This window comes from Xyrauchen texanus, chromosome 6 (assembly GCF_025860055.1).
Source record: "Xyrauchen texanus isolate HMW12.3.18 chromosome 6, RBS_HiC_50CHRs, whole genome shotgun sequence".
NCBI classification, from domain to species: domain Eukaryota; kingdom Metazoa; phylum Chordata; class Actinopteri; order Cypriniformes; family Catostomidae; genus Xyrauchen; species Xyrauchen texanus.
The window spans coordinates 12879280-12951368 of NC_068281.1; the positions used below are offsets into that span (position 1 = coordinate 12879280).

Below are 72089 nucleotides of genomic sequence, written 5' to 3' on the forward strand. Positions count from 1 at the left end.
TTACAGCTCAGTGGCAGGTGTTAGTAGGAGTTTCTCTCTGTTTCACACTGGCTCTTCACAACCACTGATCCCCCACTATGAGATGGATGACAGTGTCCTGTGGCCCAACATCAATCCCTTTTACTACCAAATATCTGACTGAATATCTATCAGATGATGTGAGGCGTGTATATTTAAGAGTACATAAACACTGTTTCCTTTGAAATGACACAGCTGTAGATGAACCAGTGTAAACTTACTAATGCATGTTGAGTGTGTTTGCTTTGTCTCTGTTATCGGAGGGAAGAGAAAACAGATGCTCGGTCCCATCCTTGTGTGCTACCATCCTGCTTTGCACACAAGTGACTCTTTCAGCCCAAAATAAAGTTAAATAAATCTTGAATATATTTACCAAGCTCCACTCACTCCCCATTCAGCAAAGTGGTAAATAAACACTGAAGCATATTTCGCTGGGGACCGGATAGGAACAGAGAGATATATAGAGCGAGGAATGGAGAGAAACAATAAGTGCTTTTGTGGAATTTTATCCAATGGGAGGAGAAAAGGGGAAACCTCTGTCAGATCTCCCTAAATCCCTAGCTTTGTTTACTGCCTCTCTGTAGCTTGGCTTGGAAAAAAAATACATATCTTCTGTCAGATACTCCCTGGTGGGCTACTAGTGCTCCCTAAGAGAAGGTCCTGTTACATGCATATGCCTACACCCGCAATGTTCACAAAGCTGCAGCACCTGCTCAGAGCCTCCATGTTCCTGTGCACATGCAGAGGGGAAATTTCCCTCACTCGTGTCTCACCATGCTCAGTTTCGAGGTGTCAGCCATTAAACACTTAGAACTAAGATTGCATGCCTCAGAGCGCAAATATTGAGGTCTGCTTGCAGAATAGAGAACAGCAAACATGCGAGTGAACATCAAGCTAGGTCTAAAAGCTTCTAGTAAAAAAAAGGAAAGTTTGCACTATTTTGCCCCTTTTTACAAGATGTAATATAAGTCTCAGGTGTCCCCAGAATGTGTCTGCGAAGTTTCAGCTCAAAATATCCCACGGATAATTTATTATACCATGTTATATATGCCTCTTTTTGGGTGGAATCAAAAACACACTGATTTCGTGTGTGTCTCTTTAAATGTAAATGAGCTACTGCTCATTCCGGAAGAGGGCTGTGCCTTTACAGGTTGTGCTTCGGATACTATAGCAACAACAAATCAGAATATATATGACTGACAGCATAAATACCGGAGTTCAGCCAGGGCTGGACTGGGAAGAGAAATTTTACATAGCAACTGGACCAAAAATTGAGGCCAGATTACCAGTCCAGCCCTGAGTTCAGCCATATATGTATGTATGTATGTATATATATATATATATATATATATATATATATATATATATATATATATATATATATATGTATATGTATATCTGGTCTCCTTGAATACAATCAGAGACAATGCTAACTTTAGATGCATTAGCCATGGAATCAGCTAACAAGCACATTCAGAAAGGTGATTTGCAAACATTCACAAAATATAAAGTGCGATCCTTACATCTTCAGGATATAAAGCTGGAACACGAACAGTTGGTACTGATCCATGCTTGAGAATCAAATTTTTTGAAAATCCTGCTTTATGTTGACATTCATTCACAAAGTAGTTCTGTGTAAAATGATTTGCACAAACATACACTAATTCTTTTATGTTTTGGGGCACATTTCCTTCAAAAACAAAACTTGTACACTGCGTCTTCAGTGGCTCTGATGCCAGGAGTACATGAAGACTCTTATGTTCCCTTTTACCGCCAACAACAGAACACTTATGATGCTTACGAAGCTGAGACATTATTCTTCTCACTGTATTTGCTCCAGCTCTGAAATAAATGGCGGACTGTGTGTAGATCACTCAGGGGAGGAGGGTGGGGTCCATCACCAGTCGTGGGCGAGGCCTGCTCTAATGTGATGTCACATTAGAGCGGAAACGAAAACCGTTCATTTTGATACACTGTTTTTGATTAATAGAAATATAAGAAAGAGGAGTGGGTGAACTTTTAACATTGTAGGGTGGTTGTGTACACACACTGCCAACTCACATTTATGTACAAACACCAAGTAAATGTGAATTTTGCATAATAGGTCCCCTTTAAAGGTGAAATGTAATTTCTGCACCAATAGCAGCACCGAATGGATTTGCAACAAAATGATTTGTTTTCAAACAGGTTTCCAGAACAATTCCCCCATTTGCCATTAGTTGGACAAACAGAAAGTCCCACCCCAAACCTTCCACCATTGTTTGAGACCAAGTTGCCATTAAACTAATAGATTTGATACTGTTGTGTTAAAGAGCAACAGAATGTGGGTTATTCCCACACAAATGAAAGTGTCCTGGTCATATTTACCCCAAAATCAAAAGAAACATGAAATTATATTTCTTCGCACATGAGGAATATTTAGAATGAAGTATTTTAACATTGAAAAATTACCCACGTCATCTTTTTACTGGTCAATTCACAGCGTCCTTTGAACCAACAGTCCCTGAACCAATTAAAAAGTTCATTGTGATGAAAAAAACTATTTCAAAACAACCTGGTAGAAAATCCCTGGTCATTTTCCAGCAGAGAATTGAGGAATGAGAGATCATTTTTTGCTTCGAAACAAATTAATTGTGCAGACCTCTGCTTTTCATTTCAGTGTGCAGAGAGCCTGCGTTAGCAATTAGGAACAATGGCAATGAAACCCAATCTCCAAGATGCCTGCAGGTCCTGGTGTTGAAACGTGTAACCAGCCCACTACTTTACCCCACTGATCAAGCAGATGAACAAGTGCTGGCTTTGTTTGGGGAAAGAAGAGGGGGTAGCTGAGATGTCACAGAAAACCATTGGCACACAGATACATGTGGGGTAAGTTAGCCAAGCAGTTTGAGGTTCAATCCTAAGTGCAGTTGTTTTGCCTTAGTTTCACTATGTCTTTCCATAGTAGCTCTATTGTTTTGACAGATCAACACATAATTTTTCTCTTTTATCAGCGGTAAAATATGTTTTGTAAGCCATCTAAATTGTTTCGCTGATGGCAGTACTAGATAAAGGCACTCTGGCTTCTGTTTTTTGTGTATTTTATTTGTCTTTATTCCACAACAGAAATCAGAATGTGATATAGAGTTTGACTGATTGATTTTGCGATACTGATACCCCATTAATCAGTTGATTTCTTTTTATATATATATATATATATATATATATATATATATATATATATATATATATAAATATTTAAATTGTTGAAAAAAATTATAATTCACCTTTCCTTAAAATGACAGGCACAGATATAGAGGCTACAATAGTCCAAAATGAATAAAATCCCAGTTTATTGTGTAACAAAAATCCCAATAATAACCAGAAGAAAAAAAAAGATTTGATGGACAACGGGGGACCAAAATTCACAGATGACCCAGTTACATGTTACAATGCTCTATTTTTATGTACAGTATACTGTATATTCACATGATGAAGGATTTTGTATACAAACATATTGCATGTATGTGCTGACAGTGTATGTTTCCATATATTCACATTTTGCTTAGCATGCCCTCAATTTAATTTAGAACACTTGATTATCTAATCAAAAGCTAAATATGCATTGAAGTGAGAATACAAATATGGATGAATAATGTAAATGATGGAAGATTAAGATACTATTGGCATAGGTTTTTACTGATAGTTCCAAAAAGCAGCTATTGGCACTGATTAATCAGTAAAACTGATAATTCATCTACCTCAAAAAAGCAGTAAATAAATAAATTACAACAACACAGAGGCATTTAGTTATCTGCTGGCTACAACGGGTCTTGTTGCACAAATGTGACTGGAAATAAATTCAGTTGATTGGTTAAACTAAACATACTTGCTTCTGTGTTGTGTGTCCATACAGTTCTTAACAGTAAAATCTTCATTACAAACATTCACCATGGTTACTATAGTTTCAAAATATCATATACTTCACTGTAAAATAATTCTGTAAAAAAATACAGTAAAAATGTAAACAACTTTTCAGAACAACCTGTACATTTTACAAACTGGCACTGTAAAAAATGAATTCTGTTAAATTTACAGTAAAAACAAAAATCATCATAAACTTGATAGTAACCTTCTGAAAGTGTAAAAATCATTTTAATTTATAAGGTATTCTTAATCACTCTAAAAATGACAGAAGAGCACATGATGACATGAAGTTCACCAATAGTGTCCCTTCCAGGAGCAATGACCAATAAACATGTAGAGACAGTGCTCAGTGTCACTCACACAAAAACTAAACACAATGGGTACCACCAGGGTAACACATGTGAAATGTAAATATTATTAACATTAATTATTAACATTAATTAAACTACATCAAATATAAAACAGAACACCCCATTTTATGTAACTGATATTAAAAATAAGACAAGACATACATAAAATAGAATGAAATATGATGGGTCATGCAGGGAATTGTGGGAATGCCCGATTATTGTTTTCAAAAATTTACAGTAAAAAGTACATGTACTCTCTTGTTAAACATAATGTACATTTTTACCATTAATTATACAAGAAAATCATACTTGTTACATCTAAAAAATTATATATTTTTAAAAAATGTTATTGCAAATATTGCTGTATTGTCTTTTAAAATATATTTAAAAAATGTACTATATGTTTTACAGTTAATATTCGTTAATTAATTAAAGTTTTATTTCTGTAATATTTTTAGACTTTTACAGTTAAAATTACAGACATTTTATAGTTTTGGTAATCGACATAAAATGACATGAAATACTTCATTTAAAAAAATACAAACGTTTAAGCTAATTTTACTGGAGACTACATAAATATTTTTTTATATACTTTTTAAAGTACATATCACATAGCATGATTATATAAATTAACTCCAATCATTTTTATCAAAATGTTGAAAATGGGGCGACGGACTAGTTGTCACACAGGGAAGTAGTCCCAAGGACTACATCTCAGTAACTAAGATTTGGAGTCAAAAGTCCAGTAACATAAATGTGTGTTTTCCCTAGCAGTGGTTTTGCATGTTGGTTTCAAACACCTTGTTAAAAACCAATATTCCAGTATTATCATATTTGTGGATAAACAAGTGAACACAATTTAAACACACTGGTATGCGTTAAGCCAAGTGTCAACTATATAATAAATGTAGATTTTAACCGCAAATATAAACTGTGTTCTTAGGTCCAATCTATTTTTCATCAATTTTAGGTCTGGGCAAGTTGTCACATCTTTATGGCCAAGTTGTCACAGGTGTTTTAAAGAAATAGGCATAGGGTGAGTAAATTATGAGTTATTAGATATTACTTTTTAGTGAACTATTCCTTTAAATGTAAAAAATGTATGCAGTTTTATTAATTACAGTATATGTTTGGCTTCAGTTATTGTTACTTCAATAAAACTATGGATAGATATGAGTCTCTAAAAGTAAAAAGAGACAAACAAGTCAATGGGTACTCAGGAGACTGGAGGAATGATAATTCTCATAATGAGAAAAGTTAGATCTGACACAGGGCTGCGGTTGGCTTGTTGAGGGGGTCACTGGGGTGCAGGTCAAGCAAAGACTCCGCAAAAATGCAGTGAGCTTCACAGAACTGCCCTCATTTCATTTTGATTGCTAGGAGAAGGAAGGGTAATTGTATAGAACAAACGCACACACATAGGGATTTTACATATATATGAGTGCTATAAATAGGATGAGATAACCCTGAGCTTATATTGCAAGCAGAAAATTGCAAGCTGAAATACATTTAATTAAAACATCCCCCACAAAAGACTGATTAAGAAATTATTAAATCTGCGTAAATGAATGTTGAAGAGCTTGAAATATATCCACTAATGCATACCAGCTTTTAAAAATGTTTGTGTGCCTACCGGTTAATGTGCTTACAGCAGTTTGAAGAGCGTAATTCACACTGACACAGAAAAAAAAGCGCTACGTAACGCTGTGACAAATGGAAGTGACAAGTAGCAATGGAAGTTAGCATGGGCTGTGATACAGAGATACAGCACGAGAAGACAAGAACAGATTTAGCTTCACTCCAACTCAATCTCTTCCCTTCATCAACTGCACCATGAAATCTCACTTTTCCTTCTCGCTCTCTTGCTCACTCACACACACGTTCACTCGCACAGATCAATACCAGCTCTTTCCAGTTGTCTACAGTCCATCATATTTTATCATACCAAGCTAAAAATGATCTGATCTCTGCCGTCTCACAAAGATCACTGGACATTTTTCAGGAAGCTGTCATCCAGCCACATCTGTTTGGTGTTTACACTTTTAGCTTTGAGAAAATTTAGTTATATGGTCTTCCTGAGAGACGTTAGGGTCAACGGCAAAGGCTGACATACAAGCACGTTTCAGTGGGCTCTGTGTTTGCAGTGTTACAAGTCGTCTTTTGTGAAATGGTCTTTGTGCATTGGGAATGGTTGGTTTTCTGGTTCTCTGCAATGTATTATTTTAGATTATACAAGTTTAAAATGACCTCTGTCAGAGTCATCCATCATTTCTTACTTTTTATTCCTCCATCATTGCCAGTGCTGCCAAAGTTATGTTTGGATCAATATGAGACTCAAGGAATTTGCTTTACCCAGCTTGGACCACGTTTGGAGCAACATACACCTGCAGTACCTTACAAGGTGTTATACAAATCACTGCATAATCTGACTGTATTTTTTGGACTCTGTACATTAATATGTGAAGAGTTTAAAAACATTACAAAAAAGAGACTTTTATGTGGTGCTATTTTATTCTCTCTCATTATATTCAGCAGAAAATCAGTTTGATCACTGACCCTCCAACCCTCTGAATGGACGAGCTATGTTTGAAGACGTAAAATGACCAATGGGTGGCGCCATGATTATTAGGATTGACGATTAACCATTTTCTGTTTCCGGTCTCCATAGGAAGCAATGTAAAAACTACTGAAGGTTAGTTTTAACTTAGCAGTTGTTGGCTGTCATAACTCAAAGCATTTAATGATATCAGCATAACTAACCTTGGGCCTCCGCTTCATGTCATTTACCCACTCCTTAAACTTTGAAGAGTGAGGCACCGTAAAAGACGATTAATGCAACTCTGTAAAACCTTGGCACTATGCAGCCACGTGTTTTTTTAACTTGCCAAGTTTTAACAATTTTAATACACTACATTTGTGAATGAAAACATTATAAAATAAAAAAAAGGCTTCCAATATGAATCGTGGCACACTTCCACGTTCAGGAAAAAGTTGGATATAAGTGTGGCACAATTTCTATGATGCTTAGAAAACACAAACAACCAACAGTTAGGCTAATGTACTAGGTAATGTACTCGGGGTGGCTGTGGCTCAGGTGGTAGAGCGTTTTTTCCTCTAATCGCAGGGTTGATGGTTCAATTCCCGGCCCACATGACTCCACATGCTGAAGTGTCCTTGGGCAAGACACTGAACCCCAAGTTGCTCCCAATGGCAGGCTAGTGCCTTGCATGGCAGCTCTGCTGTCATTGGTGTGTGAATGGGTGAATGAGATGCAGTGTAAGGTTAAAAAGGCACTATATAATGAATTCTTGACTCAAGATTATTGGAATTAATACAAATGAAAAGATACTTGTATCTTTGGCATAACCCCATCCTACAGTTCAGCGCTCCAGCTGCTTGAACCGTCAGATGGAGGCGATGATGGCAGGGGTGAGGAGCTTAAACCCGCCCAGGACGGGACCTAAACTGGTGAAGCTGGGGTGAGATGGGGAGTAAAAACACGAAGTATGTGAACAATGAGAGGCAGCTGGCAGGCTTATAAGGCGGAGGCTGTATTGTTATTGGATGAGATGCGTGATAAAATGAATCCCGAGATCATCCTGCTAGAAATATGCTTACGCTTACAAAGCCTATTAGTTATAAATGTAGCTTTTTATTGACTGTTAGTGTCTTTTGTGGTACTGCGGTTGCTATATAAAAAGCAATAAGGTAATCAAGTCTGTGCTACTTTAATTTAGCATGGGTAGGGGTTTTTGGCAATCAATTTCACCCTTTACCCACTGTAAAATCATTGTAACGCATTGGCATTATAAGACGTGAGTTTTTTATTTTAATTGCTCTTGTCAATTCCTCTGGTCTTTTTAATAAAAGCCTTTCTCATAACCAGTGTTTTACTTAAAATGGCCACCATTTGTCTGCTCTCAGGTGACAATAAATCTTAGCATATACACATCTGGCCAGTATATTAACCAGCATATACACATCTGGCTGAAACAGTATCAATGCAGAGAAAATATTTTTGGGCAAGGCTTTAATATTATCAAGCAAACATTTTTTTAAACCTTTCATGGTTGAGCTTATGTTTTTCTTCATTAACATTTTCTTTAAGAGGTGTTTAGATTTGGAGAATATTAATCAGAATGAAAGATCTCTCAGAAACAGTTCAGTATTGGCATGGCAACTTAGCGATTGAGGTAGGCCAGACCGCAGAGTACACCGTACATGCAAAGGTCCACCCTTTTAGGCGGTGTGAGTATTTTTTTTGCACAGATGATCTTATTTATATATATATATATATATATATATATATATATATATATATATTCATAGCGGTTTTTTCCAGTCAGAAATAAATCTTAAAAATTACATCTGTAAATTGGAAAACTGATTTTTCTCTAGAGAGAGAGAAAGAATATAAAGAAAGGATATTCATGTCACGAAACGTTAAGAAGCCAATATTAAAGTTTCTCAGAGAGGTAGATTATGGAAGAAAAAAAGTCCACGAGATCCACATCATTAGTTTTGCTGACATTTTCTGGTATGCATCCAGGAGCTCCCAGACTACAACATCTCTCTAATGTTTTACTTGATGAGGAAGTAAAACTCTGCAGAGGAGCTAGATATGCCTGTAAAAAGTGTATTTACACTTATTCAATCAAACAACAGAGGAGAAGGTACGGCGTAACGCTTGTGTATCACACAGGGAGGGTTTGTGTTATATTTCTGGTGTTGAGAAATTAGAGTGTTAAACTAAGATATGGCATGAACATTTGCAGAACATTCCTTAAGGCTCTGCGCCATGTTATGATAACAATCAAAGAGTAGTTACAACTCACTCCCACAATCCGTCTTCACTTCTGCCGCAAGCAAGCTATTCATTCCCTTCTGCCTATAGTGAAGAGAGGGAGAAAGAGAGAGCGACAAAGACAAACAGATAGAAAAATACATTAGCGGACCACACCAAGCCCTTGTAAGAGTCAACGGGCATGTTTTCTCACATAGATTTTAGCAGGCAGAGGGGGAGAAAAAGGTGAATCGTGTTTTCATTACAGGAGAAAATTGAACTGGCAGCTATTGAGCCCCATCAATCATGAATTCCATCATGGGCTGTCAGGGTTGAGTTATCACCCTGAATGGCATTCCCACACACACAGAGGGCACCAGCTCAGACCGGCACCAAAAAACCTTCATCTGTCTCTTCCTCTCCTTCCACCTCCCCCAAACACCTCCTTGGCTTCTTCTTATTTCTTTGTCTTTTCAATCTATCATGATATGAATGATACTTGCTCATATATTTTCTAAAAGTATACAGGCCCTGTATTTTTCCATTACAAAAAAAGCACAAAGGTATTGTAATAAAATATTCCATTGTAAAATCATGGTACTGTGGTTTTGGACACTTAACATGGTGGTACTAACACACTGTTCTTTGAAGAACCTTACAGCATTTGAATACCATTGAATATGAATATGATAATGAAGCTACTATGGAACAGGTGTTTTCAAACTGGGGGCCGGAAGGGTGTGACTTTTCAAATTGGACAATATTAGGGGCTGTTCAGACCAAATGTGTCTGTACTAGACAAAGTGCAATAAATTGAACTGATCGCAGGTGTCTCAATGTGTATTTAAAAGGTGCCTTTCCTTTTAACTTAACATAAAACGCATCTAAAAAAAACACAGCACTACGGCAAGAGATGCTGAAAAAGAGAGAGATGCCAGGGTTTGAAACTCCCACCAACCTGCCAAATATGGGTATTTCCTGGCACTGTGGTGGGCAACCTGTAAAATGTCTTGGAGTGACGTATGACAAAAGATACTGTTGGACACAAAGAGGATATTTGAAGAAATACACTTGATTTTATTTTGAAGAACGGATTAAATAAAAGCCATTAATGAGCCTGTCTGTTACCATCACTAAACCATGGTAAAGCCACTTGCAAGGGTTGTATTTTAATCCCTGCTTGTTGTAGTATCAAGACAAATGTACTCTGAAAGTTCAGGGAAAGTTAAAACAAAAAATATACAAGGTGTGATGCATACCAATGTGTATATTTCAGAAGTCTTATTTATTTTGCGTTCCTCAAACAGTGCATTGAAAACCATCAAACTGACTCAAAAGAAAAGGAGCCCTCTAAGGATATGAAACTGAGACTTTGGACAGTGCAGTTGATAGACAGCTAATTCAGATCCAGTCAACAGCGGGGATGAAGTTTTCACTGGAGTCAGAACAATAGCTGGCATGCAGTTTTTAACCCTCGTACTGCTGTGTAGAGGTAGAATTCTGCTTAAAACACACGGCTCGGTCCAATGAGGAGCACATTACCCCACATCCAGATAAACAACAGCTTTCTATTGACCACAATCTTCACCATCTTTCTCTCTGATTACCAGCTAACATCGATTTTATTTTCATTACTCTTTTCTTTGCCACCCACTCAGCAGAGGCAGGTGGGGGAAAAAAGGACACAGTCAAAATTATGAAATGGAAATATGGACCCCACCCCCTCCACACACACACACACACACACACACACACACACACACACACAGCTTTTCTCTTATTCTCTGTGCTTTTATCTCTCACATGTATTCAAATTTTCCCATCTCTTCCGCCATTCTCTCTAATCCTACCTCACTCGGTCACCATTAGTTTGTGCATCTGTATGTGTACGTGAGAGGCCCAACAGCCCCCTGAATTGAGTCATATTGATTTGAGAGCAGACATTTTATTTCAGCGATGCATCAGCCAAGATGCACAGCATCAAAAGAGCTGAGGGGATGCTTTCATGTCGATGGAGAGGGTGTGTGTGCATGTTACCGGCTGAGATCAAGGTTTGTGAACGTTTGTGTTTGGGCAGAGGTAAAAAAGAGACACAGTGTGATTGGAGAGATGCTGCAAATAGTGAAAAGAGGGCATATGGTTTTATAAGAGAGAGCAGAATAGTTATTGCAAAACCATCTATTTACTCTACTAGACTCAGAATGTTTACCATTTTACTGAGTGAAACTAGATATTCAATGAGAAAAAAAAAATGTTGGGGTGTGACTAGGTTTTATCTATTATGAATTGATTGGATTGTGAATAGTTGTCTCTAAATGACCAGACTGATCTCACAGTGAAACCTGAAAAAATAAGTTGAATTTTCTATAGCTAAAATCTATCTGTGCTAAATACTGCCCCCAGTGGCCAAAATGTTAACACGTGAGCTCCATTTACTGGTGCAAATAGGTATAACTGCAGGCCGGAGATCTCCAAATATGGTGTGGAATCTCCAAAAGAGGGCGGGTTACTCAAAAAGGGGCATGTTTTCTCCAAAAGGAGGTTGTGCCAACACCAAAAGGGGGTGTCACTTCCACAAATGGGTAAGGTTAGGTAAAGGGCACCCTAAATCTTCAATGGTGATTTAGAGTGACTGCCACTTTTTAGAGCAATGTCTGCAGCTATACCATTCTCATTTTCTGTGTGTAATCTACCGCTTGTCAGCGAGTTGGAATAATGTGGCCAAACCTAGGGTACCTGAAGTGTCAGAAACAACATGCAGACCTCCCATTTGATTATGTTGATATGACAGGTAGTTAGAAGAGAGGGACTGAAAATAAGAGGACTTTTAGTGATGTCAGCCAAAAAGGAATAAAGTAAGGTTGCTTTTAATTTCATGTTGACTTCAAGCAAAGTCTTTGAAACAAGTCAGTCCACTGACGGCCATCTTTGGAACACTCTCGGGAGGCTATTTCCAGTCATGACAGTGCAGCTCCTATTTACTTGAATGGAGAAACACAGAAATCTCAAAAACGGTTGGTCAAGGTTATGATCAAAGAACATATTTTAAATCAGCAATATAATTTGACAATATTACACTACAAAACACAATTTTCCCGGCTTGTATAGCTAATGAGCGTTCTTGAGTTTATTGAAAAGCAATGTTTGTATCTAAATGTGATTGGCTCTTTTACCTTTAAGGCAGGACTTCCATTCTATATCCGCTGACTGTTGGTCGCTTAAGAGACATTCCAATTTCACCCATTCATTTTAATAGAAGTGGACTATCAGTGCTAAATAGCAATGAATAAAATGCTAGCACAATCATTATGGGACAAATGGGTTTGTGGTATTGAGCAAGTTTTATGATGTGGTAGTAGACCCAATATGGCCCTCATGTCTTACTTGTAAAGTATGTACTTTCCCATCATCAAAGTAGTATGTAGAAGTATGTAAACTGGGATGTAGCCTGTGCCTTAAAGATGTTGCATTCACAACAGATCAAAGTCTACAGCATATATCGAGAGTGGATCTGCATGTTATAAATTATACACAAGGAAAATGGGAGGGGAATAGTGTAATATAAACATTAAAAGAGTTTTGGTTTAAGAAGGGCTGCTGTGATCTTCAAGCATCTATTTGTAAAATTCTGCTTTTAATTTTCAAACGAGCACCAGCATGTCTTTTTGCAAATTGCTTACACAAGACTTGCACACTCAAGCACATGTGCAAACGCACACAAGCACACATTCTGTATGGCGCCAATGAGGAAAAAACATCATTGGCATATTAGAAATGGCCAAATAAAGCAGTGTACCATTCACCAAGGTCAGGAACTATTTGACAAAGAGGGGAAGTTTAGCTCTTTCACCTCGTGCAGGTCAACATCACACAGCAAATATCACACCCTGTGGACTCATAAAATGCAATCAGGCTCGTATTTCAAAAGAGTGTATTATATAATCATTATATTTAATTAAACTGCATTTCAAAATAGTTTGCATCTTGTTTTGGACTTTAAATTTACGTGAATTAATCTGACAGACACTTTTATCAGAAGTATTACAATGCATTCAATGTATATATTTTCTCAATATGTGTGTTCCTTGTTGTAAATACAAAAAATAAGGTGGATAAATGATGACAGAACTTTAATTTTTGTTTGAACTATTCCATTAATTCATTTAAATTCTTTAGTTTTTACTTATGTTTAAATATATATATATATATATATATATATATATATATATATATATATATATATATATATAATTTTGTAATTTTATAAAATATATATTTTTTTTACAAGTTAAAAATATTTGTATCAATTTGATTAATTTGAAACATTGAATATTTGATCCTTTGTTTTTGTTTTTTTTACATAGAACTGTTATAGTGATAATATTTCCACATGTGTCAGGAATGGACATCAAAACAACTACAGTGCCAACAAAGCACTGGTAACTCTCTTGACCCTTGTGAATAAATCTGAAAAACATTAAGTGCAAATGCATAAAGGTAAACCGTTAAGCACTTAAAATGCAGTCCACTTAGGAACATAGGGGCCATCTTCCCTTAAAAAAAAGACCAAAGAGTTGGCTAGCATTCCGTTTATCAGGTTGAGTGCTTGTCTCGATGAAGATGTGCTCTAAAACTGTGAGAAGATGTGGGAGTGAAAAACTTCTCTTCCTTCAGAAACCCCTCTCTCCTGCTGTTATGGCCCACTCTGCAGCAGAGGGGGGGAGGTGGGAGTTGGGTGCTTCCTACACTTACATCTGAGAGAACCAAGTCTGACCCAATTTACAGAGGACGGAGAAAGAGAAAATGAGGTGTGGAAGAACAGAGGAAATGATACAAGGGAAGAGGGATATTGACAATAGCCAGGGAGGAAAAGAAGGATAAAAAGGCAGAATAGATCTTGTATCCTCATATAAACACACAGTTAGAGAAGAAAATATCTCACAACTGCAAACACACGCACATACTATCAACAGTAGTGGTCAAATGTAAATACACTGTAATAAGATGTATTATTGTATACAATTAGCACACACACACACAATCCATGCCAATATAAGTACTCCATGTTCTATAAAGAATTATGTAGTCTATATCATAAGGAAAAAGCATAAATGCATATTTGAAGCTGCTATAGTGTACTGAACAGTTACAAGAAAGGTTTGATGAAACTTCAACAAGGACTTCCCCCGCAGTAGCAAAGCGCCAAAGGACATTGACGATCAAATAGCGACATCTTGTGGTCACAAAATATATTACAAAAACAATGACAATACGAAATGGCCAAGCGATGTTGCCACTCTCAGTGACGGATTAACCACCGGGCCGATTGGGCCATTGCCCAGAGGCCTCTAAACCCAAAAGGTCCCGAGCACTAAATTAATAATGTATTTATTTCGAGATATCTATTATAAATCCACGTAAACGTCAGCCTTATGTGAAATACCATTTGTTCGGCCGAATACGTGCTGGACTACAGCAGCGCGAGCACAGTGTCTACACTTGAGTGCGTGCCCAAGGAATCTGTGTCTCACAGGTACCAAACGTTTATTTGAAGGACTAATTTACAAAACACTTCCAACACAAAGATAAGGTGCAGTTTACCCTGGCTGTGTACAAATCTGAAGGTTTAAATTCATATAAGCGACATAATTCATGCAACAATATGGAGGACTTTAAAATGTTTAAGTCCAGCATCCATTTAATGTTTAATGATAAAGAGAAAGGTGCCTTAATACCCTAAATATGTGAAAGTTCACAAACAGTTATTTTGTTATTTGTCTGGACTCGAATAAAGAACGTTTATTGCCATGGATGCCTCAAACACAATCTCAGATAGCAGGGAATAAATTGCCATATAGCCTACTTGAAAAACTGACCAGAACCTGGCCCAAAACCTGTAGGTTTGTCGGGTACCATCAGGTTGAAGACCTCTAAACACGTGCAGAATAACCGAGTAGTGATTTTGGTATTTGAATACATTTACATTTATGCATTTGGCAGACGCTTTTATCCAAAGCGACTTACAGTGCAATTATTACAGGGACAATCCCCCCGGAACAACCTGGAGTTAAGTGCCTTGCTCAAGGGCACAATGGTGGTGGCCGTGGGGTTCGAACCTGCGACCTTCTGATTAACAGCCCTGTGCTTTAGCCACCACATATACCATGCACCATGTACCATGCACATCCTTATAGCCTTGTTTCTTCACATGAGAGTTTTGTACATTTGTGGAAACTAGTTATCACTTTCTTCTATCTCACCCATTTTTTATGCAACAAAATAATTTGTTAAAACAGAAGAACAGTCATCTCCAGTGAGGAAAGAGAATATCTGCTATGAATGTGCAGTACTTGCTGAATGATTCAGTGGAATATATGAGCTGTAATGAGCTCATTGCAAAGCAAATAAGATATTATTCTCAGCTCCAGGCACATTGCAGGCATGAAATATGAAGAAATGTTGAATGAGAGAACAAGGAGCTTTTGGAAATCGAATGTAATATGTAATATATTATTGTTCTATTTTAAAGGGGGGGCTAACACAAAGGCATCAGGCACTGACCACTGTAAAAAATAAATCAAATATGCAGTGATTTATGTCATGATTGGAGGAGGTTTGGTGATTGGAATGATAAAGTGGAGGGGGAGGCTATTTTTCAAAAAATATTTATTTTTAAAATTCAAATAAATCAAAAAGGTTACTGTTAGGATAAGGTGGGTTAGGGTTCATTTATCGTAATTATAAAAAAAACTAGAAGTCTATGGAAAGTCTCCAATTAGATAGCTGAGCAAATGTGTGTAAAAATGTCCATACACATGTTCACAAATACAAATTAGAGACAGTCATAAGTAGTGATAAGAAAAAATAAGTAAATAATAATAATAACAATAAAGGTTTTATGAAATGGCCAAATAAAGTTTTAAATTAAATTAAAGAATAACAGAAGTTTATTTGAGTTCCCCCCCCAAAAAAAATCCCCATCCTCAATTGGAACAATAATTCGTAAATCAAGCAAATACTGATTGATTGATTGATTGATTGATTGATTGGTTGATTGGCTGATTGATGGCTTGATTGATTGATTGATTGATTGATTGATTGATTGATTGATTGATTGATTTGTTGATTGATTGATTTGTTGATTGATTGATTGATCGATTGATTGGTTGGTTGATTTGTTGATTGATTGATTGATTGATTTGTTGACTGATTGATTGATTGATTGATTGATTGATTGATTGATTGATTGATTGATTTATCAGGTGTGTGCACCCTTACCGCTTTCCTCAAAGCTCAACCATGCCCCGCTGCCACATGGACAATAGTGCAGCAGAATGGTGCAGTTACAGCATCTACCAGCAGGGGCTAGCTGATCCAGCAGGGGCTAGATGATCCATGATAGGCAGCCAAACCCAGATCTCTTGGTCTCATGCCTATTCCCTAATACCCAAAGAAGGAATAGAGACTGAGCCAAAGGCCTGGTGCCCATTCCATTCTCATTTTGACCTTTTGACAATCTCATGATGTTTGTGATTGATTGCTTTTCAGTTCATGTGATGAATTAGTATTCATTATAAAAACAATCTCTACCAGGGCAGGAAGCTTTAAATCTTAAATTCTTATTACAGAAAAATCTTAATAAGGGAGTTGTTATCAACCAGCCTGTACTTCCGTTTGATATACTGAAGCATAATTATTGAATTCTTTTAAACCTTATCTTGAGGGTTTTAGTGTATTCAAGGTCAAGATTATTCTCCATCTTTGAAAATCAGCATTACTTATCACTACCAGCAAATTCTGATTACTTACTATTTTAGGTCAAGCTAGTTCAGTCTACAGTCTACAGTCTCCTGTAGATGACGCCATCTCTTATAAAAGTAAGAGCTTATCAATTGGGACAGACTTGTATTACTATACCCAAACTGTTGTTCTATGTCCAAATGAATTGTCTTTGTGGATTATTTCACAAGAATTTACAATAGTTTTTTAATTAGTTTGTTGTAATTATTTAGCTTATAATGTAATAATAATAAAATCAAATTGTTCTCTTACTCATATATTGTGTTACACAATAAAAATGGCCTTTAGAAGTTTTGATTAATCAAGCCGAAAAGTTTACGTGGACGGTAGATAAGCCTAAAACAGATAAAAATTATAACCTTATCCAGCTGTATTACTGGTCATGTAATATAAGAGCAATCTCATTTGGTATACAGGAGGGGTCGATAGAGTGGTGCGATAAAATAAATAATGCTCACCTTCCTCTTGGCCAGCTTTAATCTATGCAGCCTTGTCTACCCCGCCTCCAACTCGACTAAGTAATCCAGTGGTTTCTAACTCACTAAAAATTTGGGCTCAGATAAGAAGGCATTTTGAATGACAGGCATGCTCTACTTTAAGCCCATTAACCGCTAATCATTCTTTTCACCCTTCCCAAATTGATTCAATATTTCAGACCTGGTCCAAAAAAGGGGTACGTTCCTTCCAAAATGTGTTTATTAATAAATGCTTTCCAAAATTTCAGCAGTTACAGCAGATATTTGATCTACCTAGTTGACATTTTTTTTTTAATAATTACAAGCTTGCAGTTTTGTTCAAAATAATTTTTCATAATTTCGTAATGGGCCGTCAACCTCTCAGATGGACTCACTATTTTTACAGAATCCATTTACCAAAGGAGGAATATCCGTTATATATAATAAATGATCACAGTTGGAATGTGATGTTTCATTAGAGCTTGTAAGAGCAGCATGGCAAGAAGACCTTGGAATGTATATTGCAGACTGGTAAAGGGAAGAAGCACAAGAACGGGTTCAGTCTTCTTCTTTGTGTATTCGACATGGTTTAATACAATTCAAGATCTTACTTAGACTTCACCTGTCTGAACTAAAGCTCTCTAAGATGTTTTCTTCTGTGGACCCATTATGTGATAGATGCAGTCAAACTCCAGCATCATTAGGACATATGTTTTGAAAGTGTCCTAGTATTCGTAATTATTGGATTTCAGTTTTTCAATTATTGTCAGAGGTTTTGGGAAAAACACTAGACCCAGACCCAATTTTGGCTATTTTTGGTGTTAGTAGTGACAATGTGGAGTTGTCTAAAAATCTGTGTATTTTGCTTGGAGATGTTACACTCGTAGATTGATTTTGCTCAATTGGAAACAAAATAATCCACCTCACTGCTCTGCCCTGATGTTATGCACCACCTTCAACTCGAAAAATTAGATTTTCTTTAAAAAAGAAGACAGCTAATTGTTATGCAGTATGGAAACCTTTAAGTAATAAGACAGCAATAATTGAACCCTAATCCCACTACTTCTCCCTCCAACCCACCCCCCTTTATTTTTTTTTTATTAAAATTTTTTCCTCTATATCATTATTTGTGTTAAAATATAATTTGTTTACATATGGAAGAATATTATTGCACACTGTGTCTGTATAGTGAATTTTTTTTTTTTTTTTTTTGTGCCAATGTAGAACATTTTATAAAGAGAATGTACAAACAAAAAAAAAAGCTCAACCCCAGCCAGGCTTCAGCCCCGCTCATTCCCGATGTCAACATTGGACTTTGTCTAAAATTTAACCAGACACCACCGAATGATCTGGAAACTTTGGAAGACTAACCTACATGCTGATGGACTGCATTTTTTAACTTGATTTGACTCTGACCTGTGCTTTACATTGTGTTCTGTTTGGTTGTTTTAGTTCATCATCATGAACTAAAGATTCCATGGGTCATTAGTATTTCAACAATACCAATTTTTCCAGCATCAGTCATGGTGACTTTCCTCTATTTAAAATTGTATGAAAAAGTTATATCTCTTGAACACTTTGTCAGATTTAAAAGAAAATTGGTATGCATTACCATCATGTCCTGAGGGTAGCTGAGCAGTTTGGACATAGCACCACCTATAGTAAAAAACATAGAGTGATGGTGGTGTAGTGGGCTAAAGCACATAACTGTTATTCAGAAGGTTGCTGGTTTGATCCCCACAGCCACCACCATTGTGTCCTTGAGCAAGGCACTTAACTCGAGGTTGCTCCGGGGGTATTGTCTCTGTAATAAGTGCACTGTAATTTGCTTTGGATAAAAGCCTCTGCCAAATGCATGTATGTAAATGTAAATCATGTCAAAGTCAGGCAAACAAACAGACAAGAAATATCAACACATTACAAGTTATTTAACACTTTCATCCCATTACATAATAAATCAGCTTATTTTACTAGGACACTGTATGAACATGGCAATACCTATAGGTTTTGACTGACCCAATTTGTCCCAGTTTTAATGTATGAAGGCTTGTCTGTCATGTGAGCCACAAATTGACAGATTATGTGTAGTTACAGATCAGATACTGAACAGCACAGGGCTTCACTTAGGTCTCATGAGTCATGTGAGCGAAAAACGTGGCCTCTATTAGAAGACAACTCGCAACAGACCCACCCTAAACCTCATGAGACCTGGACAGGAACTTTCATTAAACATGCGATGTGCATTATGGTAATGTTAGTGTGTGAGTGTGTGTGTGTGTGTGTGTGTGTGTGTGTGTGTGTGTGTGTGTGTGTGTGTGTGTGTGTGTGTGTGTGTGTGTGTGTGTGTGTGTGTGTGTGTGTGTGAAACCAATCAACTTGGTTTCAGCGTAACTTTTCAACAGAGGAAAATCTCAATTCTGTTCAGTCATTTGTGAGGTTTGGCCAGAAGATAATCTGAGACATATTTTAAAGGGGGAGTAGAAAATAAATAAAAATACAAACAAATAAAAACTTCACAATCTATAATGGTGGCCACTGTAATAGGTGCAGTTTTAATGTCAATTTTAACAACCCCTTTCAGTGTGCCAACTATCATCATTTTCCTATGCACTAAGCTCCCATTAGGGAGAAAACAACAAAAGGAACATCTTCCAGCAGATATAATCAACGTGGCATTAGCATTGCAACAATTTCGTAATCATAATGCAAAGACCTCCATTACAATACATATTCAGCTGTAAGAGGTGGGGATCAAACCCATAACCTTTTGAATTGTAGTCCTGAATTTTACACACAGGACCACACAGGTGACATTTTCCATGAATGGCAAAGAAACATGCCTAAGTTAAAGTCAGCACACTGAAGTGACTGTTATCTTTTTCACTATAGGTGGCACTATGTCCAAACGGCTCAGGTACCCTCAGGACACGATCATAATGCAAACCAATTTTCTTTTAAATTTGACAAAGTGTTCAACAGATAATAGCAGAAAGGCACTATGGCCAATGCTGGAAAAATTGGTATTGTTGAAATACTAATGACCCATGGAATCCATACACATCAACCTCATGAGTTTGGGACATATAATTATGTCTTGACCCATGAGTAGTGCTACCACCAAACTTTACATTTACCCTCAGATCATAGTCCTGATTAAGCATACAATACTGTTACTTTTAAATAAAGGGACAAATCTAAATTATGTGTAATAATTTCTGTGTGGTTAGATTATTTTGTGCCATTGTTTGGGCAAATCGGACGGAGTTTAAGGGATGGAAGAAGTTACAAATTTAAACATCATAATCCAAGATGATGGCCACTATAATGGGGAGAGTTTTAATGTAATGGGGGCCATTTGAATCATCAGGAGGTGAGTAATCAGACAAAAAAAAAAAGATTTTTGTTTGATCTTTGGTGCTTGGCCCCTAATAGTACTACCACTAATAATAATTTTACCGTAATAATAATTTAATATATTTGAGATTTTTGGGAACTATTGTCTTGTATGCATTCCAAAAATGTAAAGATGAACCCCAAACCTTTGAATATAGCCTAACACTTGACCTTCGACACTAAGGAAATTTACTGTGCAAGCTGACAATCATAAGCCTGGAATGGAATTGATGTCCACATATGTGGACAGTGGGACTAAGTTGTGAAATGTTACATTATGCAAATGTATAGAAAGTAAAGCACATTCAAGATGTCAACACTCTCATTCAAAACTAATTCAAAATGTGTATTACACGAACTGTAAATAGCATGGAAATAAACTGTACATGCTGTTATGTTTGGTTTTAGATGAACCAAACTGTTGGCAATAGATGGGTTAGAATAACATGCTACACATTTAATCACGGATCCTTTTGTTACAGCGCCTATTTAGGCCTATTGCTATGCGAGAGAGGTTATGTGAGTTCTAATGGATACCAAGGTGCAGTTAATTAAAGTTTAATTTTATTGCAGCCCTCTCATGATTAGGTTTTACTCATAGCATGAGACAGATTTAGCATATTTCGTAGTTATACCAGTTTGGGACAACTGCATTCTGAAACTGGCTTAAAAGAAAATGTATGCTTTTGAATATTACTGTTACAGTCTAAATGTTCAACAAAGCTTCCTGGAATACTGAACTTAAAGCATGATAAAGCAGTAGTTGGTGATTTTAATGGTTGAAGTTTTTTTTTACTTTTGTTTCTTTTTTTCAGAAAGAACAATCAAACCTCACTGCACCTCACCAGTTGCACACACCTGTGTGTCAGTGTAAAATCTGTGTACAAATGTTTGGCCACTTTTGCACATTCCTTTGAGATCTTGTGAGTATTACAAGCTCATTTACAGGAGAAAGAGTTGAATGTCAGTCAGACATTTAGACAATGTTATCATAGAGGGCTGGCAGACCCTAGCCTGCCTGATCCTCTTCCTCATTGTATGTCATTAGGTTGGTATAGAAAAAGAAATTTGATTTTCCAGGCACATGACCTGAAATTGTAGCTCTAATCTTGAAACCAGGAGGCGTATGCATTTTATTCAGCTATTTAATTAGGAAACCAGATTTTCTCTTTACTGGGATGCTGTAACACTTGTCAGCTGATTCAGGCACAGTTCCTCTGAGGACTCATCCTCATGAGCCTATTTTTCCCCCTTTGGTCATTTGCATACTAAACTATATAAAATAAAAATGTGTGTGTGTGTGTTTGTGTGTGTGTGTGTGTGTGTGTGTGAGCGTGTATTTATCACTTTGTGGGGACCAAATGTCCCCATAAGGATAGTAAAACCCGAAATGTTTGACCTTGTGGGGACATTTTGTCAGCCCCATGAGGAAAACAGCTTATAAATCATACTAAATTATGTTTTTTGAAAATGTAAAAATGCAGAAAGTTTTCTGTGAGGGTTAGGTTTAGGGGTAGGGTTAGGTTTAGGGGATAGAATATAAAGTTTGTACAGTATAAAAACCATTATGTCTATGGAAAGTCCCCATAAAACATGGAAACACAACTGTGTGTGTGTGTGTGTGTGTGTGTGTGTGTGTGTGTGTGTGTGTGTGTGTGTGTTAAAATTGCTGTAGATAAAAGGAGAACAATAGATGCATGGAAAAGTTTTGTGTAAAACAGATAAAAACAAGACATGCCCCCACATGTCTTGCTTTCTAAACTTTATCAACAACCAATATTTGTTCCATGTAAAATGGGCATAATACACGTGCAGACTAATAAACCAGAAGTCCATGAAAATACTGAGTTCTTGTAAAAATACACAATTGAAAATCTATATTTTTGAACATACAGCCAACCATGAATGTCTTTCTCATTCATTCTCAGCAAAAATATGACGCTGTACTGTCAAACTATTAACGTTTCTGGGGCATTTTGCAGCAGACAGACTCACATTTACCCAACAAACAAATGTGCAAATATGTGCCTTAACCTCTAAATCGGGATAAATCAATATTTACTATTTATCAATTGCGTGATCATGTGAAAGGGGCATGATGGGGCGGAAACAAGTGACGCCACGCAGCGAATCGACCAATCGCGGCCTCTGTTTTGCGGATTCTGAGTGGCTCGTAAATAGCGAACCCGCTGTCGCTCTCATTTCGTTCCTCATCCTCAGCTGGGGGATACAACGGAACTTCTGACGCTACCGACTCAGCACGGATTTAGCCCCCCCAAAACCCACCTCCTCTGCAATCACAACCTCGGAATCCGTTGGATATCGGTGCTATTGAAGAGTAAGTGTCTTCAGAAAGAAAAAACGGACCCGTTAGATGCAAAAGGAGGCGTCTGCGCAGATCGACGGCCGTTAGCGGGCTCAGCTATTCGCATCGCGCGACACATCTCGCCCGCAAAACGTCGGGCTGAATAAACGAGTATTTTTGTTTATTCACATCCACATCCTTAAAACTGAGCGACACAGCAGAATCTCAGAGGGTTCGGCGGAGCTGTCCGGCTCTTGCTCGCACTGCAGGCCTGGGTGTGGGTGCAGATAATGCTAAAGGATGAGTCAGAGGGACACCCTGGTTCATCTCTTTGCTGGAGGGTAAGTACTAGCAAGCCGGGGAGAAAGACTGACACATATCAATCACTGATGTCATGTGTATACACGGACCTAACCGTGTGACACCATTCCCTTGTTACATCCATCCGTTCAATTTAACCTTTAATTGTATCAAAATTTGTATTTGACACTGTCATCATCGTGGAGCTAAAGAGAGCAACATTATTAAACGGCGTGACGGATAGATGCTCATGTGACATCAATTAAAACAATCATGTTAGCATCTAACAGCATGTGTTAAGCTGCTATCTTCTTGATTTCTGTAAATGCAAGATCACGCAATAGATGCATGATAGACTGTGATGATGTCACAGAACCCTCCAGAAAACCCTAACATAGTAATTTTCACTATTTCAGGAAGTGATCATCCATGAATGCTTTTCATTCATGCGTTTTGCTATTGCCATCGATTTAAGAGACAGGAAAAACTAAAAGTTGTTTGTGAACTTGAAGCAATACCATTTCCTTCATTGTTGCCCTGGGCATGTGGTTTCAACTGTTATGTTGACTCCAGTCCAGTGAGACTAGCTTGTTGTTTGACAGGGAGCACAGCAATCTAGTATAGAACAACTATTTTTGGCTCCATTCTCATTCCTGGATGTCCCTGGTTGCTCTTTTGCACTCTGAGCATACATTTATTCTCAGCCTTTGAATCAATGGTTACTGACTGCCATTTCTAATAATAAGGAAATTAATGCCTAACCAACTTTCCCCTAAAAGAGATACGAGGAGAGCTCATATAACTGTTTAACAAGCTCCTATCTCCCAGGGTCATTTGTTGACTCTGACCCTGATAAAAGGTATAACAAAAGGCCTCTAATAAGAGCATAATATTTGTGCTATCTGTTGTCATATTTCCACAGGGGTCATATGAGTTATGGCAGTGGGTAGAAAGGAATATTCCATGTTCAATACAAGGTATTAGAGCATTTGTGGCATAATGTTGATTACCTCAAAAGCTAATTTGGATTTGTCCATCCTTTTCTTAAAAAAAAAAAAAAGTCTTGAGTTACAGTGATTAACTTACAGTTGAGGTGAATGGTGCCAATTCGCATAAACGTTAAAGTAGTCACTTTTGCGATAGTATAGCTGCAAGATGTAAAGAATGTGCATGTGAACATTATTTTAGAGTGAAAAATAGCTTGCTAACCTTCCCTGTAAACTTGCCCAATTTTACTACTTTGTTGCTATGGTGCCGAAGGGCCATAAACCCTGTAATCCCAGTAAATTACCATTTAAAGAATTTTAAAATTCAAATAATACACACATACTAAAAAAAAAAAAAAAATCTGTCTTTAAACCCAAAACATTAGCCCCATTCACTTCCATTGTAAGTGCTTTACTGTAACCTTGATTTTTTTTAAAGAAAATCGTACACAAGTCGGAATAATTTTTTGGTGTGTGTTAATCATCTAGGGCTGCCCCTGACCAAAGATTTTCTTAGTCGACTGGTAGGTGTTAGTCTAAGCCGTTTGTCGACTAGTTGTTGCACGTTTATGATATTCATTTAATTACTTTAAATATATATACTGGGGGACATCAGAAAATGGCTTGAGTTTCAGGGCTGAGAAAGACTGTTGTAAGTAACATTGCTAAGACTGTTCTACATTACAGAGAAATATTAAACCGTAATAATGAGCCTTTAAAATATGAATTTTACAAGTACAAGCATGAAGCGAGCCACAGCGACACTAGCAAAAGCGGTAATGATGTGTCTGAAAAACCAGCAAGGAGACTGTCTGAACATTTTGTTAATTTTTAGAGAGAAATGCACATTAGGGTTGTGTCGGCAATGATCTCCGGGTCAGAGTGATCACCAAAAGCTGATGCCTTTGTCTCATTTTACCATTAATTCATTAAATTAGTATTATTATGAATTTTAGGCTATTATAATTATCAAATTAATATTACAAATAATTTTCCCCACGGCACACAGACACATTCTTGAAGAAACACACTTTATTATATTAAGAACATGACAGAAAAGCTGTCTATGCGTATGGATGCCATGCTGTTTGTACGGAGGCATGCAGTCTTGTGGAACACGCACATGTAAAAAGGTTCTCACTCTTTCTTTGTTTCTGTCTTCTGAATTGTTCCTTTTTTTTTTTTTGCTTGAACAGTATAGTTTATGAGTGCTGCAAATTACCTCAAACATCTCCGCTCAGGTGATTATTTGTGTTCAGTGCACTTTATTTCCACAGAGCAGTTAATTTTGACCACAACTCTGCAGCCTATACATCTGTGATTAAATCATATAATAATACAAAACACGTTCACCTCGAACCATGATTTATATTTCAGTGATTTATAATTCTCATTATTATTTTTACATTTATAATTGTTTTTATGGTTTCATTTGAGTAATTTTCCACCTGCATGTTTAGACGGATATTTGCATGATGGTAAATGAAAGGTGGTTACATGTATATTAGAGCTGTCAGTTTAGTTTAATGCGTTAATTTTTCTTAATCGCGATTAATGCATTTACCGTTAATACATCATAAACCAGCATAAACACTTGTGTGAAGGGCAGAACCTTTGTGATGTGACCGCCCAGAGTCATTACACTGATGCACACACCACAAAAGCGACACACACGCACAACAGCGCCAGTGCCCTTCTACCAAGTTGAGCCTACAAGGTTAGCATAAAATAGAATAATGCGGCAGTCCCATCCATTGGTTCCTAACCCTGTTCTCGGAGGCCTCTGAACACTGCACATTTTGTATATCTCCCTATTCTGACACACCCAATTCAGTACTTGAGTCTCCACTAACGAGCTGATGAGTTGAATCAGGTGTGTTTGATTAGGGAGATATTCAAAATGTGTAGTGTTGGCTGGCCTCCAGGAACAGGGTTGGGAACCACTACCATAGACATTCTAGTTGACAGTTATGCTCTCTCCGATGATAGAGCTGCAGAGGTTGTTATCTCAGTAAATAAAAGAATCTCTGACAGCTTCCCTGTCAGTGATAAAATGATGGAGAAAGGACCTTTTAACACTATTTGATGTACAAAACAAGCCCAAATGGGGACTATTGATAGAAATCATGTATTTTTCAGCCTATGTAAGTCACGTTTTAATAACCACAGTAGCACACCTTAACTATCACCATAACGCAGAATGAGACATTTTGTTTGTAATTGCTTTTCATGGTTCAAAGCGGCATTCGATTCTGGCATTGCCGCCCTGATGCGAATCATGAACACAGCTTCATGATTGCTGTAACACAGTGGATAGCCACAGTCTACCGGCAGATTAATATTGTGGAGGATGATGTAAGAGATTTAATCCCCATTGCAATGAATATACAACCTAAATAAACTGACACGTCCTACGTGAATCATTTTTTATTATTATCTGCGGTAGCAGCATTTCAGTGTTTGCAAGGCACAGGTATCATAATAATAATGCCGAATAAAAGGGTATAATATGGGGTATAATTCAAACATCTTTATTAAATTATTGCTGAACAAACAGCATTAACAGTAACACCTGTAGAGTCCAGAAACTTCTTACCCTCAGTCTCCTGTCATTTGTTTACGTCATGAGAGAGTGAGTCGCCCTTATTACACTCCCCCGTGGAAACAAGTGAAAGTGGAACTAATATTACCAACATCCCTACAAAATGAAAAGGAAGGAACATGCATAAAATAAATCTATCAAATATTTAGTTACTATAATATGATGCATTGCTAAATTAAATATAATAAAATAATGAATACAAATAATTAAATGAAATGGTGACAAACTAACCAAAACTTGAGTGGTGGTGGCGTAGTGGGCTAAAGCACGTATCTGTTAATAAGAAGGTCTCTGGTTCGATCCCCACAGCCACCACAATTGTGTCCTTGAGCAAGGCACTTAACTCCAGGTTGCTCCTGGGGGATTGTCCCTGTAATAAATGCACTAAGTCGCTTTGGATAAAAGCATCTGCCAAATGCATAAATGTTAAATGTAACTTTCTCTTTAAATTTAATGACACCAATGGGTTATCAGTTCAACTTCAGTTTGACATTTAAGCCTCATTCTTTAGGACTTATATACAGTAAAGAAGTTAAGTTTTTAAGGCCTAGAATAAGGAGTAACATTTATATTTAAAAATTATATTTTGTGTATTACATACTGAATTATTGATTGACAGCAAAAACTAGGCAACAACTATGGTTTTACCAACAGGGAAATTTAGTTAACAGTGACATTGAGCAGAAAGCTTACATATAACCAGTTTTGAAAGAGATGCTGATAAAGTGAAATGATCAGCATCGATTGATGAGATGAAAAGAAAATTGGAGATCGGTATCGGATGTTAAAATCCTGATTGGAGCATCCTAATATTCAAGTTGACTGTGTTTAAAAAACGATTGATGATGATTAGTGGACTGAGACCCGATAACAAAATGGACAAAAACAGGTAAAAGGTGGATGGTAACTTTTGGATATGAAAAAGACTTTCGCAGTTTATATATTTATTTGTTTGTGGTTGAACTGAAAAAAGGTCTCCGTTTGGTTCTTTTTAAGAGGGTTCAAGTGTGAAAACCCCAGTAGCCTTTTTGCAGTTGAACATTTGGAAAACATTACCATCATAATCGCAGTTCAAATCGCAATCGCAATATTTTTCAAAATAATCGCAATATAACTGTTTATCCAAATCGTGCAGCCCTAATATATACACATACATGCATTCACCATTCACCAAATACATTTAAATATACATTAAAACTCACAATTCCTGACATTTAATTTTAGAAAACATTCCCTGTGTTTTAGCTCAGTTAGGATCACTACTTTATTTTAAGAATGTGAAATGGCAGAATAATAGTAGAGAGAATTATGTTTTTCAGCTTTTATTTCTTTCATCACATTCCCAGTGTGTCAGAAGCCTTCCACAAGTTTCTCACAAGAAGTTGCTTGAATTTTGGCCCATTCCTCCAGACAGAACTGGTGTAACTGAGTCAGGTTTGTAGGCCTTCATGCTTGCAAACTCTTTTTCCGTTCTGCCCACACTGCTTTGCGATGGCCACGCCAATACTTTGTTGTCCTTTAGCCATTTTGCCACAACCTATGGTAACTTTCAGCGCACGTGAAACTCTCAAAATGAAAACATGGCGAAACAACGCAATCTCCCGGAGTTGTATCTGTCAAAGAAGCAAATTAAATCTGCTATTTGGGAGCATTTTGGTTATCTAAAAAAATGAGACAGGAGTTGTTGATGACTGGTATCCAATGCAATACGTGCAGACGAAAAGTGTCAGCAAAAGTGGTGAACACATCTGTTACTGCACCTGAGGGATCACCATCCAGAGCTTCATGCCCAGATGAAGGTAATCATTTTACAAATGCATTAAATAGTATAATGTAGTGTACTCCTTACCTTTTTGGTAAAGTCAGACACTGAAATTAAACGGTAAATCCGAAAAGTTGTATCGTTTAAGTTTAAAAGAGGAGGGATTCAGCTTTATATTGTGAATGCAATGCTTCCAAATAGTTTTTCTTACATGAATAAGATTTCAGTGAGTGTAAAAGTGCTGTGATTATCCTGCTCATCTGAGTAAAGAAAGAAGGTTCTCCTAGCCTGACACAGTTTTATTTTAAACACATTTATTTATTGAAATAACAATGTTATTGTTATACTTGTGTATTGTGTATGTTATTGACACATACTTTTTTGTTGAAAAGGTACATCACATTTTGGTGTCAGAGGGCAGATAGAGAAAATTGCACCTACTTGTTTTCAACTTAGAAGTAGGAATATATTTGTTAACTGCATGTCCTAATGAATGCTGCAATACAACTTGAGTTGATATGTTTGTGGAGGGTTTTATTGTTGCATAATAGGCACATTTGCAGATAATCGTGAAATTGTGATTTATTTTTTTATCAGACAATAATTGTAACATCAGAAATTCACATCGTGACATCCCTAATAAATATATATTAATCGCATTACCCCGGACCACAATAAGAAAGATTCCTGAGAAATGCAAGCTTGTAGTACCACCTGTTTACTCCAGAGGGCAGTAAGTGAAATTTCAGCTGTATGAGCAACGCACAGTTACAGTGAACAAAACAACACTTCAGTAGGCAGAACAACACAAACATGCGTTATGTTCTTAAATTCAAAACACTTGAAGGAGCGCAAATGTGAACTAGGGGATCTGAAGATGTTTTTAAATATTGAGTATTAAACTATATTTAACATGACACAGTGACCTAAACATTTTATGTTTATGATGCAATGCACCCGAGACGCTACACAAGCATATCTGATGCAGGTGTACATTGACAGGTCCTTAAACAAGCCCTCATAATAAATCTCCAACTGATTGACAAATTCACTTGTGAAATGGATTGCTGTGAACTGTGTGCCAGTGATGATCAATAATATGGTAGTAAACAATACATTGTATTCTAAAGCAGCTTTTTGTATTGTCTTATCAATGATTAACTCTTCTGCTACAAGAATGTAATGCATTTTAATTATCTGAATATTTTTATATATGTATATGTTGTGGTGGTGGCCTAGTGGGCTAAAGCACTAAACTGTTAAGCAGAAGGTTATAGGTTCGATCCCCACAGCCACCACCATTGTGTCCTTGAGCAAGGCACTTAACTCCAGGTTGCTCCAGGGGGATTGTCCCTGTAATAAGTGCTCTGTAAGTCGCTTTGGATAAAAGCGTCTGCCAAATGCATAAATGTAAATATATTGATTTCTTGTTATATGAGGGGCTTTCTCAGCAAATATTTGTATATGCCATTAATATATATACATATATATATATATATATGTATATTACATATACATACTGGCCAATTAACCAGTCTTCTGCATTTTCTTACACCTAAGTTATTACCTGTATCTTTCGACCTCTATTTCAAACGAAGTTTTTTCACAATTTTTAATCACATTTTGCAGTGACTTTTTCTAAAGTACAAATATTCTGTTTAGTCTTTCAATGAAAACAAGGTCATAAAATACATATATAATTATTGTACAAGGTTATAAAAAAAATGCATTTATTATTATTATTATTGTACAACAAATGCAAAAATGCTGATTAAAATGATTTAGATTAAGTATAGCATTTCACACTGCAGTACACTACTGACACGTTTAAAACATATCAACTTACCAAAGGCATGACCAGATAGAAATAATGCAATTTAAAAAATTTATGAACACTTTTTTTTTTTTTTTACATTTTCTGTCAATTAACAGTGCTGTGCTTTGTTCCGTATTTACTGTTCCAGTTTGATTTTATTGCAGTATCTTTGTAATCTTTCATCGGATTTATGTTTGTTTAAGTAGTGCTGGTTACTTTAGACCGGATTTTTGTTACCTTACTCCTGGGAGTTTTATCACTTTGAACAGTGCTGTGCAAATCTCAAATGCAAACTGCTTTTTTTGCATCCAAACTAAACAAATTACTCTTCACTTTTATTTATTTATTTATTTATTTATTTATTTATTTTTTCATAATCAAAGCTCTTTATGTAATAGATTGTTTTCATAAGTGCAGAATTCCGTAAGTAACTGTGAAATACTAAAAAGCCAGTAGGATTTTTATAAAAGTAGACTGCGGAGTGTTTAAATGGGAGGGGCAGCTGAGTCACACTCGTGCCTTGTGAGAGTGAGTGAGTGAGTGAGAGAGTGAGAGGGAGCGCCAGTGTGTAAACCTTAGCGGCAACAAACCGGAGGGCTCCATATCTGGGACAAAGTTGAGAGCTGCTGCTTGTACGTGGGTCAGCCTTTTGAAAGGTTACACAAAAAATAGACCTGCAGGGAAATGGGGTTTAGATCAGAGCAATTCACAGACCATTGCTCAGGTCAACAAGTATTCCATGTTATCAACATTTAGTGTTTTTCCTATCAACTTTAAGCATAAGCAAACATGGGCTCCCACAAGCCAGGAGGGAATTTGTTTTGGAGAGCTTTCTATTAGATTAATTGACCGGTGTTTTGATGGACATTTGGTGGAGCAATTGTAGGTTTGTAAGTCTTGCTGTTTGTAATTCACTCTGACTCTTGTTAAAGTGGATTAGTGAAGGCCCGTCAAGATGAGAAGTGGACATGTCGATTACAGTAGGTCATAGTCCTCTTGCAGATGATTGTGGTTTCTGTCTAGGCCTAACCTCCTGTCATTCTTAAGGCCTCTGCAATGAATGGCCCTTGCACATAGTAAGCGATGCTAATAATCACCATTAGCACATTCACACCTTTACAGTAGATGGCGCTAATCAACATTTCATTTTATCATGGTACGCTAGGTGGCACAAAGTACTTTTTGCTCAGTGGGAAAGAAAACATTCAAGACACTTCACAAACTATTTCAGTTTACCTGCTAAAGATGATGACTGGCAGTATTTTCATGTATACACCATCTGAGGGGTGATTTAGAAAGAATCGAGTGAAAAACAAAAAAAGAGGGATAAAAAAAAGTGTAAATTACTATTCAGTTAATGGTTAAAGTGATAGTTGAGCTACAATTTTTCTCATCATTTACTCACCCTAATGCCATCCCAGATGTGTATGACTTTCTTTCTTCAGCAGAACACAAATTATGATTTTTAGAAGAATATATCAGCTCTGTAGGTCCATAGAATGCAAGTGGATATCAGCACTTTATAGCTCCATAAAGCACTGATAGTCGCAGTAAAAAAAATCTATAAAACTCCAGTGGTTAAATTAATGTAATATAAAGCGATACGATCACTTTGGGTTATAAGATGAACAGAATTTAAGTCCTTTTCACTATAATTGTTTACTTCGATCAATCTCCAATCCATGAGGGGAATCAGTTAAATTCAAAATAAACTATTATAGTGAATAGGACTTAAATATAGATCTGTTGCTCACCCAAAGTGATCATATCGCTGTCCGTGCTTTTTGGAACTTTAAAGTGCTGATCAACATCCACTTGAATTGTATAGACCTACACAGCTGATATATTCTTTTAAAAATCTTTGTGTTCTGCTGAAGAAAGAAACTCCTACACATCTGGGATTAAAGATGAGAGTTTATGATGAGAGTATTTTCATTTCACTAACCCTTTAAAACATTTTTATGAACAATGCTGATTACATGGCACTGCTATATACCTTATATACTTGCATTAAGTGCATTTGTTTAAAATCTATGTGTAATGCACACACATATAATGGCTGTTGTAACAGATGTTGTCAATTTGAACAATACTGAATGTATCTTATTGCATGTAATTTGTTTAAAAAAATTGGCCCGGCAAAGAAGAAGAAAATTACACTCAGGAAAAAAGAACACGCTCACCATAAAAAAAAAAAAAAGAACAAAAAAAACAATGTTGCTTTTTCGGCGCACGAATCGGCGCAAATGTTTGCTTCAGGTGAGAATGGCTCATAAGTAATCCATTGTTTTGGTTCAAAAGCTTTTGAAGGCAAAGATTCACATTTGGTGTACAAAGGCCTTAACACGGGTAAGTAAATTAGTCATTGTCGTCTTGCAGGTGATTGTGGTTTCTGTCCAGGCCTAACCTTCTGACATATTCTTATGCTGGTCCAGCTCTATCCACTGCCCATTTCCCTCCCCCTTTAGCTTATATGCACACAAGGCATATACCGTACATGTTGAACTAGACCCACATACAGATGTTACTTAACGTGTGGATGTCAGCAGATGGAGAATACACCGATGTTTAAAGTGCAGCACACTTTTATGTGTGACCTGTCAGAAGATTATTTTCATTCATGCAAGAGGATGTTGCCTTTTTGATTCAGAAGTGTTTCTTGAACAAAAGCAAAATGCTTAAATTATACAAAAGAATTGTGGCATATAAATGCTGTAATGTAGTTCAAATGAGATGAACATTGTGTCATGGATAGCTTTAAGGAATTTTCCCAGGTTCAAAACTATTTAAGCTCAATTGACAGTATTTGTGGTTTAGTGTGGATTACCACAATACATATAAATAAATACATTTAATTAAAAACAATAATGCTTCTACAATGGAAGTAAATAAGCCCAGTCCATTAACATTAAAATACACAAAACGTTTCAAATGTGTAGCTTTAAGACGTATACACCATACTTGTTAACTTAAGAGTAATAAAATCAGGGATTTATTGATGTTACAGCTATTTACCTGTGTTAAGTTGTAATAGCAGCAAATTTGTAAAATTGGATATAACTTTACTCAAGGTAAGATTTGAAAGAGATATTATCAGACTAAAATCATCCTAACATATTAATGTTTACATCTTTTGTCTATACTTTTGAAACATTGTTAAATTTGTGTGCATATTACATAATACATTCTGTATACTGTACTGTGTATATACACTGCCTGGCCCAAAAAAAAGTTGCATACTCTAATATTTAGTTGGACCGCCTTTAGCTTTGATTATGGAGCACATTTGTCTTGGCATTGTTTCGACAACATTATGCAACGTTACAACATTTATTACCGTCCAGAGTTGCATTAATCTTTGGTCGAGATTTTGTATTGATGACGCAAGAGTCAAACCATTTCATAAAGTCTTCTTTAGCACGTCCCAAAGACTTTCAATGGGGTTAAGGTCAGGACTCTGTTGTGGCCAATTCATGTGTGAAAATGATTTGCTTTGAAATGGGTAAATCTGGACTCATCAGACCACATGGCCTTTTTCCATTGCTCCACAGTCCAAACTTAATGCCTACTAGCAAATTGAAGTAGTTTTTTCCAATTAGCCTCACTAACAAGTGGCTTTCTTGTAGCCACGCAGCTGTTTAGTCCCAATCCTGTAAGTTCTTGTCACATTGTGCATGTGGAAATACTCTTACTTTCAATATAAAAAAATTTCAGACCACATTTCTTCCGAGAAGCTGACAGTTCCCTACTATCCTTCGAGGTTTTAATAAAGCATTGGACAGCTCTTAAACCAATTTCAGTGATTTCAGCAATCTCCTTAGTTGTTTTCTTTGCTTGGTGCAGGCCAATAATTTGCCCCTTCTGAAACACAGTAACATATTTTCCACAACCACGGGATATGTCTTCTAACATGGTTATTTAAGAAATGAAAAGCTACACACTGCATCAGTTAGGGTTAGAAGAATTGTTGCTAGCTGAAACGTATTCATTAATGATCCAATCATAGGCTCTTAAGAATCTGCTTATTAGAATCCAAACGGTTATTTATTTTAATTCTTTTTGACCAGGCAGTGTATGACAATTTTACAAACGTTAGATTTAATAAATGACATGAGTAAATGCAAAGACTTTTGTAAATCAACTATGCTTGGTATTGCAATTGTCATAAACCAAAGCTAATAATCTTAAAAAAGTTGAGTAATCGATCTAAGTGATGTTACACATGTGACTAATAAACATTTTTTCTCTCTCTAGCTGTGGGGGCACTGTGGGTGCTATACTGACATGTCCATTGGAGGTGGTGAAGACAAGGCTGCAGTCTTCGTCGGTGACACTGTACATTTCTGAAGTACAGCTCAGTACTGTGAATGGGGCCAGTGTAGCCCGTATGTCCCCACCGGGGCCTCTGCACTGTCTTAAGTGAGTACTTCAAAACCAAACATCGTCATTTTGTGCTTGTAATCAATGCTGTGGTCCTCTGTCTCTCTGTGGGGCTCTCTTGCTGACTATAAATTACAACCATCTGATTTCAGTGGGGCTGAAAGAGCATCACAATGAGGGAGATAAAGACATAAAAGTTTTGCAATACCAGCAGCATACCTGCATCTGCCCCTGCTATGCTAATTTGGTTGTGGGCCTGATGTGAAGGGAAGTTATAACACTTTCATAACTGTTATTGGCAATCACATATTCACTTAGGGCTTTGCACTTTCACTAACATTGACATGTGGCTATTAATGTTATATTGTAAATCCACATTTTTTTGACAGAATAATGTCTGTTTCTATGATTTGGCATTTTGAAAGCAATCTAGCCGAGTTTGTGAGACAAGTGCTCTTCAAGCCTTCTTTGGCAGTGTTTTGCTGGTCTGGAAAAATCTTGCAACACTACGGTTTCTGGGTGTAGTCTTACTGTCTTCGCCAGAGTTGGAATCACTTTTTTTTTGTCTCAGGCAAGCACTGGTATTTAGGCCTATTATATTACTCAAGCAAAAAGAAAGAAAAAGAGGGAAGACAAATTAAAAGTAGGTCAGCAGAAATGAGTTACAGATGCATTTTTATTGTAATACTATAACTAGTCATTTTTTTTAAACTTTTGAGAGCAAAACATTCAAAATTGAAAACAAGACATGCTGTTTTTGTGCAAGCAAACCTTTCAGAACACAGTTTGTTTGTACAGCGTTTGTCAGCTTGATAAGAATTAACCCTCCTGATCTGATATTTGATCTTTACTTTTTTTAGTTTGTATAAATTATACTTGCAGAGGCATGATTACTTTTTTTCTTTTTATATAAAGCACATGCAATTACATACAGTATAGAGTCATTAGGGCTGGGAAAAAATGTATTCCATTACAAATCATGATTCTTGAGTCAAACGATTTTATATGAGTCTTCCTGATAACAAAATCGTGTTTTTTTTTTTTTTTTTTATAAAAAAACAATACATGTTTATCTTGATGCTACAATATTATTAGACAAATATAGAAAGCTATATTTGTCCAGAGTTCCAGGTAACGGGTTTTCTCTGAGAAGTTTTGTCTCTTTAATCCTTTGCATTTAATCCTTTAATACACCTCTTCTACAGTCATCAAAGTGCCATTTTTATTTTTTTTTGGTTCCTGTTAATGTGTATAATACAAGTTTATTTGAGAGGTGTTGTGGAGTGTATTTGTCAGTATTAATTCTGCAGATTCTGTCTGACTCTAGCACTGTTCACACATGCAACAATGTAAATTACATGAAAATCATTGGGTTGCCTTTACTGGTAAATGTACCACATGTGCTGTTCGGATATACCATCCGTATGAAAATGTATAGGTAATGATACAAGTTCTCATTAAGAGGAAATGCCAGAGCAAAATTGACTGTGTTTCCAAAAAAGTCATGTTCTCACAGTACATGCAGTACATGTACATGTGAAAAATGCAGTACATTTTCTGGAAAAGGCTGTATGTGTGAAAGGGGCTACTGCTTTAATAAATAGATGTAATAAATGAATTAATAGTAAATCACTGTACAATAGATGGATGGTGTAAACTACATGTCGCGCCCCCTCAATATTTATAATCTAACAACGGTATTCATGCACAGTGGTGGGTCATTTTGCTAATTTTCCCGCCACTTTAAACAAGAAATGCTGCTAGACACAAGACACATGCTTGAGGAAACACACCTGATTATTTTGAAGAGTTGAAAGAAATGCAGACGATGCACATGTCTAATTTGCTTATTTGTTCAGAAGTAAATTTTTGCTTTGGCGCCAATGCGCACAGTGCGACAGTGTCTTGGGGAATACATGCAAATAGTGAGTTCTCGCTTTTTTCCCCTCTGTCAGTCATCTGGGAGCAGTTGGTAGGAGTAGTGTTTTGTATGAGAACGCTGCATAGGATCTGACTATCTCAGGATGCATATGCAAATAACATGCAACAACATTGGGACTACAGGTTAATTGCCATGTGAGTCTTAATTCAGTACAACCCCTGAAATGGTTCTTGAACAAGTTTACAAGCCTCCATTTGTATGTTGCAAAATTATCATTATTATAATAGTAATAGCCTATGGTAATATGGGTTATATTTTATATTCTAAAATAACAAAATTAGTTTGGTAAATTAAGATTATATATTGTACGTGATCATAATGCAGCCTTATACTGTACATGGGTTCCTTTGCACTAACTAGTTGCTATCTCGGACAATGTACTGACTGGTCGGTTTAAATTGGTAATTTTGCACATCCCTACCTTTTAGCTGCAAATTATATATTACAGAGTGAAAACAACTGGACGTTTTTATATCAAAACATCAAATCTCAATTATCGCAATATATATCTGATTGGCTAGAAAATATCGTTGTAATATCGAAATGGGAGATCTGTGGCAATTTGTTGCAGCTTGGTAAAGCTTGTTGTTGGTTCTCCTAATTGCCATGTCCACATCAACTTCCCAAACCCTGCAGTTGGCCTGGATTGCTTATTGAAGAAATTCAAGCAAATGTTGGATGCTGTAGAAAAAACATGTCACATTGTTGCTTCCATTATTAAATTTGTAACTAATTTGTAAGTTCCATCCAGAAAGCTGTCACATTTTTACTGTAGTGGAACCTACTGTTTATATTATTTGATATTTCTCTCTCTCTCTCTCTCTCAGGTTAATACTGGAGAAAGAAGGTCCTCGCTCACTCTTTAGGGGGCTGGGACCCAACTTGGTTGGAGTGGCTCCTTCCAGGTATGAATATAAGCAAGACATGCATAACATTAGCTGAAATATTTTTTTATTCGTTTTTAAAAAATTGCTTTTTAAATTTGCTCAACATTGTGAAATGACCAAGGCCATAGGCACAACTAGATTTGAAAAGTTGGAGAATCAGTGAAATGATTGTCTCACAAAATGTGGGCAGGACAAAGATAGAAATGTCTAAAATTGGTGAGCACGAAGGGTCCAAAATGTACTTTTGCCACACCTGCCAGTGGTGAGTGAATAGAGAAAATATACTGGCCATAAGTATTTCTTAGTCAGGTCATTTTTATTTGTATAGCACTTTTCACAACACGCATCGTTTCAAAGCAGCTTTACAGAAAATCATGCATTAACAGAAAATTATAAAGTCTTAGAACAGTTGTCAGCAACCTTTTTGACATGGAGTACCATTTTATTATTTTCATGTGTGTGATTTTCTGAAGTTTGAGTCCACTTGTGAAAATGTTTCTATTTTGCATGTTTCTACTTTCTACAATTTTCACAGAACAGTTTCGGTGAATCACACCTGCAAAGTCCTAAAACTTTATTTCCATGTTTAATTTATATTTTGAATAGACTCCCCACAATGCGGGTTACTTTTCTCTTTTAAATGTTTAGTATAAGTTTTAGTGTGACCATGGTTTATGGAGGGTGTACCTGTATGCTGGGTTGGAAATCTCAAGGATTAATAGTGATGTTTTCCTTATTACATCACATGTTGTTCTGAAAGCAAAAAGAAAGAAATGAAACAAGGAATGTAGGCTGTCATCCGCGCAGCCTGACAGAAGCAAATCGGGCGCATTTACTTGCGTGATTAACCGAACGTGAAGCGCTGCTGGATATTGGTGCGTGAATGGCTTGCAGGTGCTGCATGAGTCTGGTGGGTATACTGCAGTCACGTCATATTTAAACCGTTTAAGACAGTTTTTGCTTTCTAGTTTACAATATTTCCACACTGCTGACATTTAGCCACAGGGTTGCTAATGCTAAGTTACTTGTCAGTTTACATTCTGCCAAAAATTGTCCTCAGCTGACATAAATGATAGGTGTAAGGTGATCGGGCTGACTCCCAATTAAAAATGCCCATATCGTCTCCGATACTTGCGATCAGAATCGGGACATCCCTAGTCAAAACAGTGTATTGTTTCTCTCGCTGCATCATATGCATGATTAGTTACTTTAGCTCTGAAAAAGTTCTGGAGGAAAAATAACTTGGGGTATTTACACTTGGTAACTTGGCATGCATTTTTACTGATTAGCCAAATGGCTATAAATTCGATCTTCAATTCCTGCAGCAAATTTTTAAAATGTGATTTATTATTTGACTCCAAGAGACTTTGCCCCATGCATGCGTAACTGTGTGTGCATGCACTGTACTTTTGCCCTCTGGGTTTGTCGTAGGCAAGATATGCACATCAGCTGCTCTCATTTTCAGTATTTAGTTTCAGTATTGTCAGCGATCTGCATAAAATAAATTAAGAAAAAAACTACCTCTTTTATAATGTGTGTACATTATTTGTTATTATTTATTGTGCAAGCCCTATGCAAATACTCTGTAACGGCTGTTATTTTTCTCATTTTCCCTATGCTGACGTAGTACTGTTTGGGCGAAGTAAAGTTTACATACTGAATGTAGATTGACAAGCAAGATGCATTTACGCTTGACCCAGTTTCGAATGGAATGTGTCTCGATCCACCTCAGGAGTTGATCAGTGATCAGTCTCTAATCTGTCCTGGAGGGCATATAAACTTGTTCTTTTCATGATTGGATTACTATCCGATCAATAAAGTTTTATGACGTGACCAAGTGCAAATACCCCCTTAATGTTTTCCTTGTGGTTAGATGATTTGTTTGTTTTTGAAATGCACACATCCATTATTTAAACAATGGTCTGACTGTCATTCTTAAAATTTGACTTATTTCTTTCTAAAAATATTTGTCCCAAAATCTAAAATTCTCTCATTCACTAACTATTCCAGATGTGTATGACTTCTTATTCAGCAGAACACAAATTAAGATTTTTTTTTGGAAGATGATGCTCTGTCAGGTCATCATATAATGCAAGTAAATGGGTGCCAGCACTTTGATGGGCCAAAAGTCACATTTAAGCTGCATAAAAGTAATCCACAGGACTCCAGTCGATCAATGAATGTCGTCTGAAGCAAATCGATAGGTTTGTTTAATAAACAAGTTGATAATTAAATTTTTTTTTACTTTAAAATAAGCACTTCTGTCCAGGGCTCTGATGCTGTTTGAAATGGCTGAACTGCGTGATGTTCATTCTTCTGTTGTAAATAAGCGCTGCTTCTGAATTCTCTTGTGAACTCGTCAACGTGTTTACATCACACGACAGCTACATGATGCGTCAACCGCTGGCAGGAAGGTTTTTTTTTTTGGCACCATCTGAAATTCTAGAGACTTTTTGCATGAAAATAACAAGAGATTTGCAGTTACAGAAATACTCAAACCAGCCCATCTGGCACCAACAATCATCCATGCGATTATCTAATCAGCCAATCGTGTGGCAGTAGTGCATAAAATCATGCAGATACGGGTCAGTAGCATCAGTTTATTTTCACATCAATCATCACAATGGGGAAAAAAAATTAATCTCAGTGATTTGGACCATGGCATGATTGTTGGCGAGTGATAATTTTCGATCATGGCAGAAGGTGATTCCTACATCAGAGGAAGTGACCATTACTGTTAAAGATAATTCACACTGGGTTCGCAATGCTCCATCACTCTTGTACAGTTTTGAAACTGCAGAACATCTAAACAAAAAAAAAAAATTGTTTTGGAATTGTATTCCCTACTCTTTCCTGTTGGGATTTACTGTATATCCTCATTGCAGTCAAGATGTGAAAAAGGTATTTTTCTCTCAAACTGTTACATAAGAGCCTTTTTGTCATGTCTCATTGCTCTAATCTCAGTGTATCTCACCAAGGGGCCATGTCACTGTTATATTACAGACTAAATTGGCCATGGGCCCTAACTCACTGTTACCTACTCTTCCATTTTATGAGGTTGTAGCGGTTGAGTGGATTCCTAAATCTACAGCTGTCAAAATGTTTGGCAGTCGGATGTTGACTTCTGTAAAAACACTTGCTATCTCGGTCACTTTTACTTGATTAACTTGAACTGTAAATATTAGCGGTCAACCACTATGGGTTTTTAAATGACTGATACTGATCATTCTAGAGCATTGTGACTGATGGCTGTTATAATATTGATTTTAAATGTAATAGTTTAACAATATCAAGTAAATTGTGCAAAAATGTACAAAATGATGATAATCTCAAAATGGCCAGATATTAGGTAATTATTCAGCTTGGCCTATATATCGGTCCATCACTTATGTATGTTGCGCCTCTCTCTTTCTTTCCATCCCGTTTCCCATATAAGTCTGCTCTGCTTTGTTAGATTACAGCATTGTACATTAGTGGCCAAAAATATTGGCTCCCTTGGTAAATATGCTGTTAAAAAAAAGAAATCTGCATTGTTTTGCCTTTTTGAGCTTTCATTAAAAAATTTCACAAACATCTAACCTTTAATTGAAGTAAAACAATTGAAACGGGACATATCTCATTATTAAATATGTTTCTCCTTTATTCAATACTTTTGCAACCTCCCTTTGTCAAGATAACAGTTCTGAGTCTTCTCTTATAATGCCTAATGAGGTTTGAGAACACCTGGCACGGGATCTGAGACCATTTGTCCTTACAGAATTTCCACAGAGCCTTCAAATTCACAGGTCCATGATGATGGATTTTCCTCTTCAGTTCACCCCACATTTTCTAAGGGGTTCAATTCAGGGGACTGGGATGGCCATGGCAGAACCTTGATTTTATGGTCTGAACCATTTTTGTGTTGATTTTGATGTTTGTTTTGGATTATTGTCCTGCTTTAAGATCTAACCAGAGCCCATTGTAAGCTTTCTGGCACAGGCAGTCAGCATTATCAAATACCAACAGATAAAAAAAAAAATCTAGAGTCCATAATGCCAGGTATCTGAATAAGTTGTCCAGGACCTCTGGCAGAAAAACAGCCCCACAATATTCAAGTTGCAGCACCACATTTAACCATGGGTACTTCATCTCTATGTACGCCAAACCCATCTCTGGTGTTTGCTGCCAAAAAGCTCTATTTTTGTTTTATCTGTCCATAGAACCCGGTCGCATTTGAAGTGCCAGTAGTGTCTGGCAAATTGAAGACGGTTGAGTTTGTTGTTGGATGAGAGCAGAGGGTTTTTTTCTTGAAACCCTCACAAACAACTAGTAGTGATGTAGGTGATGTCTGATAATTTTTGTAATTTTTTTTTTTAGACTTTCTGACCCAAAGACCAAACTAATTTCTACAATTCTCCAGCTGTGATCCTTGGAGATTCTATGGCCACTTGAACCATCCTCCTCACTGTGCGTGGAGACAATATAGACACATGTCCTTTTCCAGGCCAATTCTTAACATCTCCAGTTGATTGGAACTTCTTAATTATTGCCCTGATGGTGGAAATGGGCATTTTCAATGCTTTGGCTATTTTCTTATGGCCACTTCCCATTGTGTGAGGCTCAACAATCTTTTGATGCACATCAGAAAAATATTATTTAGTCTAACCCACTGTGATTGATGAATAAGGAAATTTGGCCTGTGTGTTACATCATATTTATTCCCCTGTAAAACAAGAAGTCATGGATGAACAATTTCTTGTTCCTCGTCACCCAGATGCACTAAACTTTTTTTAAATATGAATGGGAATATAATTCTGATATATTTTACTCATTAGAATTTCTTGGGGTGCCAATAATTGTGGCCAACTTGTTTTGGAGAAAAATATTAATTTAATAATGAGATATTTCCCCTCTTTCAATTGTTTTACTTCAATTAGAGGTAAGATTTTTGTGGATTTTATTTTAATGAAAGATCAAAAGATAAACAATGCTGATGTTTTTTCACAGACTTCTTTGCTCATATTTACCATGGTGACCGTATTTTAGGCAACTATTGTAGCGTCGATATGCTATAGGCTAGCTGTTCTCTTGCTCTCGTTCATTAGAGCTTTATGTGTCTGTCTCTGTCTGTTTAATTTAATCAAATTTATTAGTATGTGGGAGATGGTGTTGCAACTAAACCACTTTCAAATAATTTTCCTTTTTCTGTGTAAGGACCCTTGTCATTCCCCAGGAGGTGTGTATGTTAGCGCATGTGTGCTTGTCTCTATCTTTGCATGTATTGCTCAGCATTCCCTTCCTCTGTGTCCTCTACCCTCCCAGCTGGAATGGCTGCCTCGTGACTGTTAGCATTATGTAAAGATTAAACGCACAAGCAATCAAAAAGGCTTGGTATGAGCTAGCTCACATACAGGCAGAAACTATACATTTATTCTCAGATAGTCAACCAAAGATCAATTCAGAAAACTGCTATAGCATTTTAATTCTTTTTTTTCCAGAAGGTTAAATTAAGCCATGGGACCAAAATACAGCATTATTGGTGGAAATTGGCAGATGTTGAAACTGGGATATGGTTGGCTGTCAAACAGTCGTGGAAGGGCAGTGATTGGTTTTCTATTTAAAGAGGCGGGCAGAAGCACAGTAGGTACAATGCGCTTCAGCTGTGATATTAAGCATCCCATCAGGAGACACTCGGCCTGTTGGCATGTCATTCAGTGCAGACCTTTAAATTTGCCCTTGTTTTTGCAAGAATTACATAACGTAGATTAAAGCAGGAAAAAGAAAACCTCGCACTGAGGAAAGCTTAAATCCTACAGCGGAAATTTTTATTTGAATAATCCTGTTGTTATTTTCTCAGTGGGTATCAGCAATCCGATTTGGTCTGGCTTGGAAAATAAATCTAATGCTAATACAGGGCATGTGATCTAATGTTAGGGATTCTCCTATGTCACATTACTCCTGTTGGCTTAATCGCCACCCAAACTAGTTAACGCCAATATACTGGGCAGAGGTGTTGGATCTGCACTTTTTCAACACATTTGTAAGCTGGTTTAGATATACACAACAGGTGGGATCTGGCAATACAATAATAAGTTGATATCGAAGTCAAACCACAATAGTACTACTGTTCTTTCGTTAGTTTGTTGTGATTTAAAGATATTGCCATCTTTTGCTTGTATTTCAATCAGCTTCATTGGATTACCAACATCATAAGTCGCCTTTGGCTTGCTCACTGGGGGTCTACAAATGTTATTTACTTATTAAGGAATAATCTAGAATCACGTTATTATCAAGCTGCATGACGACTGTTAAAGCGTAATTTCCTGTAAAGCTGCTTTTGACTAGACTTCAGTGCTTTGTGAAATGAGTGCTGAATTTCCTGCTTTGCTTCATCGAAGGCACATAGAAAAAGCATAGGGTATAAGCATGTCAGTGTCTGTAAAAAAAAAAAAAAAAAAAAAGACATGAGGAAATGGCGTGTACTACATGGGAGATCCTTATAAATAAAATTATTGGTTCCATCTGAGTGTTTATTTCAGTTGAATAGAGTTTGTTGCCATCTAACAGACTTGCTTTGGTCTTAATTTTTTTCATGTGATAAATTTAACAAAAATATCAGTTCTTGCCATGAGCGTATTGATTCATTGTAATGAGGTAAAATATTGTAATATTTTGAAAAAGCCCATTTATAGTAAATATAGATGCATGGATCCTTGTCAGTCACAACCAGCCCTTTTCTGTTTTTTACACAGAGCAATATATTTTGCTGCCTACTCCACAGCCAAAGAGAAGTTGAACAATGTGTTTGATCCTGACTCGACACAGGTGCACATGCTGTCCGCTGGTTTAGCAGGTAAGAGTCCCAGCAACATCTTTCTTGTGATTTTGTAAATGCATTTTTTGACCCAAGTTTTCAATGGCTTTTTTTTTGGTTGTATTTCACGCACTGCACTAAAATGATACTCACCACTTAGTGTGCACAAAACAAGAGATTGCATCTTTGGGGGGTGTTTATAACCAATATTTGTCAGCCGCTTTGTTTATAGCAATGACTAAGCCTTGAGATAGTCTTCTTACAATATCATTTTAGTTCTACTGACCATCTTGTACAAATGGGGAGTTTAGCCATGGTATTTACCCTGTTGTTTGGGTTACCATTTTCAAGGTATGATAGCATCTAGACCGAAAGCACAATTGAAGACTTTCAGGATCCAAAGTAGACCTATTTCTCTGAAAAAAACTTTTAATGAAGCTGTTAAAGAGAAAAAAAGCAACCCAAGTAATTACAATTAAATACCATTTTAAAGTAATAGTAGTAGTAATAGTAGTAGTAGTAGTGGTAGTAGTAAATATTAAGGAATGTCAGACTTGGCATTTCTAAAACACAAATAGCTTTTAAGCCAGATTGTAAGTTTGTTAGCTAATTTTAACATGCAGTAAATGTATGTTAATCACAAAATGAAAAGAAGTCACAAATAAAACTGCAAAGTTTGGGTTGTGCTTTCCTTTCCTACTTTCTTTTTTCCCCCTTTTTGTTTTCTTTTATCATTTGAGGGCTGGAGGACATAAGTCATTACATGCCAGTGTGCTACTAAACAGTCTGGCTTCACACGCTGTCTGTGCTGTGTGTAGTAGCGGCCGCTAACAGGGCGCTACGCAAACATGTAGAGTGCCATACGCGGTGGGCAGCGGTCCTCGCAACTGACACGGGCGGGATCAGGACGCCTCAGGTAGTCACGTCTCTACTCACCGGTATGATCATGATTCTCCTAATGATAATGATGATTAATAATAATGATAATGATGATTATTAAATTAATGTAGCCTCTGTAGCTGGCTTGCAGGTCTTTTTTTTTTTTTAACCTCCTTGTGATTACGCAGTTTTGACACATGGCCCACTTGCCAGCCTGTAATCCCCCTGTAAAGGTAAATTCAATGAAAATGTACATGCACTTCTTTTTTCATTTATTCTCAATCCTGAATGCTAACCTTGTCATTCAATTCCAGCATATGTTAGTGTTAAGTCGCCAAGTTAACATTACCTGCATGTGCTGCCTGTACTCAGAATATAAAAGGAAAAGGGGCCAAACCCCACCTTATGGCACACAAAGCTCTTACATTACAAAAGCGGTTAAATATAGGTCCTTGAATTCCTGCAATGGAAAATTGGCATCAAATAAGGGACAGACCTATGAAATATTCATTCAGTGTGCCGTTCTCTCTTCTCTCAAAAGCATAGGTGACTCTCTATCCTTTCTTAATGGCTCTTTGTATCGGCATCAGTTTACAGCATAGGAGATACTGCTGGCTCCTTGCCTACCGCTTGATGCACAAATGTTTAGAGGCATGCAAAGCACACGCATTGTACAGCTTTGTGAGTCATATAGAATCTGGTAAGACATGGATGTGATTAGACAAGCTTAAAAGGTACAAGAGAACCTCTAAGATTAACATCTTTAAAAACAGTAATTTGCTTTGTGTGTATGTATGTATGTGTGTGTGTATATGTATATATATATATATATATATATATATATATATATATATATATATATATATATATATATATATATATAAATAACATAATGAAAGGTTCAGGTAGTTCGAAATCAAAATAAAATGAGTGACAATAGTGTCATTCGACAATGATTTTGTCAACAGGAATTACAAGGTTAGCATTTGCCTTTTACATGCAATGCCACTGACCCTTAAAGTTACTGATGATATATTGTTGACCCCAGTTTGAATTTTTATGACCCAGTATTTAACAAACTGAATTATGATAAATAGTGTTGCTGCTGCAAGATCAGCTCTGTTCTGTACCTTAAAAAATGTATCTGAGAAACACTGGTTTAATGATGTCCTTTAAAACTCAAAAATTCTCTCTTTCATCTCACTCTTTCTTTCTCTGTCTCTCTATGTTATAAGCCGCTTTTCCACCTTCAGGCCCAACGGTTCTGAGCACAGTACAGAATGGTTACAGTAGCATTTCCACTTGAGCATGGTTTGGCACAACATGATTATAAACCAATCTCAGCCCAGAATTCTAGGCACTGTTAGCTATCCTTACTCAATTGTTCTCAACCGCGCTGGTGAAATGGCTTTAGTATGTGACACTCACTATTGACAATTTGCCAATGCCAAGGTAACCTATAGCACTTTTGGTTGTTTCTAGTTTGCCAAGTTTGCTAATATTTAGCTGAAGTTAATAAAATAAGTGTATGTTTAGTGTATCTGAAGGATTTTATGATGATGGTTTAATAACTAGTATTGTAGTCTACATTTATTTTTCTTCCAACTTTTTCATCAGGGAAGTAGATTACTAGTTCATACTATTTTCATATAATACTTGAGTTATAATTTGTCAATATATCCTTTTTAGCTAGTCTGGTAACTTTTACCTTTGTGTGCTCGTGTCCAATGGCATACACAGCCCCTCAGCATATGACGGTAAACATCAACCTTTTCACTTAGCTTTCTGATTTGCGACATGGACTGCTTCTGTCCTGTGTATTGGCAGAGTAAAACCAAGGAAAAAAAGCAGTCCTAAAAAATGTAATGCATATCATTCTCCATAGTGCACTCGCTCCAGTGTTTACGTCACACATCGTCGCCACACACGGACATTCTACTAATTTCACAGCACCACAGTGGGAAAGGAATGCGAATGGAATGGTATGGACGAGAACTGTTCGGCCTGATGGTGGAAATGTGGCTTATGTTGGGTTGGGACCCAAAAAACGTTTTTATTTTGTATTATTTATTTATTTTTAATTCAGAACAGATTCTTCTATTTATTTTCTTAAAAAAAACTTTCCATTAATGGTTCTCGAACAGCTTGACCAGTGTAGTTGATTCCCAAACAAATTACTCTTAAAGGCCTCGACATACTTCCTACGAAATCAATGCGCGAACGGGTGTGATTGTCAAAATCTGGCCAAAAAGGTGTTTTTGTGTTTTTTTTCAGTGGTTCGTAACTGCTTGCTGGGGCAAACATTTAGGAAAGTTATATTCGTCAGCAAAACACATTTTTACTGCTATTGCTCCACGTCATCGGTAGGTGTGACCTAGAGCTCCACCTACCTTGATGCCGACATCAAGTTCAGTCAGAGATGTTATGGTATTGAGATAACCTTCTTGGTTCTATCATTGGAGAGAGCATAATGGCTGCAACGGTCAACTAGCATTTTACGACAGTTTGTTGATCCTATACAAATGTATGGAGAGTTCATTTATTTTTGTTTAATTAGTCTGCTAAAGGAATGAAATCTTCTAAAATACTTGTGTTCATTCACTTGTGCCATCTGCAGCGAAAGCATTCACACATCTGCCGTTGCTTGGCTGTTTAGAACTTCTTTTTACCCCTGAACGAAAAACGAAAAGGAACTTCTCCAGAAGTATATCGGGGCCTTTATGAGCCTGTTCTTTTGAATCAACTGTGCAAAACATATAGTGTGACCAGTGTAGTCCGATTCCCAAACAAATAACTCTTATGAGTCTTTTCTTTTCAATCTAAAGCATGTACTGTGTGAACAGTGTAGACTAATTCCTGAGTGATTGACTCTTATGAGGCGGTAATGTACGATCCCAAACACATGACCCTCATGAGTCTGATCTTTTGAATTTACTGCGCAAAACATACTGTGACAAGTGTACTTTGACTCCTGAAAAAAGAACTCTTTATGAGCCAGATCTTTGGAATGTACAACGTAAAACATACAAGATGAGTAAATACATTTTAGTGAATGAAATTGCTGAACTGCAAGTCGTTAATTTTGTCATGTCCGATTTTTTTTTTTTTTTTATTTTTTTTTTTTTTTGTTGAGTTTTGTTATTAGTAGTATATTATAAAATGGATAATATATCTTGATTAAAACAAGTCTGTGTAAACGCACCATTTGCGAGCATCTGTTAATGTTAAAATATGAAATGATCACATCAGGTAACAGACTGCTGAGGGCAGTAAATCCAATAAGAATAAAATTTCTTATTTCCAAATATTTATTCCTCAAGTACTTAAAGAATAAGTAATGGAACCGTTAAGGAAAATAAATCATTAAATTCCTTACAAATCCCATCCCAATTTCTCTCTATCTTTCTTTCCCTTTCTCTTATCTTGTCTCAAACTGTTTCTCTCTCTCCATAAAAAAGGAAAATGAAAGCACTCTTAATTGTTTATAAATTGGTTGGTTAGAGGGATATGGAAGGGTGATTGTTTGATGTACTTGGTGGGCGGGGCTGGGATGGGAATGTTGGTGGGTTTATTGAAGTGTTCCACTCTCTCATGTGTTTGACTTGACACTGAGGGGACTGCTGCTTGTAGACTGCTGCTTGTGACTGTGGTACAGAAAAGCCTGTGTCTATTTTAGGCCTTTACTGTAGCTTTCACCCTGCGTGAGGGTCTGTGAGCCAGCCTGCTCTGCCCCCCATATCTGCAGGCTTCGTCCTGCAGCTGTGAGGAGAGGAGCTTTGCCCCTCCCCTGTGAGTACTCGTCAGAGACACACTCTCTCTCTCTCTCTCTCTCTCTCTCTTACTCTCTTGTACCGTTCTATCACCCCCCCCCCCCTTCACCAGTCAGTTGCTTTAGGACTTTTACCCTCTCTAGAGCTTCTACTCTAGCACAATAGACCTTCTTTTGGTTTGTTTTGCCTAAGAAAAGTTTTACACTGTAGTGTTAAAGATGCACATGAATATTTCACTGTATTGTTAAAGATGCACAAGAATATTGTCATATTCGATTGAAAATTGTCTTATGCTCTCTGTCATTTTTGTTTGGGGATTTCTAGTTTGTGCACCCACAACGCTGAGCACAGACTTTGTGCTTCATTTTAATAGTAAATCAGGCAGAATTATGTGCTGTTGCTTTTAATGCTGTTAATGCAGTGCAATCACAATGCATCAGTTAGAACAGAAAATATATTCACCCAAATCTCAACCTTAATTCGCACACACATTTTTACATACGCATAGTAAATCGCATTGACTCATTGTCTTGCCAGCATAGTATTTGCATGGCATGTTGTTATTTTTTTTTTCTTTTTCTTGTTTTTCTTTTTTTACATGCCAATTATTATTTAGTGCCCATGTGAGGTGAAAAATAAAATAATTAAATGTACTCAATTCAACTGGTTAGTGAATTATTTTTTTATTATTTTTTTTTATTAAAAACACGTTTCACAAGATGTTCACCTCATTTAGCCTGTACTCTGCACCATTTCTAAAATATTATACAATTTAATTAGATAATACTCCATATTCATAAATATATAAAACGAATAAAATAAAGCATATTCAAACAAAGCTACATAGGCTTCAGGAGTTCTTTTTGTGGTAACATTTTTGACAGTGGTTAATACTTCAGCTAAAATGCCTCAATTACTGCTGTGGCCATTGCTTTAAGATGTGCTTATGTTGATAAGCACTGTTGGTGTTTTATATTGGTCCATTATGCCATAATACGCTGGTTACTAAAGCCAAATCCTTTTAATTTAAACCGAAACAAACAGACCATAAGCACATTTTACAGATGTGGACAACACTTTGCAGTGTTGAGTTTCTTTAGGGAAAGTTTGTTTGTTTATCAATAGATGTGCAATGTGCTGTGCTCAGTCATTTGGACTATCACTACCATGTCTGAACTTCTCACCTCTTTTTGCCAGGGTTCACTGCCATCACAGCGACCAACCCGATCTGGCTTATAAAGACTCGCTTGCAGCTTGATGCCAGGTACGTAATGCAGTATGTTTATTTTTCCACACTATTGTCCCATCTGAGTTAACTCAACATTCTGAACTGAGTGAAATTGGCCTGAAACATAGCCTGCTCTGTGCAGGTATGTGACACGAATACTTCAAACTACACAAGCTCTATTGATAGTGGTTGCATTCTGAAATGTGATTTTATTATCCATTGCAAGTATACATTGCATTCTTAATGTCCCGCAAGGGGCACTGTAGTGGGCTTAAACATTCTGTTTCTATTTAAAGAAGTGCTGGGTGATGTGGTTATAAAAAAATATGTCTTGATACCCTTCAGTCTATCTATGATATTCAGTATAAATCTCAATAATTATGTATTTGCTCTGAAATGGCTCAAAAAATATTTCTTACTAACTTAAAGGAACCATCATTTTATCCAAACAGCCATTGTTGCCTAGTAGATTTAATTTATTAAAGGCACTGAATATAAATCTATTTAAAATACTAAAGGTGTGTTTACACACAGGTTTTAACTATATGAACACAAGAGACAATGATATCTAATAATCATTGATATGCGCATTTATATATTATATACAATGATAGTTAGTAGCTTAATATGTTAACAATTTTTGTGAATGAACAAATTGTGGAGCTTTTATTTTGACACCACTTTCACATGGAGCTTTTATTTTGACACTGAATGTGCAGCGTCAGAGATGTTATAGTACTAAGATAACCTTAACAGTTCTATCATTGGAGAGCGTGTAACAGCTTTAACGGTCAGCTAGCATTTTATGACAGTTTGCTGATGCTATACAAACAAATGGAGAGAGCTGTAAACTGACACCTTCCATATGTGACTTTTCTTAAATAAAACAGCAATTTTATCATAGTAAACTCCACACATAGTTCACTCCAAAAGGATTGTGTATTCTGTTGCGTACAGAGACCAGTTTTATCTGTCTTTAATCGCAGCCTTTTAAGCCATTTTGATGTTATTTTGATTAATTGTGCAGCCTTGAAGGATCGTGACATTAGTCAACTGATGTGCTCTTTATGAAACTAAATTTCCAAATAAAAGCACATTAAAGTCATGCATTAGAATGTAAAATGGTACTGCACATCTGCTTTGTATTGGACAAACATTCACATCTTTTTTTAGTAGAATAGGTTTCTGGCCTTAAACCTTATATTCACTGAAAGAACTCTTTCAGGGTACAATGAAAGAAAGAACATTTAGAACTAGAAGATTTGTGAAATTTAACTGAATGTTTGTTTTACCCTGGTGTTTTTTCAGGAACCGTGGCGAAAGGCGCTTGAGTGCATTTGAGTGTGTCCGGCGGGTCTATCGGTCAGATGGGTTACGAGGATTCTACAGGGGCATGTCTGCTTCCTATGCTGGCATTTCAGAGACTGTCATCCATTTTGTCATCTATGAAAGCATTAAACGCAAACTCATGGAGTCCAAGGCCAATGCTAATATGGATGACGAAGATGAATCCGTAAAAGATGCTTCAGACTTTGTCGGAATGATGTTGGCTGCTGCCACATCCAAAACGTGTGCTACAACAATCGCTTACCCTCATGGTGAGGGCTCAATGGTTGCTTGTATATGTCCAAATATCATAGGATTAAACTTTGTTCCTTGTAATATTAATGGTACAGTTCATCTTAATTGACACAACAGTTGATTGTCATGTTGACCTTTGACCCCTTCGTCCATTACAATCCTTGAAATCCCAACTTGTGACCTGTTTTCAAAGCTAAGTCTACCTTCAATCTCATTGAAAGTCAAGTCTACCTAATCTTTCCATTTCTCTTCCCTGGATCATTCTATTTTTGTCTCACCCTTTTATTGCTATTTCATGTACAGCTTCAGTAGCTACCTACAATTCATTTTGAATTTTAAACTGATTTCGTAAAAGGCTTGGTAAAAATATCGATTTTTCAATGTTTTGCATTCTTAATTTGAACAATCCCATTATTAATTCTTAAATGCTAATAATGGTGCATATGTACAGTACTGTGGAAACGTTTTAGGCACTTGCATTGTGAGGATGTCTTAAAAAATAATGCCATACATAGTTTTCATTCATCAATTAATGTCATGCAAAGACCAGTAAACATAAAAAAGCTAAAATCCATATTTGGCGAGACCACCTTTGTCTTCAAAACAGCACCAATTCTCCTAGTTACACCTGGACACAGTTTTTCTTGGTTCTTCATCTTTTTAGGATGTCTTGATTGCTTCTGTCTGTTCATGTAATCCCAGACTGACACAATGTTCAGTAGGGGATCTGTGGAGGCCATGCTATCTTTTGCAGTACTCCCTGTTATTCTAATCTATTCTATTTACAAAAGTAATATTTGGGAGTCTAACTCCTTTTGTCTCTCTAAAGCTGTAGTTATACATAACTATTTTAAGATAAATGTTTTTGTGAAACATCTTATGTGCCTAAAACTTTTGCACAGTACTGTACATATGCAACATATATGCAGTTACAAGACATCATATTTATTGATTACATGGAATTTGTACATTTTCGAAAGCTAAAATCTGGCCAATATTTTCATAATTTACGAAGTTAGAAGGTCCCCTGTATATTTAACAGCATTAGCTGAGAGAATGTCTTTAATATGTTAGCAAAATGGACATTAGAACTGAAATGCAACCAAAATAGTCTGTCAAATTTGAAATCAGATTCAAAGTAAATCGAGAGCTTTTGAGGCTGTCCTTGTTAGAAACTGGAAGAGAACATATGCCATCTAGCTTGTCAACTAGTAACTTCTATCTCTTTTTCTTTTCCGCTTTAACAGAGGTTATTCGTACAAGACTTCGTGAGGAGGGCAGCAAGTACCGATCGTTCTTCCAAACTTTAAACATGGTGTTCCGAGAGGAGGGTTACAGAGCTCTGTACCGAGGCCTCACCACTCACCTGGTCCGACAGATCCCCAACACTGCTATCATGATGTGCACCTATGAGCTGGTGGTCTACCTGCTCAGTGGTTAACTGCTAGAAAGAGAGTGAGTGAGAGAGACAGAGAGAGGAGAGAGAGAGAGAGTGAGAGAGACAGAGAGAGTGAGAGTGAGAGAGACTGAGAGAGAGACAGATACAGAGAGAGAGTTAGACAAACAGGGTAAGAAATTGAAAGCTAGATAGACAGAAGAGAGATTGTCCCAGGCCTAGACCAAATGAAGTAGAACAAATCTAGAAAGGCATTGTTAACCTAGACCTCCAGAGGGTGCTGAAGTGACCTAGACCTAGAGAAAGTAAAGTGGAGGGATTAAAGCCTGTCAGACCGGAGAGCGTTTCAAAAAGCAAGACTGATGGTGAACAGACATGCAAAAGCATCCTGTCCATTTGTTTCTCTTGAAATGTTTTATGAGAAGTCCATTTTGAAAGGACAATCAAATAGGGGAATGCTTGGAAAAAACGAAATAAATATGGAAGCAGCAGAATTCCTTTACAGTCAGTCAAGAATATATTGGATTTACATTCTCTGGTATCATTTCATTTAATTCATCCTTTCACAGCCAACATTTTCAACATTTCAAAAAATATTTTCTAATGTAAGCCAGGCATTTATAAAACTCTGATTTCGCCCTCTTTAAAAAGAAAAAGGGTAATTGAAGTATCGACGATTGTGCAGAAGTATTTCGAATGCGCAGTGGAACGTAGCACTACTGTAAAGGATGTTTCTGAATTATTACATTTTCTTTCCATTTCAGTACCTCACCAAGTTTCATAAAAAATTTTGTCTTTCCGGAAGTTCAAGCATTCCCCTCTAGAGGTCACTTTCCACTCTTTTCTAGCCATGCAGATGGTTTTCCACGCACAAATGTCCATTTGCTGTTGTTAATTCACGGTCACATCTGTGGCCCTTCATGTGCTTCAAACTGAAGTGGTTGTTAGGTTTATATTAAGTTTAACCATATTTTAATAGATTAACCACATTGTGTATTTTTTTTATTTGTATTATCATAATGTTGTCCTAATATTAGTATATAGTATATTCTGGGTGGTCTTTTTAATTGGGAGATATTGTCCTGCTTGCATCACTGCACCTTTTTACTAGAAAGGAGCGTGCTCAATTTATCGCAACACTTCTCTTCTGCAAAAGCCTCTACTTAAATTATGGGTGATCTTTCTTGAAAGTGGCTAATCACCTACAAACAACATACCACATTGTGACAATGTGTAGTGAGGCAATAGAGTCATTTAGAGTCTGTTGACTCTTCCACTTACCATGCATAAATAATGTCCCACCCTCTGGATTCCCCCTAACAGTGGCTTTTGACTCACTATATATGCACTTTGTTGCCTGTCTAGGCTTGCGCAAAACTTTTTTTCTTTATTTTTTCTGTTTGGGATAAATGTAAACGTGCATTGTATAACATGGTATTACTATGTAAGCAAGACAGTGTTTTACTGAACAGTTCCTTTGGAAGCTGTTGTACAGTTCAGTGTACTAAAATTTTAGTGAAGGATATTCTTGTATGTGTATATACTGTATGTATGCATATCAAATATCCAGTGTTTATAACTTAAGTTCTCTGATTATGCAGTAGTTTGCAGTTACAAAAGTGTTATGAATTGCTGCATTAGCTTGATCAATATATCGAAGGATGTGGAATAATTTTTTTTTTTTTTTTTCTTAAAGTTTATGTAATTTTGTTTTTATCACTCATTCTGGCCCCAGTCCTTATGTCTTGCTTGAAATGGAGTCACAACCCCTCCACTCCCCAAATGTATGTTTGTTTGTTTGTTTGTTTGTTTAACTTACTGTTGAAGTAATGGAGCACAAATTGTCCACAACAAGATGACCCACATAATCTTTCGCGGAAGTAACCAATCTGTGGGCTTCGAATTATAATTTAATTATATTAAGCCTCATGTTGGTAGATCCCCTACATAGACTCCATGGTACTGTACACATCTTTTAAGTAGTAATAGTGATGGTAGCTTTCATCATCAATATACAGAAGTGACTAGTGTATTCAGATACTAGTTTCATAGATTTCAATGTGTGCTCTATATTCACCTAACTGTCCATTTTGTCATATGTGTAATGCCCTCTTCTCCGCTGCTATTGAAGCTCTGGAAAACTGTAATGATATTCACCACACATTGGCTTTCATTACAGATTATACACACAACATCTCAAGATAATATGCAAGTAGTGCTGGGCTATTTTTTAAAGCTAACAACATGATTGTTCTTATTGGTGATTTGCTGAATTTTGCTCAGTTTGACAAAATAGAAGCAGATTTGTTTTGGAAAACACAAATTTTTCAGTGTAATTGCTACATATATACTGTACTTAGTAAAATATTGTAAAAGAGACGATACACGTTAAATGGATTAGTAATATAGCTGATACATATTTGTGTTATGTTTAAAGGGGTAGTGCGTATGTGTTAGAAACAAACATGCATGATGCTTTAAGTCATTCAACAAATGCACTTTACAGTTTCACAGCGGAGAGACTTTAATGACATTCTAAATTGTAAGGTACTCTAAATTGTATTTTCAAAAAGCTGTGATGGAATTTTCAGTTGTCAATATCAGCCATGAGAGACTGAATGGACATAACACTTGAAAATGTGAATTGAACATTCTCTCAAATGAGCCTCATAATTTGACAGAGATATTAAAGATTATTCATCTTCATTTCACAGTTGATGACATGCAGTATTTTTTATGTGTGGTGTCTGTGTTGCACAGTCTAATATGACCAACACTAACGAATTGCGTGTCAGCACCCTTTGGTTGATTTCAGTTGTCTTTCTTTTGGCTTTTTTTTTAATCCGTTTTTTTATGGTAAATGTGGCCTATTCTTTGCAGGATATGTGAAATCATACCTCTTTTTGTACAAACTGTCAATAAAAAACAATGCAAAACCCAAGCCAAGTTTGTTTTATTTAGCACACTTCATAGTGGAAATTCTGAATGCTTTACACAGGCATCGTTAAAATAAAATAAATTCCATAAATGATCATTGTACTATTTTAAAAAAAAAAAAAAAGTGAAAGTTTCTGTAGGCCAAAATGAAAATGCTACATTAACTAAAGGTTAGATCACAGCTCTACAGTAAGAACATTATAATATCATCAAGAATGTTAGATTTCTTGGCAAAATATGTAATGTGTCTAAATTTCTCTGTAACTGACAATTTAGCTATGCCAATATTGCATTTACATCATTAAAGGCATACATTATAAAATCACCATTTTTTATTTCGATAAAAACATTATGTATTTAATGTTACAATTTACAAACCTATTTAGAAAGAAAAAAGAATCAGCAAATGTATAGTGTATATGCTTTGTTCATGGTGTTGTGTTGCCAGAAGATGGCAGCAGATCCTCAAAGAAAATGTTGACAAAATCATAGTGTGAATGATATCAATATAATTGTTTTCAAACTGCCAAATGGTTCCAAATAATACACACAAAAAAAAGGTTTATTAAATTAAGTTTTCAGACTGCCACAAATCAGTTCACCATGTGGTTGCAATACTAACCCCTGTCAAACATGTCAGTCCACACAAATTAAATGGACATTGAACACAACACCCAACAGTAAGCAAACAGAAACCTTGAGGTGCTCCAACAGACTGGAAAACAGCTGTGCAAACATGATTGCAGAACACCTTAACATAAAGCCATTTATGGTGTGTGTGGGCAAGTTTGGGTGGCTTACGAGGACTGTTTTTTTTTTAGGTTACAAACTGGTAATAACAAGGGTATTATACTATAAATGTTGTTTGAGGACATTTCTAGTGTCCCCATAATTCAAATAGCTTAAAAAAAACATACTAAACTGTGATTTTTTTTATGTAAAAATGCAGAAAGTTATTTTTTGTAGGGTCAGGGGATAGAATCTAGAGTTCGTACAGTCTAAAAATCATTATGTCTATGAAGAATCCTCATAAGGATTATATCATGAGGGTGCCAACGGCTTGCAACATCCCTTCAAAATCTATAAAAAAAAGCCCTGATCATCACTGTTAGGTGCGTAAATTTTAGACAAAATCAACCTTTGCCGCTGAATTTATGCTAAAACAATAATGACTCTTCCTAATTTATCTTTAATCTGTTTGAGACATTTGAAATGTAGATGTTTAATTATCAAAGTTATGACTCCCTTGCTCAAGTCAAACATGTCCACCCCATATCTTCCCAAATTTTTCAGCTTCCTGTAGGGAAAGATGCGTTTTTTGAAGAAACACTATAATCATATTTCTTACGTTTTAGAAAATAAATAAACTTCCTTCTTTTTATGGGGTGCCCCAACCCATTCACATTCACATTCCACATGGCGAGAGACAATCCACTCATATTAACATGACATATTAGAAAAAATAGATTGTGTCAAAAAATAAATAAATACATAACATTAGTGCAATGGTCAAACCACAAACTTCCCCCTGAACCAAGCAAACAGAAAAAGAAAAACATGTGTATTAACCCCGCGTACGACAGTGCCAATTGGCGTCCAACCCTCTAAACTCAAACAGTTCATGTATGCCTACGACCCCGTCAACTTTGCCGTCGGATTGCTCAAGCCCGGTGATTCTATACAAATTAAGAAATTATATAACAGAGAATTATTTATAAAACAAACTCCAGCCAATAGGCAGAATAAACACAAAGAACATGTAGATTCATTCATCAAACTATCCTGAAGGTGTGTTCCTCCTCAAATTTTTCCGGTGGGCCGATACACTTTGGGGCCAATCAGGGGCGGACTGGCCATCGGGAGAACCGAATGGGCTGGTGGGTTAGCAGCGAAACTTGCCGGATGGGCTGCGATAAGCTAAAATGTACCGCCGCAATATGCAGAAAAGGACAGTGAACATCCTTTGCTGTTGCCTGCTCTTGTGATAAACCTGTAATGAATGGAGGCAGCGAAGGCAGACGAGGAGAGTGGATCTAAATGCAGCTAAACTTTATTTAAACAAACAAACAAATAAACACAAAGGAAAAACAGGAAACTTAAACACGATAAAACAAAACTGAGAACTCGGGCAGGGAACACATACCAGGCTTAACAACATTCAACGATTGACAGAGGGGAGTGAAAACAACCGGGTTAAAATACATGGACATGGGAAAACGGGAACCAATGAACAAACAAGATGACAGGGCAATAAACAGAAACCAATGGCAAAACTAACGAGGGCAGGTGAAAACAATGAACAGAGAACACGAAAGCTAACAAGGAGACTATGGAGCTACAAGGGTGACAAAAGTGAAAACTAAGGAACTACAAAAGTGACAAAAATGACAAACAAAGGGCAACAGTGAGACAAGACAAGCTATACATAACAAAACCTAGTGAATACTAAAGAAGAACATGGTCTCTGTGTGAACTGATTATTTTGTAGAAATCTGTTGAATATGAAACAATTGCTTGAGTGTGAGGGAATTAAAATAAATTGGTAAAGAAGTCAGAGTTGTGTTAATTTTTAACGTTTTGTTTAAAAAAAAAATTTTTTTATAAATAATTATGAAAAGTCACCCCTTTTTTTTTTTCACTTGAGCCCCTGCCCCCCAAAATGTCTGTGCAGGTCCCTGCACACACACGCACACACACACACACACAAACACACTTGTTTTTTTTTAGCATTGTGGGGACTCTCCATAGACTTCCATGCATTTTTATGGATTTTATACAGATCTAACGATAATTTCTATCCACTAACCCTAAACCTAACCCTCACAGAAACTTTTTTGCATTTTTTAATTTTCAAAAAAACATTATATATGGCTAACCGATTAAGTAAAGTTATGATATCTCTTATACATATTGATAAGGTGGGGTTTATTCTGGAGCATAGCTCTTCTGTAACATTAGGTGTTTCATTAATATCATGTGGTCAGTAGCGAATGATCAGTCTTCGGTCGCTGCCATCTCATTTGATGCCGAAAAGGCATTTGATATTGTAGAATGGGATTATCTTTTTAAGATTTTGGAAATATATGGGTTCGGAAATAATTTTATTGGATGGATTAAGCTACTTTATAGATACCCTGTAGCGGAGGAAAAAAACGAATGGATTAATCTCAGATTATTTTACTCTGGATGGGGCACCCGGCAGGGTTGCCCTCTTTCCCCATTATTGTTCTGTCTTGCCCTGGAACCATTAGCAGCCACTATAAGAAAGGAGGATGATTTTCCAGGGGTGATGGCGGCAGGTATGGCACAGAAGCTTTTGCTTTACGCAGATGATATTTTATTATACGTCTCCGACCCCAATAGATCTAAGCCTTGCCTCCACAGAATTATCAATTCCTTTTCTACATTTTCGGGATACTGAGTTAATTGGTCTAAATCCAAAGCTTTGGCACTGACAGCATGCACCGGGCACCTTTCAATGGCCCAAACAAGGCATTACATATTTGGGTATTTTATTCACAGCAAATTTGTGTGATTTAGTCAGTTAATTTTGACCCTTTAATAAAACGTTTTTCGAGCGATGTGGGCAGGTAGGCCTCATTACATTTATCTATGATTGGGAAGGTTAATATTATAAAATGAATTGTATTCCAAAATGTAAATACCTATTACAGATTCTCCCCATTGAAGTTCCCCTGTTTTATTCTAAACTACTTGATAATATAGCTAAATCCTTAATCTGGAATGGTAAACATCCTTGAATGCATTCTAACAAGTTACACAGGCCAATTGACAAAGGTGTTTTTGTTTTATTATTATGCTTTTGGTCTCAGACATTTGGCGCATTGGTCGCTTCCACTTGAAAGAGCTCCTCCCTGGCTCTTTATTGAACAGGATGTCCTTGCCCCTATCTTGCCATTGCAATGTCTTTCTACCAAACTGCCTGGAGAAATAAAGACACATCCCGTTATCTCACAAATGCAGTTAGTGTGGACAAAAGTTTCCCTCGTGCTCAATTCAGACATTTTCTTGAACGTTGCCGCAAGTATTTGGTTAAACCCTAAAAGTCCCCCTTTAGCTGGACAGAATTGATTGAGAAGCTAGTTGCTACACTGGGTGATCTGTATGAAAATAGAGCATTGAGATCCTTTGAAAATATTATACAGCAGTTTGGGATTCCCAGATCTCAGTTCTTCAGGTACTTACAGCTGCGGCAACTACTCTGTAACACCTTTGGGTGTAGTACGTAGCCCCCTAAAACGGCAGACACTCTTGAGATGGTGCTTGCTGCTTTTAGAAAAGGTCATGAAGCTTTAGCGTACTATTCCTGGCTAATTCAGAGTCTAGGGGATTTATGCTGTCTTTATGTGATTTCATTTGCATTGTACAGACCTACAGAGCTGAGATATTCTTCTAAAAATCTTTGTTTTTGTTCTGCAGAAGAAAGAACGTCTTACACTTCTGGGATGGCATAAATGATAAGGGGGTAAATGATGAGAGAATTAAAATTTTTGGTTGAACTATCCCTTTAAAAAGCACAAAAGCTAAATATATAGCTAGGCTATATTGTTTTTTGTTTTTTTTTACTGTATTGTAGCTACTGTAACTTCCTCCATATCCCTTCAGTTGACTTTTCATAGCTTTTCCTACACTGATCTTTGACCAGCCCAGCTAAACCTTGCAAAGCTCTGATCTGAAACGCTCAAACAATTCTGTATGCGCCATATGGACTTGGATTTAATCCAGTGTAACCCCACTGATCAATGTAGGCCAACATTGTACAGTAGTACATTGTGGTGTGGTCATTTCCATACTGCAGAGCTGTCTTTTCGGAGGCCTGATCTAATCTGAGCACAGCTGTTCTGCTGTCCTTAGGGATAAGCCAGGTGCCACACTAAGCCTGTTTTAATTTGGATAATTTGACGTGGGTCTGTATGAAGCTGACGGATGCCCTGTCAGAATTGGTGGAGGGAAGCTGCACCATTGTGACAGCTTCCATTTATCTGTCTGCCTGAACAGACAGACCGGGCAGTACCGAAATCCTGCTATCTTAGGACAGATGGTGGCAGTACAATGTTATTTTTTTTCTACATATCTTTCTTTTCATCTTTTACAACAGTTTTCTTGGCCCTTTTACCACATGTATTTAAAGAGACACTAGAGAGAGGACAGGAATGAAAGTTATGTCATTGTTTACTCACCCTAATATTGTCCCCAACCTGTTTGACTTACTTCTGTGGAAAACAAAAGAAGATGATAGGCAGAACGGCAGCCTAAAAAACAAACAAAACATTCAATAAAAGAGAATGCTGATTGACTCAGTGATGAAGTCTCACATGTTTGGAACATCATGAGGATGAACAAATGATGACAGAAATTGTATTTAGTGTCATTTAGCCCCATCCCTTTAATACCAGGTGTGAATGGGTGTCAGAGCAATTCAAAAGATCTCTTTCTATTCTGCGGAACAGATGCACTGCTTCATTATCATCTAAATCTCTATGATTCTTTCTTTCTCCCTTTCATCTCTCTAACATGCTTTGTTGGTTATTCAAGTACTTAATAACGAACATTCCTCTTTTTATCTCGTTCTCTCATTTCTCAGTTCTCTCAAGGTTTCACACTTGTGCTGGTTTCTTTTCAGTCCATTTTCCTTCGTGCTCTCTCTCGCTTCTTCACTTTCATCCTTTTCCCCTTTGGGAACAATAAAATGGAATTATATGGACATATTCAGAAAAGAGACTGACAGATGGGCTCTCAATATAAAGTCTCTGACTCTCCCTCCCTCTCAGGCAGAGCAAAGCAAAGCAAAGCAGAAGGCATAAAAGGGGCTCTGAATTACACTGGTTGGAAAATGATACAGCCGGCTCTTCTTTCCTTCCGGCTGCTCTAAATATGTCTTGGGTGTAATGGCAAAACAGGATTGGTGAGAGCATGGCTGGTCTGTGTGATGAAAACAAAGCGCTCACCTGCCTGTTCAACGGTTCTCAGATTGTATGTTGTGAGCTTGTTGTACATTTGTGTTGTACAATTTGGTGCTTACGTTTTGCCTAACAACTTAGTACAGTGTCTTTGAGAACATTTAGGCATATGTCAGATGCTTTTATCCAAAGTACCTACATCAAGCATATTTTTGCCTCATCTGCGCTGTTTTGAAATAGTTTTTCCTGGTTAAACATGCATTAGATGGATCTATTTGACTGCTGCGCTGCTTCTCACTGTTTTTTCAGGGTTAAATTATAACTTGCTCATCATGAACATGCCATCGTGCTGTCTCAAACTCATCTTATTTTCTTCCTTCTGTGGAACACAAACAAAGATATTTTTAAGGAGATACGATGTGTTTATATTCATACAATGTAAGTAAATGGGGTTCAAAACATTCCAGATGAGCTTCTCTCATGATCATGTAGAGGAGGCAGCAGATGTCAAGATTTGTGGCTAAAAAAGTGTTACATTTTGGTCCGTTTCTCCCCAAATCTATGGTATTTTATCAGAATCAGAATCAGCTTTATTGCCAAGTATGCTTACGCATACAAGGAATTTGTCTTAGTGACAGGAGCTTCCAGTGTACATCAATACAAAAAAACAATACAAAAACTGCAGCAAGACATTGATAATAAAAATTAAAAAAATTAATAAATAAATATATATATATATAATATAATTATACATATACGTACATACACACATAGTGCAAATATAAAACAAATCTGTTATATACAGTACAAAAATACAGTATGTTATGTACAGTGCAAACTGTTTTTTTTTTTTCGTTTTTTTTTTTTCTTGTATGTACTGGCAGAAGAGGATATGTTAGATAATATAAATAGTCTAAACTGTGTATTGCACATAATTATTGCTCAATGGGGTGGCTTTAACTGTTTATGAGATGGATAGCCTGAGGGATAAAACTGTTGTTCTGGTGCTCAGAGCTCTGAAGCGTCGGCCAGAAGGCAACAGTTCAAAAAGGTAGTGGGCAGGATGAGTGGGATCCAGAGTGATTTTTACCACCTTTTTCCTCACTCTGGAAGTGTATAGTTCTTGAAGGGTCCGAAGCAGTCCGAACTGTCCTTTGTAGTTTTCTGATATCTGATTTTGTAGCTGCACCAAACCAGACAGTTATTGAAGTGCAGAGGACAGACTCAATGACAGATGAGTAGAACTGTAACAATAGCGCCTATGGCAGGTTGAATTTCCTCAGCTGGCGAAGGAAGCACAACCTCTAATGGGTCTTTTTCAAGTCAATGTGGGTCTCCCACTTCAGGTCCTGTGAGATGGTAGAGCCCAGGAACCTGAATGATTCCAATGCTGCCACAGTGCTGTTTATAATGGTGAGGGGGGTCAGTGTTGGGGTGTTCCTCCTAAAGTCCACAATCATCTCCACCGTTTTAAGCGTGTTCTGTTCAGCTCCACGTTGTTATGATTGCACCAGTGAGCCAGCCGTTCAACCTCCTTTCTGTATGCAGACTCATCGTCATCATGACATAGACACAGATTAAGCCACTTGAGTCATACGGATAACTAATTATGCAACAACTAATTTAATTCAGATAAAATTGATATTTAACGATAGTGAAAATCATCGACAACACGTTTCATTTTCGATTAGTTGGATATGTGTGGTGAGCACAGAGAAGCTCCATCAGTGACGTCACTTTACAGCCCAAAATGTGTTGCATGACAACTCATTTGAAAAAGACGGCGAAAAATTGTAGCGGAAAAAACACGACCCAAGTTGTCCAGCACACAGAGCACTTTATAAAATTTTCAAAGAAGATCATAAACATACAGATTAATGTGGACCGGATGCTGCGTCAGGTGTGTTGACAGAGTGCTTGTTCTGTTTTAATGCGCCTATGAGTTTTTTCTCTCCAGCGCATAACTTACATTTTACTGCTATTTTCTATGTTTTATAATGTATACATGAATTCGAAATCAGGTGCGTATTTCCATTTCGCAAAACTGTCTTTACCAGAAGCAAGTTTCCGGTAAACTTCACCGAGGAAACGCGCGCTCGCATCCACATAGAATGAACCGATCGCAATAGAGAAAGGGAGCGCAATCATTTTGATTAAACGGTGCTTTGCTGTTTATAAATCATGCAACATCAAAACAACTTCATTTTTGGTTCAATGGTATCAGTTGTGTAGCTTTCATGGGATATCACACCGATGAATATCTGTGATGTAAGATGTAAGAATCTGCATTCCGTTTACAGATTATTATACTATATTAAACTGTATATGATGCTGAAAATAATGTATAATAATGCTAACTATCCTGATATTTGGTAGTCCCGATAATATCAAGTGTTAAGTCTGATTTCACAAGTAAATTTATACTGTGTATTATTTTGCACTTTAATGAATAGTATGTTCTGTTAAGTTTTTCAACTAAAGGAAATGAACTGTTTTGTATATACCCTAATAGTAATAATAATAATAATAATAATAATAATAATAAAATTCTAACTTCACTTTTTATGATTCAGGCTTTGTGTAAAATTTTGTAAGAGTATAAAATTGTGAAGTCAATACTGCAAATCAAACCAAGTCCCCACGGCCTTTATAATTTTTTATTTTTTAAATCACATTTTTAATTAAATAAATGAAATACATTTGAAATCAGATTAATCGAAGGAATAATCAACGATTAATTGATTATCAAAATAATCGTTAGTCCGTTGATCTTTAGGCTGCCTTTGTCTTTTTTGGTGATTGAAAGTGTTGGACCCCATTGACTTGCGTTGAATGGTTATGAACACATCAAATCTCCTTGAAATATCTTTGTTTGTGCTCCACAGAAGAAAGAATGTCATACAAGTTTGAGACCACATACGGTTGGGTAAATAATTTTTGAAGATGCTGCGTCAAGTTAAAATAACTTCACTTTTAAAAATTCATCTCGAGACACTTGCTGTTCCATTTGTTGCACTGCAACTAAAGTAAACACAAGAGTCTGTTCGATCTGAACAGCCCCATAAAGTGTTTTTATGGTAACATTTTATCATTATGTGCATACGAATCGAACCCATGACCTCGGCATTACTTGTGCCATGCTTTACCAGTTGAGCTACCGGAACTACCAAATGTACAAAAATGTTTGTAATCTTTCCAGCTCAAAGGGTTGGATATTTTTGACTTGTTTCCCCCTGTGTTTCTTTTTCTTTTCCAGGCAGTCTGTGTTTCTTCATCTATTTTTTCACTCATCATGCAAGGCAGAGTTTGAGCTACTGCTGTCAGGCACAGTGGGGGGACGCAAGCTCAGCAAGAGTCCATACCACCACGCAGCCTCAGCACACACACACACACACACACACACACACACACACACACACACACACACACACACACACACACACACACACACACACACACATTCACATTTACACTGCAATCCCACCCATCCAGTCTCACAAACAAGGCCATTCAGCACTCTGCAAGCTCACCCCCTGGGAGCCGAATGCTGACATACATTGTGGTTCTGATGCTTTAAAATTGCCAGGCACATAGCAGAGCATGCCTGACAGAACCTGTCCACATCCACCACTACCAATGACTCACCTGAACTATATTTAAATCAGTGTGTCTTGCCCCCTAAAGAGAGAAAGTCGCTCCCAGGAATAGATCTAATTTATTCAGTTGTTCATGTTACGTTCAGCCTTGATTGCTGTGCGGTTGTTTGTCTTTAAAGTGGTACATTTAATCTACATCCTGTCTGTGAGTCAATGTGGCCTAAACACCATCTAAAAAATAGCCTTCTTCATTTAAAGATGTCATGCCATTTATCTTGTTATTTTGACAATATTTAATGTAGTTTTATATAGCCATTTCCACCTATGTGATCCCATATCACTATACTGCAACTTTAAGACTTCTATGCAAATGGCTTCTTATGTGAAATAAATAACTGTTTGCTCACTGGTTGCAGATTTGTTGTCAGGTTTATAGCTACTATGTAATTGCTATATCTATATTACATTCTCCCCATATATATATGGCAGAGTGGTGGTGGTGTAGTGGGCTAAAGCACATATCTGTTAATCAGAAGGTCGCTGGTTTGAGCCCCACAGCCACCACCATTGTGTCCTTGAGCAAGGCACTTAACTCCAGGTTTCTCCAGGGGGATTGTTCCTGTAATAAGGGCTCTGTAAGTCGCTTTGGATAAAAGCGTCTGCCAAATGCATAAATGTAAATGTAATATATATATATATAATGCACTTCATGGGAGACTTATGTCATTTTCAGCATTATTGTTCTTACATTTTCGTTTTCTTCAAACATCATATGTCTCAAGTTTCATCTCAAGCATGCTCTTCAGTGGCACTTTAAACAACTTGCTAAACAAGTACAATAACTTTTGAAAAAAAAAAAAAAAACTATTAAGGGCAAAATTGTTGTTGTGGTGGAAATGATGGCACAGCTATGGGACCATTGCAATTTGATAAAATTATAAAATTCATTTTTACACAATATATACTGAAATGGTTTGTTTATTTCATTCTTTTGTTTAGATTATCATGGATTAAAACATTTAATAAATAGTATTCATATAATGGATCAACCCCTGGGACATGAAATTGCTTGAAGTCAAAGAAACAAATAATTATTTTAGACTATGAAGGGAGAATCTTTCTTTTGGAGTGCCTTTACATAGTACACCATTCCCTTATTTCAATCGATCAAGAATAAAAAAAGATTTGTCATGATGTAACCACTGTAATGCTGTTCCTTTATTGATCTCCACTAACTATCTGATAGAATACTCTTTGGGATTCTGGCAGATGTGGTCTTATTTACATTTAGATGACAGGGGATGAAGTTTTTACTGTCTGTGTCCAGATAAATATTGTTTAGGTTGATTGCATGTGTAAAATGATGTCTTGTCAAAAGAGAGGATCATTTACGATGTATTTGCATGATAACTGTTAAATGAGGTGTGTTCATGCAGCGTATGAATGTTGTGATGTGCGTGCAGATCCAAATATTTCATTTATATCTAAGTGAGTGGCATGTCTGTGTTCTGTCAAAGCTTTAATTTTCTGCAAGGTCACAAGTTAGGCTAATGCATGTCTTATATGATGGCTCACTTAGACTTTTGTGTGCGTGTGCACTTGTCTGCTTCCAATATATTGACTTGTAAGTGGGTTTTGTTTTTATTTCATTAAATGTGTATTCTGTGTGCATTTCAGAGTATGTTTTGCTGCGTAATTGCATTTGGGTCACTTGTATATAGCACTGATTTGATATTACGTACAGGAAACAGTTGCCCTTAAGAGGAGCATTAATCATTAACAATGCTCTGAGCAGAGGTCACCTAACGGAGCACAACCCCTTCCTTTTCATTTATTTATTCATTCATTTTTCTTCACGTTTGGGGGAACAAAACTGGGTCAAAACCATGCTTGCATACGCCAGACCGGCTGATGCGCTACACGGATGTTGTGCATCTACACATTGTAGATATCTAAAGGTATTGGGCGAATTCCAAACAGCATTTTTGGAGCCTTGAAGGCCACTGCAGGAAGGGGAACACTTGAATGGTCGTTCCAAACAAAAGTAAGAAAATAAATCTTTTCACAAAGGACCCTGCCACAAGACTATTAGCGAAAGGTACATTCATACAGTTATGCAGTGTTCCCTTCAGAGTGGCCACATCTAGGGCTCTGCCCATTTGAAGTGAGTAGGGCATAGGAGTGGCCTTACCGGGCTTAAGCCCCGAATGTTTTAGCCATTCGCTCAAAACATTTTCTCCAGTGCCGATTTATACAGACGGTTCGTAGATGTGCATTTGTCTTGGTGAGGAGATTTTTTTGAATATTGAAATGGACATTTCAAAATTCTTTAAGTAAAGAAGTAAAACAGCCTTAGTCGTCATCAGCACTTCAATGGCAAGATGCAGCTGCTCCAGGTATGTGTAACTACTGTATAACTTATTGATTTGTCAAATGAGGCTAACTACTTGTGGCTTAACAGCCCTGTAACTATTGATTTCATCACTATAATTTTTATGTAAATTGTTTTAAACATAAACTCGTCTCTGATTTGTGTGTATGTGAGAGGAAGAAATGCTAACTAAATTTCTGACTAGCCCTCGCGCAGCAGCAGTCTTCATAACACTCACACACCACGATTATACTTTATGTATGCTTTGATTCCGTGATAACATTGTGTACTTCGCATATCCTATAGGCTTTCACTTGATCTAATCCATGTTTAAATATAATTGGCTTCAATAACCTAACAAGTGTGTGTGTGTGTGTGTGTTATGTGGCTACGTGTTTGTGTATAATAAAAATAGATTATATAAAATTTTATATGTGCTTGACGAATGGGTAAAAAATATATTTTTATTATAGAGAATGTTTTATGTATTTATTTATTCTCACAAAATAGCTTAAAAGAATCAGTGGGTGGAACGAAGTTGGGATTCACTGTCAACACAGTAATATGAAAGAGGAATGGACTGACTCTCCTGTCATCAATGGCTGCAGCAGTGCACATGTTAAACCTTATCTGTGCTGTACTTTTGTTTGTAAATGTAACATCTTGGAATGTCTGGCATTCTCACTTTGCGGTCATGCATTTTTGTTGATGAGTATGACATGATTTGTATATTCTGTGGACAGGTTCCTAATTAGGCAATGAATAACAGCTTGGTGTCATGGTTCTGGATTTGTATGTTTTAGGCTATGTGTCCAATGAGTTTGAATACAAATCATAATTGCATTGAGCAGTATAAAGTAGGATTGTGGATGATTGTCTGTGAAATAAAGCAGTTGTCCATCCTTCCATCAATCCATCCATCCATCTTCAACCGCTTATTCGAAGTCAGTCACGGGGGCAGCAGCTCCAGGAGGGGGCCCCAAACTTCCCTATCCCGAGCTACATTAACCAGCTCTGACTGGGGACCCGAGGCGTTCCCAGGCTAGTGTGGAGATGTAATCTCTCCACCTAGTCCTGGGTCTTCTCCGAGGCCTCCTCCCACCTGGACATGCCTGAAACACCTCCCTAGGGAGGCCCAGGGGGTATCCTTACCAGATGCCCAAACCACCTCAACTAACTCCTTTCGACGCAAAGGAGCAGCTGCTCTACTCCGAGCTCCTCACGGATGACTGAGCTCCTCATCCTATCTCTAAAGGAGAAGCCCGCTAACCTTCTGAGGAAGCCCATTTCGGACGCTTGTACTTGCGACCTAGTTATTTCGGTCATGACCCAGCCTTCATGACCATAGGTGAGGGTAGGAACAAAAACTGACCGGTAGATCGAGAGCTTTGCCTTCAGGCTCAGCTCTCTTTTCGTGAAAACGGTGCGATAGAGCGAGGGCAATACCGCCCCCGATTCTCCGGCCAACCTTCCGCTCCATTGTCCCCTCACTCATGAACAAGACCCAGAGGTACTTGAACTCCTTCACTTGGGGCAATACCTCCTTTCCTACACTGAGTACGCACTCCATCGGTTTTCCTGCCTCAGATTTAGAGGTGCTAATCCTCATCCCAGCCGCTTCACACTCAACTGCCAAGCAATCCAGTGAGAGCTGAAGGTCACGGACCGATGGTGACATGAAGACTACATCATCTGCAAAAAGCAGCGATGAGATCCCCAGCCCACCGAACCGCACACCTTCCCCACCCTGACTACGCCTCGATATCCTGTCCATGAATATCACAAATAGGATTGGTGACAAAGCGCAGCCCTGGTGGAGACCAACCCCCACATCAAACGAACTCGACTTCGTGTAGAGGATCCAGCTCTCGCTTTGGACGTACAGGGATTGGATCGACACATCCACATCCAAAGCTTTCAGCATTTCTGGTCGGATCTCATCAATCCCCGGGGTTTTGCCACTGCAGAGTTGTTTGACTACCTCAGTGACCTACCCCAGGGAAATAGATTCTGATCCCCCATCATCCTCCGGCTCTGCCTCTAGCATAGAGGGCGTGTTGGGAATTAGGTGTTCTTCAAAGTGCTCCTTCCACTGCCATAAAGCAGTTGGTAGATCTGAATAGTTTTCAATACAACTATTTTTATGTTCTGGCATAAACTGTATTTATTATATTCTTTAACAACAATATTGAAAGATTTGTACTTCATTTATAATGGCCAATGTAACTTTTAGACATATTTTAAAGTGTATCCTATGTATTATGATGCATACATGGATGTCTCTAAGATAAGCCCCGGATATCCACTAACCATAGTACCGCCACTGGCATAGGTATGATCACTTTAGATCGGAATTCATCTGAATCTTTTTCTTTGTCTCTGTTAACTAGGTCTTGAAGGTCGTAAAGAGCAGCTGATTATTTGTAGTGATGATAAGCTATTTTCATAACACAACTAATATGCTTCATTGAACTTTGAATGATATTAGCACGCTCCATGGAAAAACATCAATGCCTGTCTGCCTGTCTGCCTGTCTGTCTGTATCTCCATCTAATAAGATATAAGATTTATCTACAGTACTGTGCAAAAGTCTTAGGCACTTAAGATGCTTCACAATAACATTAGTCTCAAAATGGTTATTTATATTTTCAGCTTTAGTGTGTCAATAGGAAATATACATTTTATACTTCCAAACATTACTTTTGCAAATAGAATAGAATAGAATAGAAGAACAGGGAGCCCTGCAACAGATGGCATGGCCCCAACAAAGCCCCCCACTGAATATTGAGTCAGTCTGGGATTACAAGAAGAGACAGAAACAGTGGAGACAGCCGAAAAAGATATAGGACTGTGGCAAATTCTCCAAGAAGCTTGGACTGTCCTATCTGCCAAAAACCAAGAAAAACTGTATCCAGGTGTACCAGAATTTGTGCTGTTTTTAAGGCAAAGGTGGTCACGCAAAATATTGATTTGGCTATTTTTTATATGTTTTCTGGACTTTTCATGGTATTATTTTTAAGACATCCTCACTATGCAACATTTTTCCCAAGTGCCTAAAACTTTTGCACATTTATCTGTCTGTCTGTCTGTCTGTATAATCATTTAACATATCTATCTATTGATCTAGCTTGTCAGCTACGTAATAATATCTGTCTGTTTCTCTATTGGTTGCCCACTAAAGCTAAGCAGGGTTGAGCCTGGCCAGTACATGGATGGGAGACCTCCTGGGGAAAACCAAGGTTGCTGCTGGAAGTGGTATTAGGGAGGCCAGCAGGGGGTGCTCACCCTATGGTCTGTGTGGGTCCTAATGCCCCAGTATAGTGATGGGGACACTATACTGTAAAAAAAAAAAAAAGCACCATCTTTTGGATGGGACCTTAAACAGAGGTCCTGACTCTCTGTGGTCATTAAAAATCCCTAGGGCACTTTCTCGTAAAGAGTAGGGGTTTAACCCCGGTGTCCTGGCCAAATTCCCCCATTGGCCCCTATCTATCATGGCCTCCTAATAATCTCCATCTCTGAATTGGCTACATCACTCTACCATCTCCTCTCCACCAATAGCTGGTGTGTGGTGGGCGTTCTGGTGCACTATGGCTGCCGTTGCATCATCCAGGTGGATGCTGCACACTGGTGGTGGTTGTGGAGATTCCCCCCTATACTATGTAAAGCGATTTGAGTTTGAGTAAAGGGCTATATAAATGTAAGTTGTTGTTGTATCCATTCCTCCATCGGTGTGTGTGATTTTTATAGTTACTGCTGTTTTACATATTTTTTGGTCTCTTTGGTGGTATTGATCAAAAACATGCTTCACATGTACAAATGTGTATTCATTAATACTCCAAGCCGTATACTTTTAAATGACATCACCCACTGGTTTCTCAAACTCAGAAAATGAGAGGAAAAGAGAACGATCACAGCATTTGTTTGCACTG

The 72089-nt window shown here is 37.1% G+C and overlaps 1 protein-coding gene across 1 annotated transcript; it reads left to right on the forward strand.

The window, feature by feature from the left end:
• The first annotated feature begins 22913 nt into the window (after window positions 1-22913).
• slc25a36a (solute carrier family 25 member 36a) lies at window positions 22914-56267 on the forward strand. Its single transcript, XM_052129303.1, has 7 exons — window positions 22914-23351; window positions 34731-34895; window positions 37626-37703; window positions 44417-44517; window positions 50325-50391; window positions 51664-51953; window positions 53184-56267. The coding sequence occupies exons 1-7, from the start codon at window positions 23311-23313 to the stop codon at window positions 53375-53377; spliced, it is 936 nt and encodes a 311-aa protein (XP_051985263.1). The 5' UTR covers window positions 22914-23310; the 3' UTR covers window positions 53378-56267.
• The last annotated feature ends 15822 nt before the right edge of the window (window positions 56268-72089 follow it).

Excerpts from the sequence above, each read along its gene's own strand:
- slc25a36a (XM_052129303.1), top strand. The coding sequence starts at position 23,311 with ATGAGTCAGAGGGACACCCTGGTTCATCTCTTTGCTGGAGG. Across the intron at positions 34,896-37,625 it reads GGGCCTCTGCACTGTCTTAA|GTTAATACTGGAGAAAGAAG; the intron begins GTGAGTACTTCA and ends TCTCTCTCTCAG. Across the intron at positions 37,704-44,416 it reads GTTGGAGTGGCTCCTTCCAG|AGCAATATATTTTGCTGCCT; the intron begins GTATGAATATAA and ends TTTTTTACACAG.